This window comes from Neolamprologus brichardi, chromosome 3 (assembly GCF_056152115.1).
Source record: "Neolamprologus brichardi isolate AB-2024 chromosome 3, ASM5615211v1, whole genome shotgun sequence".
Taxonomy (NCBI): domain Eukaryota; kingdom Metazoa; phylum Chordata; class Actinopteri; order Cichliformes; family Cichlidae; genus Neolamprologus; species Neolamprologus brichardi.
The window spans coordinates 35025277-35090664 of NC_142106.1; the positions used below are offsets into that span (position 1 = coordinate 35025277).

The following is a 65388-nucleotide window of genomic DNA, read 5'->3' on the forward strand; positions in this document are numbered from 1 at the left end:
TCTAGTTTGTGTAGTTGCACTCTAACAGGTGCAAAGTCTTCCACTATAGCTGTGGAGGAAATATAAATGAAAGAGACTGGAATACCATATTCCTTTGATATGGATAATGTAGACAGTTAATACTGCATGAGTGTCAGAACAGTGTCAGACACAGAAAGTCTGTTTCACCCTCCAAACATGCTCCTCATCTGTTCTGTTTGTGTCCTCTGTGCCCGTCAGCTCCTCGCATCCCACCCGACAAGAGGATCTTCACCACCAGTCACACTCCCAGCTGCCTCTTCCAGGAAGTTGATGAAAGGTCAGTTATCTTTGCTCTGACCCCATGCTTACTGCTGTGTTGCCTTCTGGTAATTGGTGTTTTTAAGCTTAAGGCGTGCGATCGACTCATCGTTTCACTGTGGATTTGGAGACGGTTGTTAAAAATAAACAGCTATAATATGTTTTGCGATTTCACTTCTCTGAATGTTAAGGTGTGTGTAAAATGATAAATCTCAGTGTGGAAATGTGATGTGTTTGCAGGGCAGTGCCACTGTTGGGTTACCTCCCTCAGGACTTGGTCGGGACACCGATCCTGCTCTGCATCCACCCTGAGGACAGGCCCATTATGGTGGCTATACATGAGAAGAGTAAGCCTATTTAAGCCTTTCTTCAAAATGTAATCACGACACAATTCACACAGGGCTAATGTAAAAAACACACTTTAGCTCGAATAACAGACTTGTTAGCAGAAGACTAATTAATTGGGAACCTGTGCAGTAGGAGAAACGTGGACGTTAATCTGCTGATGTAACGACAGCTGCTGTTAAAATGTATAAAACCTAAGCAACCAGGTTCTCTGCGCACTGTGTGTGTCAGAGCTGCAGGTGGTGTGCACATAGACACACACAAAGGCAGCTACAGGGGACAGGGTGACGCCTACATTAATCCAGCAGAGGCAATAATGATCATTTATCATGTGATCTTTCTCTCTTCTTTTCCTTCTGGAAAAAATAAAGGTCCTCATTTTGACGTTTTAGTTTTGTGGCTGTTGCCGCTTGTATCTGGGGATGTTTTTGGTAGGAGCTTATGTCACACAGAAGCGTAAGGGCTGAGTAAACCGTTCATGGCTTTCATATGTTTTCTTTTGTTTTTTCACAACTCAGCAAACTCACATGTATGCTTTGTCATCTCTCTTCAGTCTTTCAGTTTGCTGGGCAGCCGTTCGACTACTCTCCCCTGCGGATGTGCGCCCGCAGCGGGGAGTACGTCACCATGGACACCAGCTGGTCTTCCTTTGTTAACCCCTGGAGTAGAAAGGTGGCATTCATCGTGGGGCGGCACAAAGTCAGAACGTGAGCATTTTCTGTCTCTCACTTCACCAAAAGTTTTTTGTAATTGTTCAAACTTTGTGCGTCGGTCATCTGTCCTTAAAGCTCATTAGACGCACGTTTAATACTGCCTTTAGTGACTAAACAAGGATCTTCTTAAAAAGTGGCACTTTAAGAAGCCCTAAAAAACCACAGATAAAGAGTTTGTTTCTATTATAAAACATGCAAAATAATGTGTCAGAAAAAAAGTTAAAATTTCGCCTTCCTCTGGTGCTAAATCTCCTTGTCTCCAGGAGCCCGCTGAATGAAGACGTGTTCACCGCGCCGCAGGACTGTGAGAATCGGGTCACCACGCCCGACATCGTCCACCTGAGCGAGCAGATCCACAGACACCTGGTGCAGCCAGTGCACAGCAGCAGCTCTCAGGGCTACAGCTCTCTTGGGTCCAGCGGCTCACGGGGCTCCCACCGCTCCAACCAACAGCACCTCAGTGCGTCGGCCGCCTCGTCCAGCGACAGCAACAGTCCCGTTGTAGATGAGGCCGCAGGTGCATTCCACAAACCTGTGAGTCTGAGAAAGAAGTGCTTTTGTGTTGTTTTGTTAGTTATATAACCACAGTACAACCAGTTTTGCAATCAGTTGAGTTTAATCCTCTGATTGCAAAGAGGCACATCATAGACACACGAGAAGAGCCAGAGTATAAAATTCATTCATTCATTCATTCTAGCTTGTTACCTGATCCAGTCTGTCTGGCAGGTTTTTTGGTTAAAGGTTGTCTTGTGATTGAAAGTGGCTGCCGAGAGGTTGGTCACTGCAGCTGCTGAAACTTCAGTTGTCACCAGGCAACCACCAGTGTTTTGTTTCCTAGCTGCAAGGGGGTTGCTGTCCTTTTACTGTAGTGTGACTAAATGATAAAATATCTGGATTCAGACATTAGATGACTAAAGGGGCTGCATAGAGTATTAGACTAATAAGGATTCTTTTTAACTATGAATCATGTTAAAAAGGCTACTCAAACAAAAAGAAAATCCGTCTGAAAATGAGCACAACATATCCCGCTTTGTGAAATGCTTTCTCACAAGATTGTTTATCACCTTGTTTTTGATACAGCCGCATTTTCCTGGGTACTGTTGCATCACATTTAGACTGTAGTGTTACGCACGAACAATATGACAGGTTGGCAGAAGATTCAGTGCCGTGTCATTCTCTCGTTAGTTAGCTGTGATTTTTCTGGTCTTCGTTTTTCTCTAGATGACGTTTCAGCAGATTTGCAAAGACGTCCATATGGTGAAAACAAATGGGCAGCAGGTTTTCATCGAGTCTCGTAACCGCCCACTGCCGAGGAAAAACACCAGCACGGGTAAGAGGCTGGAGTTGTATTTGAACTCAGAATGTCCCTGTCACGGGAGAGTAAAGAGTTTGGTTTTTTTTTAATAGTTTTAGTATTCCAGGAAAGAAAAAAAAAAAGGCATAAAAGAAAGTTTTTAATAATAACAATAATGTCCAAAAGCCTTCACAGAGGACGATTTTAATTTCTTGATCCTGTTTGTATCTGATCCAGACACTGCGGTCGTCAGAGCGATCAACAGCGATCCAGTCAGAAGTTTGATAGCAGACATGACAAACCCATCCAAAAGTTTGGTCCCTGCACCGCTTGTACCCAAGGAACCATCTACGAGCTACTCCTACCAGCAGATCAACTGTCTGGACAGCATCATTAGGTTTGTGCACAAACCTGAAATCGTTTCTGTGTCGACATTTGCCCTTTGACCTTCCTACTTACCCAGCGATTTCTCACACAGGTACTTGGAGAGCTGTAACATTCCCAATACAGTCAAAAGGAAGTGTGGTTCCTCCTCCTGCACTGCCTCCTCAGCATCTGATGACGACAAACAAGAGCCCAACGGCAACAGCAAAGGTATTTTACTATTGGAATTGATTAAGTTGTTAGGCAGGTAATGATGCAGCTAACTAGGTAGAAGACAACAAACCTGGTTGATGTTGTGTCTGTGCGACTAAATTTCTGACCGTATTGTCTCTCCAGGTGGTTCAGTTAACCTCGTAGGTGAACCACCTCCTCTGCCTCCTCTGACCATGGCCACAAAGGCAGAAAGTGTAGCCTCAGTTACGTCTCAGTGTAGCTTCAGCAGCACCATCGTCCATGTTGGAGACAAGAAGCCTCCCGAGTCAGGTGGGCCTCGTTAACACTCACGCTCTCCTTCCTGGAAGTTGCAGGATGAGTTCCTTGCACACCTTGAATGGAGTTCTCTTTTTTTTTTTCCATGTTTAACAGTGGCGTTCAAGTTGTGCTTTTTATGTGTTCGTTTTGCAATTAAACTCGCTTTTGTTGCAGGCATACTACCTGGAACATTTCTGGTTTGATGTGATGTGTTTCATTCTTCTCCTGTGCACACTGTTTTACATATTCTAATTTTTTTTTCCAGTGAATGTTAAACTCTAATGACACAGCAGCTCTAGCAAAGACGAGGCTTCCAGCTAACAAACTCGTGTTTATCTGCAGCTATAGATTGTATAAGATATATACGTGTATGTATACCTGAATCTTTTGGTCCTACCTGCCTAATGACAGCAGTGAATTGTGTGTCAGTTAATTGTAAAAAGAGTGATCTTTATTTCGTCTTTATATCGTTACACCCCGCCTTCTTGTCCTCTTCTCCTCTTCTTCTCTTCTCACAGACATCGTCATGGAGGAAGCTCCTACAACTCCCACACCGGCTGCGCAGACTCCTCTCGACGCCACCCCAACTCCTCCCGCAAGCAGCTTAGAGCTTCCCGCTAACATCGCGCCTCCTCCACCTCCTCCTCCTCCGCCACCTCCTCCTCTCCCTCAAGCCAGCCAGCCTGATAGGGACAGCCGGAGAAGTGGAAGTGTAGGAGGCGGAGCGGCGGGAGGTGGAGGTAGCAGGCTGGGTCTTACCAAGGAGGTGCTGTCCGCCCACACTCAGCAGGAGGAGCAGGCCTTCCTCGACCGCTTCAAGGACCTCAGCAAGCTGCGCGTTGTCGATCAGACGGTGTCTTCAACTGTGCGCTGCCACGCCGCAGCTGTCAACCCCCTGTCACGAGGTAGGAGCACACTGTCACCCCAACACACACAGTGTTATTAGGATTATATCATTATGCATCTGCCAGTCCACCAAATCACGCTTTAAGTCCTCAGTTAGTACCTAAAGGGCATAAAGGCTGTGGCATTTAATGCTTTTGCAGATGAGCTGATGTACAGAGAATTACCGGTTCCTAATAAATATTTCCATTAATAAATAAATACTGTACTGATTTGAAAAAAAAAGGTTTGATGATTTTCAGGCTCTCATCCTGTGGCCTCAAGGATGCTGTTTTATAAGAACAGTAGCACTGAACAGTCTTAGAAATGGTTTTGTATTGAATATCTGTGCCAAGTATATTTTAACTTCATCTTTGGGAACCTGTTTCACCTTCGATACACTAACGTCTGTGAAACTGTTGGTGTGAAAGCTTCAGAATATTTTATGTGTCTTCTATCTTTTGCAGGGGTGCGTTGTTCCCGTGACTACCCAGCTGCAGGAGGTAGCAGTGGTCACAGACGCGGCCGTGGCGGTAAGAGACTCAAGCACCAGGAGTCTTCTGACCAGCACAGCTCTCTGGGCCTGAGCGGGGGTCGTCAGGACCCCAGAAGCAGCACTGCTCCCATGCCCCTCAACATGCCTCTTGGCCCTCCAACAACCTCATCCTCCTGGCCTTCTGTAGGCTCCCAGGCTAGCATGCCACCCGCTGCTTTTCCCCCTGGTATGCTTCCAATCTACCCCGTCTACCCACCTCTTACGCAGCCCTTACCCGTCCCAGATCCATCACGTTTCCCCCCCACCCAGATGGTTCCTCCCATGATGGCCTTCGTTCTGCCCAACTACATGTTCCCGCAGATGGGAGTACCCATGTGTCAGCCAGGCTCCACCCCTGGACCATTTTACAATCCCAACTTCGGTTACCAAGGGGCCCCTGCAGCCGCTGTCCCCACAGCCGCTGTCCCCACTACTGTTTCCAACCCCATGCCCACACCAGGCACATGTGCCCTGTCTCGCAGCAGCACGCCACAGTCTTACACTCAGACGCCAGCTGATCGCGAAGGCGCGGAGTCACCCCTCTTCCAATCCCGATGCTCCTCCCCTCTCAACTTGCTTCAGCTGGAAGAGTCGCCGAGCAACCGGTTAGAGGTCGCCACGGCACTAGCAGCATCTCAGCAGGCATCACCTTCGGTGCAGGGTGGGGCAGCCAGGGGGCAAAGTTCCACCAATCAGAGGAGCTCAGATGACACCTCCAAGGAAAATGAGAATGTAAGTGTTCAGGATAGGATGTCTGACCTAAAAATGTAGCAATTGCTCACAAAAGACTTAAAAAAATTAACATTGTTTTCCCCATTAGGGTGAAGCTAATGAGTCCAACAACGATGCCATGTCCACCTCCAGCGACCTGCTGGACTTGCTGCTCCAAGAAGACTCGCGCTCAGGCACCGGATCAGCTGCCTCTGGTTCAGGGTCTTCGGGAACAAGATCCTCGGGTTCAGGCTCCGGTTCCAACGGCTGCAGCTCCTCTGGCACCAGCGGCACCAGTCAGTAGATTTAAATCATTAGTGCCATTTAAAAAAAAAAACATCTTGTTCTCAGCTGTTGATGAAATTCTTTTTAGTTTAATGGTTTCTATCAGGGACGCAGAGTTCTGGGGCACTCTGACATTTAATTTATTTGATAGTGATATGACTGTTATTAGTAAAGTGAGATGATACCAGATGAAACAAATCAGATGAACTCTAAAAGTTGCAGTAAAAAAAAAAAAAAAAAAATGTTTTGATTGAGATTGTCTTTAATCAACACTGTGATGGTCTTTAATTCTCAAGTACAGACTGAAAACTCTTCTAAACTTTGTTTTTTTCCATCTAGTCAGCAGCCAGGGCAGCCACACCAGCAAGTACTTCGGCAGCATCGACTCATCGGAGAATGACCATTCCCGCAAACAGCCAGCAGGGGGCAGCAGCAGCGCGGGAGGAGATGGTGGAGAGGAGCAGTTCATCAAGTGTGTGCTGCAGGACCCCATCTGGCTGCTGATGGCCAACACAGACGACAAGGTCATGATGACCTATCAGCTGCCTGTCAGGTACAGCACTGGGCAAAATGACATACACGACTTTGATTCACTCATTCAGCTCTCAGATGAAAAACTGGTTTAGAAAAAGTGAGGATTGTTTTGTTTCTCAAGACGTGAAGTATAAGTGGGACCGATCTAGTCATACTATAGAGAAATACAAGCAGCTGTTAGTCCAGAAAGGCAGCAGCTTAATACTTGTCCACTTTATTTGTCTTCATCAACAGGGACTTGGAGACGGTTCTGCGAGAGGATCGTGAGTCCTTGAGGAACATGCAGAAACACCAGCCACGCTTCACAGAGGAGCAGAAGAGGGAGCTGAGCCAGGTCCATCCCTGGATCCGCACCGGACGCCTGCCGCGAGCCATCAACATCTCCGTGAGTGCAACAGATCCACCCTGTACCATGTCAACGTGTGATGTACGATCTGTTTTGTGGCAGAAAATACAGGAAGTCGCTTCTCTCTGTGTTTTCAGGGCTGTACCGGCTGCAAGTCTCCCCCCGCTGTGCCCCCCGCCGCCCCATTCGACGTGGAGATCCACGACATGGAGCTGTGCAGCGTGCTCAAGGCCGAGGAGGAGAGCGCCGGCGAGGCGATGAAAAGCCTCACAGAGGCGGCTCACCCTGAGGACGAAGAGGAGGAGGAAGGAGTTGAAGATAAGGGAACAGAAAAACAGGACAGCAGCCAAGACATGGCGGCAGAGGAGGAGGGAGCGAGGTCAGACACTGTGGAAGGAAAACGTGAGACTTAGCCACTGGAGTCTGACGGGACTCACCTCGCAGGTGGCCCAATGTGAAAAGCACTAGCGCCAATCATGAGCTTCATCATGAGACAATATGCGCCATCCAGGACTTCCTGTGCTCAAAGCATCATTACAGAGGCTGTAATCCAATGAGCTTGCGCTGGGATGCTGAGGTGCATAATGATGCAGACAACTGCCGTTTATTGTCGGACAGCAGGTCAGGCAGGACACGTTGATTCTTTGAGTCTGATTTCGATGTCAGCGGTCCAGGCACCCACTGTAACTGATAATTAAATGCCTTGGACACCACCGGACACGCACACTCAGTTTTAGAGAGTGAATTAGTCCTGTTTTCTTTCTTTTTGTCTATTTTTTTTATTTTATTTTAATTGTCCTTGTAGTTCATGGTATATTTATTTAAGTTGTAAAATAATCAGAGGAGACTAAGGTTAATGTGTTGCAAAGAAAAAAAGTGCGCCTTTACATAAAGATGGTTGTGCTTCACTCGTGTTTTCATCTGTCCCGTTCAGAGTTCAGCCTGTGAAGAAAGAAGGGACTCACTAACTTTTCTGAATGTTTCTGGGATCCTGTTCTGGTCTCAATCCTCACTTTTTCCTTCTTCTTCTTCTTTTGTATGAATTGTGAACCCCAAATAATTAAACTACTTTCACCTGATAGAGTAAATGTACAGTGAGAACCAAGTAATTTTGTAAGCATTGTGTATATTTTTATAATTTGATTCACTGCAGATGGAGAACACCCAAAAGAGGGTGTGTACTGTAAAAAACCAACAAAAAATGTGTTTAAAAAGCTATTTGTTATACGATAGATCGCACTTTTTGGAAATGGAGACAGTGTTTGTGACTCGGCAGTCGAGTTGCTTTACTTGTGGACGAGCGTGGCAAACACCGGGAGTCTGAACCACACCTTTTAAAAGGCTTCTCATCTGCCAGGCATTAGTTTGAGCACGACAACAGTGAACAAACACTACAAACAGCGTTTCCCAAATTATCAACCCCCCTACGGAGCCTGCAGCACTTCTGTGTTGCTTGCGGTGGTGAGAAGATTTGGAAAAAGGTGGATGTAACTCTTAAAAAGTCCTCCGAAGAGTTCGAAGAGTGTTTTTACTATCTTCTCTATTCCACTCTGTCCCTTTTCTCTGTCTCTTCTCTGTGGCACTGTTCTGGTCATGTGATATCCTTTGCTTCATGGCGTCAGTGGTGTATGCGACAGTTTAATATTTTTGAAGTTCTTTGTACAAAAAAAGACAATAAAATGACTTAAAATGGGTTTAAATGTGAAGTCAGATTTTTCTTCTTTTCCACCTCATGATTACATCTCTTTGCAGTCTATTTTTGTTGTCAGTTGGCGTGGTTACACAGAAGCGTCCACAGCGAGCTGGAAGCAGGGAGCGGATCAGGGCAGCTGCTTTCTTACCCGACCGCAGTCTCCTGCTGTTCTGCTGTGGTTTCTACCCAAAGTGGTCACTGAGCTTAAAAAAGACAAAAGGCACGTCCTCGTTCAGAAAGGCTCAAAGTGGTGAAGCTGACTTCAGTGCATATTATGATTATAACAATGGCAGCAATGATTGAATTGTGCGTGGGTCTGCTGGCAGACAGGCTGGTATTAATAACACAGCTGAAGATGCTCCATCTTTTATTATACAACAATAAAAATGAGTCTTACTGTTGTAATAAAAAATTTTACTGTAGAGTTCAGCATAATTCACGTTTTTCATAATTGCTTTTACGAGCCCCGTTTTATTCTGGTTCCTGCAGTTTTTAAGCTTTCCTGTGCTTACACTGGATCGTTTTGTGAGGCGAGGTTAATTCTGTGGAAAGAATTTAATCTTTTTAATGAACCGTCACCTAAATTGTGCTTGTGTGCCCATGAGCTTTAAAAACAGCAGTCAGGATCCACGCTGGCAGCTGTGAGATCGCAGCAGTACAGAAGTAAATGCTAAATTTGCATGCTAATGTGTGAGCCAAAAGAGGGACTACCATTATATTGAGATTTAAACACCGCAGTACAAGTGCTGTTGCAAGAAATTTTATTATATATGTGGCAAATAGAAACCAATTAATGATAACAAGAAGAAAAATCCACCAGTCCTGATAAGATTAAGCTTGCAAACAAGAGGACAGACAGAAGCTGCACCACAGTTTGGGCCATGATTAGAATTACCACTCACCCTGACCAAGTGATCACACTCAAACATCAATACACTCAACTGCATTAAAGTTACCCCAAGGGTGCACACCGGCTGCCATCAGGAAATCCTGTAAAAGACACACCAAGAGAAAGCTACATCCTTCAAGCTCCTTCTTCTTATTCCTCTTTCAGCCGATCACCAACTATCTGCATGTCCTCCCTCCTTCACTACATCCATAAATCCTCTGTGGTCTTTTCCTCCTGCATGGGACCTCCATCTTCAACATCCGCTTCACCCTGTCCTTTGCACTGTCTATTGCTTTGTATGGTTGACCTTATGTATTCAAACTCATCTACTTTTACTACATCTATTACTTGCATGTTCACCTTTCCACCTGTCTCCCTCTCGTTCACACACACATGTAATCTGTCTTGCTTCTCCAGTGCACACCTCCATCTCTCCAGGCTGTCCTCCACCTGCTTTCCACTCTCGCTACAGATCACAGAGTCATCCGCAAACATCACGGTCCTTTGCTAGTCCGCATTTCACGAGCTTGTACAACCAACTTTTCATTTCTTTATCAGTCTCTCACATGGTTATGGAGGAATTTTGGGAATCCTTTACAGCCCATTGAGGTTTATTCACAGTTGTTTTAACGTCCCACCGCAGCATTTCGGTCGAGCTGAATTCTTGACTTTGAATGGACTAAAAGTCCAACATGTAAACCTGATGGTTCCAGATGAAGATGGCGAACAAAAGCACGGCTTGTAGCCGGCAGCGCTGTGAAGTGGTCATTATACATGCTGCAACACAGGCCCTCTGTAGGCACACACCTACAGAAACTTACCTTCTGCATATACTTCATTAGTCTACCTGTTAATGAGCAACACAAGCACACTGTACAGATCCACTCTGGCTGTGAATCAGTGTAAACAACACTTTTTACTGCCAGTGACCTGCATTCTCTGTAACACCCCACCATCCAACCATCACTTCCTCTCCTCTCCCTGCCTCCCCTCCCCTTCCCAAAACCTTACCCCTCTCCACGCCTCTGCGCTGCTTCTCCCTCCTCCTTTTCGCTTCTGCACTCTCGTCTTTCCCAATCCGGGAAGACAGCAGGATGGAGGACAGGGTGTGGACCCCCATGTGCCTTCTTGTCATTTTGTCCTTGGGATGGACTGATGCTCAGACTAATGACACTAACGCAAGGTAAGGTGTGCGCAGCAAAGTTATTCTGCATGTATGAGCTGTCAATGTGCCCTTTGTGAATCAATTTTCTTTTCAGTATGTGCACATGTGGCAAGCAATTTTCAAGCCCACATCAGTCTGGATTAACTACTGTGCATGTGTGAGACTGTTTCCTCTCCTGGTCGCAGTATTGTGATTACCGAAAGCTCGGTAGAAATAGAAGGGTGTAGCGTTAGAAAGATGTGGTCGGCGTCCCATAAACACACAGACAGGCAGGCGGACACATAATGACAGCGTGCTGTAATTTATTGTGATTAAATCTGGGTAGATGTACCAGCAGCAGTGCTCTCGTGCCATATAGTTTGTTTTTCTTGTTGCAGCTGAGAAGTAAATCTTCCTGAAATTCTTTGTTTGTGCAGTTCCACACAAACAAGGTGTAAATTGAACATGAGAGACAAACAAATGCCTGTGGCCTGCTGAGCTCCTGAGGGTCAGAAGGGAGGGGACTCCAAAACTGGAATATTTTGGCCAAGTGTGGCCTTAGAGTACCACAATAGACACACCATGCATGCCTGGAGAATTTGAAAGACAGGAAAACAGCTCTGTAATGTAAGGGATTGTAAATTTTGCCTCACTGGCTGCTACAGAGTAAAATTTAAACCTAATTTCCAGCTGCAGAGTTTCTGGAGGAAAACCAGATGCCAGATAAGCCAACATCTAAATTAACGAGTCTGGGCCCGGCCCGCACGGCAAAATTAAAAGTTGAAGCTGGCGCTGCTTTGATGTGTGTTTATCCGAGTGCGAAAGAGTGGGTGTGTGTGCCACCAAACCGTGTGTGATTGGGCTGCTGTGCGGCGGTGTTTGCAAAGCGAACGCGTACAGTTTTCTTGCGGTGCAGTCAGAGTGTGGCGATAACACATCTACTGTGTGTTAACAGTCCTGGTTTGGTTTGGCCAACTTCTATGAAAAAAAAAAACATACCATGAGAGTTTACTGGGAACTTTCCCAGCCTTGGAGAACAGAGAAAGACTGTGTTTTTCACATCTAAACGTGTGTGTGTGTGTGTGTGCAGGTTTTCACCTCAATGCTCTTCAGTATAGCTGCGTAAGCAAGCAGCATTTCCTGAAGCCCACAGCGCATGAAGTGAAGGGCAGAATTTCTTTTTCTCTTTCTCTTTCAGGCCAGTCTTCCACTGTGGAGGCCACCTGGTCACAGACTCTGGCATCGTGGCCAGTGAAGGTTTTCCCAGCTTGTACAAACCCAACAGCAAATGCACCTGGTACATCACTGTGAGTCACTGAAAGTAGCTGTGATGTTTCAGTCTGGGACACGGGGATAGCGAAACAGTGGTAGCACCTATGTAGATGACTAAATGTTTTGAACTGAAGCCAAATTATTGTAGTGCCAAAAGGATGTGATTGCTGTGTGGCACTAGAAAACTAAAAAAAATGTGATTTAGAAAGAAATAGAAAAACATTTGATGAAACCAAGGTCAGGTTGACTACAGTGCTCTCAGATCAGTATACAATCTGTGCTGCCTCCTGAGCCACAGCCGCCCCCAAAATGATCAAACCAACAACAACAGGCTCATATTAAGTTGCCTCCATCATCCTACTATAAACCAGCTTGGCCCAAACTGGACTGTACCATCTCCTCATAGCTACAGGGGGAGCCAGACTGTTAGAAAGTGCTTCAACAGCACAGAAACAAGAAGCAAAACATTAATTTACTTTAGTTTTTAGTTCCTTTGTGTGTCCTGACAATTATTGGTTCATCCACATGTAAATAAACATGTTTCAAGAACTCCATTTACTGCAATTCAATTCAGTTTTATTTAAATGGCTCCAAGGCTCAAGGAGCTTTCTGTAGTAAAGTAAAGACAGTAGCACGGAGAAAACCCCAACGATCAGACGACCCCCTATGACAGCGGTGTCGATTTCCAGGCCTCAGGGCCAGTGTCCTGCAGGTTTTAGATGTGTCCTTGATCCAACACACCTGATTTAAATGACTAAATTACCTCCTCAACTAATCATTTGATTCAGGTGTGTTGACCCTGGGTGTTATCTAAAACCTGCAGGACTCCGGCCCTCGAGGCCTGCAGTTCGACACCCCTGCCCTATGAGCAAGCATTTGGCAACAGTGGGAAGGAAAAACTCCCTTTAAACAGGAAAAAAACCTCCGGCAGGACAAGGCTCAAGAAGGAGCAGCCATCTGCTGTGACTAGTTGGGGGTGAGGGGAGGAAACAGGAAATAGTGAAATGGGACTTTTTGTGGAGCAGAAAAAAAAACACTGCAGTGTTTCCTTTTGTGTTGATAATTCAAGTAACACCTATGCTATTCCTTTTTTTTTTTTTGTCATTTTAACTGTGAAATATATTATTTATTTTTATTTAATCTCCAGGTCCCTTGAGGATAACATCTACTTTTCAGATCTGGCCAACAGGCCACATTATTACAATGTTACAATTTCAGATATAGCATCAAACCACATGAAACAAAATAAAACAAGTCAGAGTCAAAATAATAAAAATACAAGGTCCGGGTTGTGAATAACAGTTGCATAGATGATCATTTTCAATGAAAGCACATTTTCAAATCTGGTTATTTTATTTTGTTAATCCATTCTTCTGGATCTATTTCCTTCAGAAACACATCTGTAGTTTTTACTCATTGATATGCTTCACTTTCAGCATCTTCTTGTTGTTTTCAGAGTAACACAAGCCGTATCAATGTTGAAGAAATAATCTGCCTTACATAACAAAAAACCAGGTTGTTCCTGTGTGTGGGTCATACTGAATCTGTTGTCCCCTCCAGGTCCCAGAGGATCATGTGGTCATGCTGTCTTTCCGCCTCTTTGACTTAGAGGCTGACCCCATCTGCCGCTATGACTACCTGGACGTCTACAACGGTCACTCCCGCCTAGTGCAGAAGTTAGGTCGATTCTGCGGGACCTTCAGGCCTGGTGCCCTTCTCTCCACCTCCAACACCATGATGCTGGAGATGGTGACGGATGAAGCCACTGGTGGAAGAGGATTTCTGGCTTCTTTCAATGCAGGGAAGCCACATATGGAAGGTAAGGACAAGTAATCCTGCAAATATTTTTACTGGGGCTCCAGCACACAGTTTTGTCTTTTTCCTGCAAACACAGGGCAGCCCCATGCTTTTTATTGTATCACCTGGCTTTTGTCTCACCGTAACATATTGTAGCACACTCTTATTTTTAACTCCATCTTCTTTTTCATATTTCCACAGAGAACCAGTTCTGTGGAGGACGACTGACCAAATCACAGGGCTCCGTAAAGACGCCCAACTGGCCTAACTCTAATTACCCAGCAGGCATCAGCTGCTCGTGGCACATCTCCGTGGAACCGAGCAATGTAAGCTGATCACACTACACTTCATACAGATTGAGAGCGGTTCTTATGATCCAGTAAAAGAAAGTTGAATTTATCATTTTATTTATTTATAGCATATCAGTGCCTTAATATTCGTTTATCTGTCAAATTATTGTGACATGTTTAAGTGAACATTTTCATAAGTAGGAGTTCAAAAACTCAGAACTGATTTACCATTAAACTTCAATTTAAAATTAGATAGCAGTAATTGAATGTGTCACCAGTTTTCTAAGTAAATATATTTTTAAAGGTGCTATTGACACAAAGAAATTAAACCGCAGATATTCAAATATTAAGTTATGTGTAATAATGAGAAATGACACAGAAAAAATATCAAAAACACTTACTGAAATGTATTTAATGCTTCATACAAAAGCCTTTGATAACACCTTCAAGAAAAAATCTCCTTTATGGAGAAACTATAGTCGCATGCATTGCTCAGGCACAATTTTGGCTCATTTTTCCCACACAAACAGTCTTCAAATCCCGAAGACACCTTTATGAACTCTGAGCATCAAAGCTTTCCATAGATTTTCAGTTAAATTCAGGTCAGTGGTTGGCTGGGTCATTCTACCAGCTTTATTTTAATCTGTGAAACCAGCTGAGTTTACTTGGATGAGGCTCATCGTCTTGCTGAAATGCCAAACCCTCGTGTCATCTTCATCATCCTGGTAGATTTTTCTCAGGTATATGAAGGTTGCCCGCGCCATATGCTGAAAAACAACCCTACACCAGGATGTTCCCACCTCCAAACTTCACTGGAACCTTCAGTAGTTTAGAAATTCTTCTGTAACCAATGCCATCGGTATGTTTTGCATAATAAGGCTGCGACGGTCTTAAGAAAGCTCATTGATTTTACCCTTCATTAGATGTTTCTTGTTGACACCTTGGTAATGAGACACCTTTTTATTGGGACTGAACCACCTGATATTAATTTGCAATAAGTGGGAGGATTGCTATCTGATTACTGAAGATTTCAGCTGGTGTCTTTACTTTTTGTACCTCCTTTTCTTCATGTGTTCAATACTTTTTCTCTTTGTCATTATTACACGTAACTTAATTCATGGACTATGGTTTGATTTCTTTGTATGTGTGGATTTGATAGGTTGTTACCGACATCGGCTCAATTTCATGTCAATAGCACCTTTAGAATTATATTTACTTAGAAAACTGCTGATGTGTTCAATACTTATTTTACCCGCTGTACATATATCTAGAATGAAGCATCAACATGTTGAAAAAAAAAGGTCAGATATCTACTGTTCCCCATATGGCCCACATATCTCTTTTGGTTATGTCACCCTAATTAACATATTAATTTGAACTCTGACATTTTCTACAGCCATGCCTAAAAGTGGCATTCTTCACATTCATATGCATTTGAAAAGTCTGTAAAATATGATGTTGATTTTTGTGACTATTCTGAACTTGTAAGTTAAATACCACAAATTAGGCCGTCTACAGATAGTTATTGACAAGAACACAAATTAGAAAACGAAGTGACATAAGTGGAAAGTAACATTCAGCGGAAATAAGGACACATGTAGGACTGGTTCACTAGCTAGGCTAGCTAGCATAAATTTTCCCGGTGGAAAAATTTAACAGCATGATGTTGCACTGAGGAACAAATGCTGAGGAATATACGCTGTACATAGCCTTCCAACTAGTGTAAAAAAAGAGAGTAATTAATCCACCTTATAGGGTTTATTTTCCAAGGGTTAAAATGTTGTACCTGGCAGCTAAAAGCACCTAATTGTTAGCAAACACCAAACATGTATTACCCTCTCAGTCAAATAGTTTAGATTGAATGATTTATAAATACTCTAGTTTCACAGTGGGTGCTTCAGTCAGTTTAATAATAAAATCCAAAGGTGTTTTCTGTATCTTCAACACTTTAAAATACTTTTATAGTTAACTCTATAAAAACTAACAATAAAGCCAATATTTCCAATCAAAGAATAAGTAGTTAAATTCTTGTGGATCTAATCTACATAACCAGTGAAGCTGACAATGCACCAGGAATGCAATAACCTCAAAACAAAAAAATGTTCAAAAAGAAAAAAATTTGCACATGATTGTTAACAAGAACTGGGCTTAAATCTTTGTGAAATATACAATTAGAAAATATGCACGGGCGCTGAGGTATCATTTTAATTTGTATTTCTATAATTTACGTGCACCAAATATTAGTCAAAATCGAATTTCAATTGACTGCATGTGCAGTTGAGTATGTTAAATGCCTTGTGTTGGAAATAAATGGCTGTAGAGGGGCCCATCACAAGGAAATGTACTTTCCTTGTAGGATACTTAATGCAGTTATCGTGTGTAAGTGTGACAGCGGCCTTGTGCCGAAGTTAAAATGAAAGACCTCTTTGAGTCCCTGCAGGCATGATCATGTGTGCCAAGAGACTGAACTAAAAGAAGGAGGGAAGGAAGCAAGAGCAAGAGAGGGAGTAAATGCACCTCTGTATTTCAGAACTCCACCACCACCTCCTGATGGCTGCACTGTACACGGCTCATGAAAATTAGTCAGAAGTAAACATGTGTTAGCGCCATGCCCTGCCAAGACTTTCATAGCTTTCTGTTTCCACCTATTTCCCAGGTGATTGAGGTACAGTTTGAGAAACTGGATCTGGAGCCTGACATGTATTGTCGTTATGACTATGTGGCCTTATTTAATGGGGGAGAAACGGATGACTCGAGGAGGATAGGAAAATTCTGCGGCGACACATCACCAGGGTGAGATACTGTTCAGATATAAGCTACTTTGAATTAAGCTAAATACATGTATACGTATCTTACAGCAGAGCTTTGCTGATGTGTTTATACTGTCACATCCCGTTTCTTCCACATGTCTGTCGCTTCATCCTTTCTTTCTACTTTCCCTGTTCCTTTCATAGCACTATAGTGACAAATGGGAATGAGCTGCTTCTCCAGTTTGTGTCTGACCTCAGCGTGACCTCAGATGGTTTCATGGCCCACTACTCCAGCGTGCCTCGTGGGTCCCGCACACCCACTGCAGGAGGAGACTTTATCCACAGACCTCAGATAACCTCCACGACAAAAACACCCACCAAACTCACCCCCAAACCAGTTCCCAAACTCAGACCAACCCCCAAGCCCAAACCCACCCCCAAACCAGTTCCCAAACTCAGACCAACCCCCAAGCCCAAACCCACTCCCAAACCAGTTCCCAAACTCAGACCAACTCCCAAGCCCAAACCCACCCCCAAACCAGTTCCCAAACTCAGACCAAGCCCCAAGCCCAAACCCACTCCCAAACCAGTTCCCAAACTCAGACCAAGCCCCAAGTCCAAACCCACTCCCAAACCACCCAAAAGGCAACCAGGAAGGCCACCGCTAGTAAAGAAACCTCCACTAAACAGACCCACTACTACTAACATCAAACCCACATCTAAACCTAAACCAACACCTAAGCCTAAACCTGAAATTAAGCCTACACCAAAGCCCAAACCTAAACCTACACCTAAAACTAAGGTCATTAAACCAACTCTTAAACCAAGAGTCAAGGTTAAACCCACACCTAAGCCCACTATAAAACCCAAAGTGAAACCTGTGAAGCCAACCACTAAGGCAGGAGTTAAACCAACAGTCAAACCTAAGATGAAACCCACAGCATCATCTAAACCAGGAGTAACCAAAGCAGTGACCAAGAAACCCGATGTGAGCAAGAAACGTAAGTACAATAAAATGAGTGTTGAATTTTTAACCTGCTTTTTACCCCCATGTATGTATTCGTGTTTACTTGTACTAGAAAGTGTTTGTTGCCGCATGTTTTTCCTACAGCTTTACCACTGAACCCACTGTGTACACAACCCTGTAAGCGGACTGGAACCCTCCAAACCAGCTTTTGCCCTCATGACTTTGGTGAGCTACAAAACAAGCTGCAGTCTGGGCTTTGCAGAACTCCTCTTCATCTATTTTCACACCTTTACACCTACAAAATGTCACTTGGTTCTACACATTTTCTCCCCAGTGAAACATGCCTTTTTTGTGATTCTAGCCCACTCTACAACTAAGTGCTTTCTAACATTCAGACACATTTACACTCAGACAAATGCATCTGAGAGCAACTTATGGTTAGTGTCTTTCCCAGTCTTTGGCATGAAGACTGGGGCACCCAGAGGTCAAACCACCAATCTTCAAATTAGTAGCGACCACTTTAGGGTGGCTTTTTAGCAATGGATATTTCACTCATAAGCAGATTCCTCAGATAATCACTCGGAAAGTCTTAAATGTTTGACCAAAGTTTAAAGAAGTCTAAACACCTTGCAATGATAACTTAATAAAAGTTAAAAAAATCTTAAATTGTTTCCCTTAGTGACCACATCTTTCTTTTTTCTTTATTTTAGTGATTACGGGTAAAGTTACATTTATAGATCCTGGTCCAAGGGGCTCAGCAACCATCGAGGTGTCACTGATCAAGGCATATAAGACAGGAAGCCTCACCTTCACCAAATCAGGACCCGCCAAAGCAGTCAAACTGACTTCTACCTGCAAGAAATGCCCAGGGCTAATCAAAGGTAAAAAATGAGACAGTTTTCTTTCTTTCCATCTTACAGAAATATTGTCACATAATACAGTTAGGGCAGGTTGTCAAACGTCTGTAAATATTGTGTACAAACTGGAATCTCTTAATGATGGCTTTCTATGTTTAGGGTACTACCAGTGCTAAAATCCAGTTCAATGTCAAACTGTATGCAGATGATATGATTTTGTATTTAACCAATAAAAGTCAGTGATTAAAGGCAATAATGTAGATAATAAAACCATATAGAGGTGTCATATTGCAGCATATATCATTGTTGCCTCTGGGATTAATAAATAACCACTACATAAAGAATAGGAGTAAAACAGAGTTTAGGATTGCTATAATGTTATTTAACAGGAATTGTTCATTTTCAGTGTTGCTTCTTTAAACGTTTCCCTTTAAAAATCACCAGCTGCTCTGATGTAAATGATAACAACTTGCTCTGGTATTTTTTTCTTCATTGTCTCTTGTCCAGGCCGTAACTACGTGTTGATGGGAAAAGTGGACACAGAGGGCAATGGCCATTTGAGCCCCTCCAGCTTCACCCTCCTCTTTAAGCCCGTTCATTCAAAAGCACTGGATGTCCTTTCTCGCAAATCATGCTGACATCGTGGCCTAAACCACCAATCAAACTGACGGCCTTGACTCTTTAGAAAATGTAACATTGCATAAAGAGTGAAAGTATTATAAGCAATATCCTTTTCATATTACAATATGGTTGAGAGAAGGAGTTACATTTTAAACATACAATATTAACATATTACTTTTGTATTTTCTATGTAAATTATAAAGTTTCTGTGTTAAAAGATACATAATAAACACAGTTTGGGGTAATTTTAGTCTCAACTATCCATTACTTTCCCTGGTACACTGTGAAGTGCTGTGCAACATAAATATCTTAGAGACCATAAAACAAATATGACATTTATCACCAGCAGCAACATGACACATGATTGTGAGGGACTGTTGTTCTACACGATGACCTCCTGGAAAGCTTGCAATGGCCTTCATATATCAACCACGCTGTCACAGATGCCACTTTAGTGTGAAGGCAGCAGACTGAACAAAGTGCTGGTCTTCAGTGATTTTGGTCCATATTAACATCACACAGTTGCTGCAGCTTTTTCAGTTGCTCATTTATGATAAAATATTTTGTTCTATCACATCCTGAAGCTGTTTTATAGTAATGAGATCTGGTGATTGTGGAGGCCATTTGAATACAACAAACTCACTGTCATATTCAAGAAACTGGTTTGAGATAATCCCATGAACTTTGCAAAACATGGTTTGTCATCCTGCTGAAAACAGTCGTCAGAAGATGGGACCACTGTGACCATAAAGGGACATGATCAGCAACAACACTCAGGTAGGCCGTGGCTTTTAAATGATGCTTATTAGTACTAAGTGACCCAAATTGTGCCAATATCCCCCACATCATAAAACCACAACCACTAGCATTAACTGTTAATATAAGGCAGGGTGCATCAGTGCTTTCATCTTGTTTATGTTCAATTTTGAACATATCTTCCAAATGTTGCAGCAGAAATCGCGACACATTAGACCATTTGACAATTCAATTTTGTAGCCTCAATTTTTGCTTCTACTGCTTCAAGGTTTGACCTGTTGTGTGTTCAGAGATGCTCTTCTACATAGCGTGGTTGTTAACAAGCGGTTATTTGAATTACTTCTGCCTAGAAAACTGCTGCTCAAAGGATATTTTCTGTCCATCTGACCATAGAGATGTGTGAAAATCTCAGTAGATGAGCATTTAAAAAAAATAAATAAATACTCAGACCAGTTGTCACGTTAATGGCTCTGTTGACCCAGCGTTTTAAGTTTTAGTTTATTTATGTTGATGTTTATGTTAAAGTTTTTTAGGTTAGCTAAGTTCTTTTGTTTATTAGATTCCTTTTGTGTTTTTCTACCCCTAAATTTAAGTTTCCCTCACCCTTTATGTTGCTGCGTGTCTTATGTTGTCAAGTTCATATTGCCATGTCTGCGTCTCATGTTTCCTGTTTTATTTTGAAGGTCTGTGTCCTATGTCAGTATAGCTTTGCTTCCTTCGTCTCGTTATGTCAGCTTAGTGTTAGCAGTTTCCCCATGTGTTTCCACTTCCCCTAATCACCTGTTGTCAGGTCGTCTGTTGTCCTTTCTGTATGTTTCCAGGGTCCAGGTATCTTTGTGTCCATGTCAGGTTTCATGTTTTGATTTTTTTTTTAAGTTTATCTTTAGTTTCCACAGTTTAGGTTATCGTTTAGCTTCATCTCTCCGTTTTGTTTTGTAATATTTTACCTGCCTTAGTAAATGTCTCGCTTTATGTTAACATTCAAGTTTAATTCCACGTCCATTCGTGTCTGCATTTTGGGTCCTCTTCATCACTCCATACAGTCTGCCTTTGCCAGACTGTGACACCAGCCCATTTAGCAGTAAAAAGCATTCAAAGTCCCTTAAATTACCTTTCTTCTCCATTCTGATGCGAGATTTGAAATTCTGTAGATCAGCTTGACCACGACAACATGCTGAAATGCACCGACTGGCTGAAGTGATCGAACGATTGCATATTTTTATTAATGAAAAGTTGAACATGTCTACCTAATAAACTGGTGATCAAAGTAGGAAAACCTGAGATACAGTGCCATCCATACTGTTTAGGACACCATTTTTGTAGTTTTGCCTCCGTACACCACCATAGTGGACTGTAAATCAAACAATCAATATTTGACTGAAGTACAGATTTTTAGCTTTAAGGGGTTTCACAAAAACTTTGTATGATTTAGTTAAGAATTACAACCATTTCACATCCCTCATCTTCAGAGATTGTCACAGTGAGTTTTTTTAATTGGGCTTCCACACTAATTGTCTTACTGTGTAATATATTTTTGTTATTAAGATTGGATTATGAAGTATTTTAGGGTATATTTTTTGTCAACATCTTTGAAAAACAATTTCACAACTCATTTTTGTACTTTTTGCTTCTTTATTCTCATATTTGCAAAAAGAGGATGAAGAAGTGCTGGGATTTTCTGAGATAAAGTACGCAGGTCTAAAAAAACTGAAAGCATTTTAGGTGATTCAGGAGTGGAAGTGAAAAAGCTACAGTTATGATGGACAGCCTCCTTAAGCTTCCCGTCATGACATATACAGAAAACATTTACGTTAAACAAGTTTATTCAGCTTCTGCACCTTCTCTGGTAACTTTCCCTGGGCACATGTGAAACAACCTGAACTTTAAAAAAAACAAAAAGCCTGTTTTTGTTTTCCTCTCATTTTTAATGACTCTTCTCTGAGGTGTTTTTGTGTTTGTTTTAGCCACATGAGATTTGAGTTTTTTCCAAAATGCAAAATTCCTGTTTTCAGTTCTCAGTCCGATGTGGTTGTGCTGATCCATGTTTCAGTGTAAAAATGTACTGGACAAAAAATAAACACACTATTATTTTTTCATCATGAAGCAAAACAAACCCCCCATGGATTGGAAACTTCTAAATGAACACTGTTTCAGAGGGATTTCTTTAGAATACAATACTGTGCAAAAACCTAGCGCAACCCCTGATTTCTTTATATTTTGGAAATAGGTGGAGTGATTTTTAACTGTACAAACATACGATGGAAATGCAGTATATAAAGAAAAAATAGTGTTTCTACAGTTACTAACAAGCTTGGAAGTCCATATTTGCTGTGACTGCGTGTTACGCCCCACTTAAAAACGAAGTGCTGACTGGGGTGAGGGGTAACACAAAGTGAAAGAGAAAACAAACTACTGTAGAATAGTTGTCATTAAAACATGATTTATTGCCCAAAACTACTGCAGTAAAAATAAACACAGGGAAGCTCTTTTCTTCAGGGTCTCCAAAGCCAAAACAACAAACAAAACACCCCCTTTAGCTAAAAATCAAACCAAGTACTCTCTAACCAAAACAAAATACAATGGCTGAGCTCCCTGCCTAACCAAAAACAGGAGAAAACAGTTGAAACAAAAATGGCAGAGAACCCCTACCTGCTTCCACAACGATGAACTAAATAACACAGTAAGGGCACACCTTTGCTTACAATAAAAGAAAGACAACCAAAGTTTCACAGAGTTTAAGTTCTCACACACACACTAAGGCCCGCTGCCCAAAACACTACAGCTCACAGCTCTGGCAAAAATGGGGGAAGTGGCAGGGGTGTGGCAGTTTAGGATAGCAGACTATATGCCGTGGCTGACGAGCTGGAACACACCTCAGCTGTGGCTCATGAGGCAGACCTGCAACACAAGAAAAGGAGAAAAAAAAACCTCTTCTACAGAGGGAGAGCCACTAGAGGTCAGCGACCGTAACACTGCGTTTAATCCTTAATCACAAATATGACAAACTTTCTCGTAATTTCTGTAAGAAGTCTTCAGGAATAGTTCTCCAGACATCTTGAAGGACATTCAAAGCTCCTCTTTGGATGTTTCTGCCTTCTGTTCTGTGTCAAACTGATCTCACACTGCTTCAATAATGTTGAGATGTGTGCAGATGCACTCACACCTGCCTGCTGCCACTCCTGAGCCGCCGCTGCACTGGTGGCACTGGTCCCACAGCTGACGATCCTGGTGCTTGCTGGACTTTCTTGGGTGACCTGAAGCCTTTTTCACAACAATTAAACCTGTTTTCTAGATGTTCTTGATGATCTGACAAATGGTTAATTTAGGTGCAATCTCAGTAGCAACAACATCCTTGCCTGTCAAGCCCTTTTTATGCAACGCAATGATGGCCGCATAAGAAGAATGATTTCAAGCATCCCCTTTTTACACATCCAGTCTGCTATTCCAACTCAATCAGCATGACATAATGATCTCCAGCCTTGTGCTCATCAACCTTCTTTCCTGTGCTACCGAGAAGATTATTGAAGCGGTCTACTTTTATGCCAGCAATGAAATGCAGTGGAAGTGTTTTTTTTGGGTTTAAGTTAATTTTCATGGCAGAGATGAACTTCGCAATTCATCTAATCACTCTTCATAACATTCGAGAGTATATGCAAATTGCCATCATAAAAACTGAAGCAGCATTTGGCCACGACTCTACTGCTTAAGACCACTTTAAAAAACAACAACAAAAAAAACCTCGGGTTGCTTGGAAGCAAAATATGAAGAAATGATGTGTGGCTAAAGACTTTTGCACATGAACATTCAGAAAGTAAACAAGCATTTTGATACACGACCAATTTACCATCTGACTAAACAGCTCTATCCAATAAATATTCTGTTTTGAGCTATTTTAAATATGCTTGTTCATTATTTTTCCTAACATTATATATATATTATTAAAAACAGTCAAATGTTTAGAGAACAGAAATCTGCTGTGAAAATAATTAAAAAAGATTAAACATTTTCCACTAAACATGTTCAAAGCTTCATTTTTTATTTATTAGTTTTCTTTTCATCCCCGCAGCAGTCTCTGAGTGTCGTTATCATCATCAGCCTCTCGTTGCTTACGACAGCAATAGGACAAGAAGAGCGCACCTAACAGGATGTAGGTCAGGTTGGTGCTCCAAAATGCAAACAGGTAGAGCGTCTTGTTGCAGTATGGATCAGCTTCTGTTGTGTTTTTATTGTAGTTCGGTTCGTAAATGGAGTAGATCATCACATTACCTGGAGAAATATTAAATAAAAAAAAAAAAAAAAAAAAAAAAGAGAGACTCAGAGGTGCTTGCTCACTAAGAAAGTAGTGCTGTAATGCATTAATTCTTATGCCACAAGAAAATCAATTCGTTCCACAACATTAACAGCTTCTCAAATGTGCTAACTCATTATTTTTTGCTTTGATGTTTAAAGCTGCACAAATTCATTTCTGGCCACATGAGAGGGGCCAAAAACCCCTCTTTATTTCTCTGTTATGAATGATCTATTTGAACTTTTAAATCAGTGAACCAGTTATTAAATGTAAGTCAACGGATCTGTTCAGAGCTGAAGTTTTCACGTACTTGAAATAAAATAAGGAAATAGCTCCTCTTTAAATTTCTTTTGAATAAGCATGTCTTACACTTCCAGTAAACAAAGGGAAACAATAATATAAGACTCAACAATTAATTTTTATTCTCTGTCAGAGACACAAGTCTGAGATCTCTATGTCACATACCCATTCATGCAATCAATATGAGTACTACTGTACTGTCATGGGGACATTCAGGACTTTCTGTTGATACCACATTTGTGCGGGTTGTGCTAACAGAGCACATGGACTTTGCAGCTTCCACATTTCATGGCCACAGCTGTCATGATTCTATTGCAGAAACTGTCTTTATCAGTTCAGTTTCAACTCTACTGAAATTACCTTCAATTTTTTTTTTTTATTTACATAGCATGAAACATGAAAACAACACAGCCGCCAAAAACATGTGGTCCTCTGATTACATCTCACAGAAAACAGACAACCAGGTTTAAGGAAATAAAAAAATCAGAGCACACAAACCAGAGGGAGCTGCTCATTTCTGAAGGTATCATTAAAACCGAAACCATTCTTCAGCATATATGTGGTCACAGCATTGCTACCTCAGGCTACCTAAGATATGAATTTACTGGTTTAGGCAGATTCTTGAAGATTAGGCTCTCTAGAAAGCGGGAACTCTTTTAAACAGAATGCAACAAGGCTGCCTCGGTCTGTAAGACCATGGAAAGATCATTGATTTTACAGGCTGGTGCAATATATTGTTACGTTACATCCTTCTGTGATCAAACAAGACCTGATGCATCACACGTCTAAAGATGATAAGGAACAAATAAATGACAATTTTAAAAAAAATGATGGAACATGTTTCTTTCAAACACAATACTTACATTACCCTCAAAAATCTAAATATGAAAATATGTTTTTCCTGGCTCTCAGTAGGTTAATCTTATTTTCCCCGCATGCACTGATAGATGGTTACTTAATCATATTATTAGCTCTAGTTTTTATTTTAGATTTGCAACATCAGCTACTCTTTTGCTCTTTTGTTTTGCTACTCATCTAATTTGGTTGGAAAATTAAAAACAAATCTGCTTTGCTTGTGCAGGCTGTCTGTAATATTTCTAAAATCATCTGACTTTTGCTGTTAAGAAACTGGATTCAGCTATCAAAGCTCACCTGTGATGAACCAGCAAACATAGAAGATGATGGCCAAAGAGCACAAAACGATGTTGCAACAGTTGTAGCACCAGCTCAGTGCCAACAAGATGGGTATGAGTATGAAAAAACACATATAGACGGGGATGAAGGGCTGCCTCGGACAGTCGGTGCTGTACACCAATCCTACAGGGCACAAGAATAAAGATAAAGATGAGTGTCTTTATTAACTGCCTTTGATTATTTGATCTTTCAAACTTTGTTTCCGGCATATAAATTAAATTCAAACATCAGTAGATGCATCTCTCACTTACCAACTACCCCTTGAGCAACGAATATGATATCGAAAATCACCAAGGTACAATCTGAAGGAAGGGAGTGATATTTTTAGTCATAAATGACACCATGCAGCAGCTGCAGATGGGCAAACATGTTTCTAATTACTCTCTTACTTAATATTACTGCCCAAGGCCTGCAGACGTGTTGTGACCTGTTGCTGTCTGGCATTATGCCTGGATAGAAATCAAACATACGAAGACACAAAGAGAGCCACATGATATTCCTCCGCCAGTCATCTCTATTTCTCAGTTACATAGCAAAAGAAAAAATATTTGTTGAAGAAGGACCAGCTCACCAAAGAAAAGTTTCATTTAAAACTTATTTATCACTGCAGGATCTAAACGCACGTCAGTATAGTCAGGGAATGAAACTTATATTATGTATTTTGTGAAAGGATTAAAGTGAGATTTTTTTGCAGGCCTACCTGTTTGTGTGTCTCACCGGACTCCTTTGGAAACATGACAAGGACTGTTGTTAGAACTTGGTGACATTTAATGTGGCTATGTGGGCAAGAGCATATTGTCTAACTTCCTTTTACAGTGTTTTCACGTTAGTGTATGCCTCTTTGTGTTCCCATTATGGTTATATGAATGAGATTTCACAGATTTTAGAGTGATTGGGTTTTTTGGTGTATGGGTTTCCATAAGCTTCACGTTGGATAGAAGAGCTCACAGAAACATTCGCTTACATTATCACAAAGCTTCTGATAATTATTCCTTATTTATAGTTTTCCTTTTGCTGTGTGTTTCTCAGCAGAAATGAAATCTGTTTGCTGTCCCAAATTGCACTTTCTGTTTTCAGTTCCCAGGCTGATGTTCTGTGTTTTTTTTTTAAATATTGGTTTAGTATGTGAAATAAAAATGTTTTTCCCCGATGCAACAATTAACAGGAAGTGAAAAAGATACAGTAAGCTATTAAACTGGATGTTTTTTTAAATCATCTATTTTGAAATGTAAAAAAACAAACAAACCCAAAACACCACAGATATTGAAAAATTAACATATTAGAACATGGAGTGTATGTAAATAGTCTTAATAGTAGTCTAAACGAATATATATATAAAAAATATGGAAAACAGTAGTTTGTAAAATCTACTAATAAATCTTTGTCATGATAACAAGGAATAAGACTTACAGACAAGCGAGGAGAATACTACTGCGGTCAGACCACACTCAAGTGAAGACTGAAGGGCAGGTCCCAGCTTAAATAGTAGTCTGCTGATTGCCAGATGATTCACAGGTGCTTGATTGCTTCAGGTGCCTCGGGGAGAGGGTGGACATTCCAGGAGGAACACATACACAGTAACCCCGCCTTAACATGAGCCTCCTGGGGACCCACTGGGTTTATGTGGATGACTATGATAGAAGTCCCAGAGCATGGTCTTATCCAGAACTACCGACCGAGGGATCCAGGAATGCTCTACTGGACAATGTCTGACATCCATGATGCGTCTCACTGAGTAGGATATGGGATATGGGACAAAAACACTTGGGCCACGGTTGGGTAATTGGTGATGCTAAAGGGCTTGACCAAGTACTCAAAGTGGCCCTGATGGGTGTTAAATTTTTCCACTGTCCCCCCCTCTCGTATCAGAACCAGGTGATAGGCGCTACGGAGATCCAGTTTTGTGAACATGGCTGCTACTTGTAGTAGCTCGAAAACAAAATTGTGAAAAGGCAAAGGGACTGGAGGACCATGGCTGTGTCCAAATTCAGGGGTTGTATCCTTCGAAGGCTGCAATTTCAGGCCGATTAAGTCACAGCAAAATAGCTAGGACTTTCCAAATTCTCTATATCAGTCATCCACCAAGGACATAGCTGCTACTGTTTTCGTTGCTAGACAACAGGACCCTTCAATTAAACCGTCGCACGTCCGGTCTTCACGGCCTTCGAAGGACTCGGTCTTACATTGTGTACTTAAATAGAAGTACAAATACTGCTGTTAAAAAATACTCTAGTAGAAGTTGAAGTACTGTAAAGAGTAGCTCTTTGGAGGATGTTTCTATTTTTTGGTGAAAAGCTGAACTTTGTGCTTTATCAACATAATGATAAATAATATCAGTAGATAGGAATAAAAACTTTAGTCTATTTTTTTTTATTCTAATTTTCTCAGCTTGAATCTGATAAAGGGGAAGAATGAAAATGATAAATATATTTGTATTTTCTGTTGCCTCCAGTTTAGAGGAGGACTTTGCCTCTGAACAGAAAAATGTGTACAGTCAGTTAGGTGGATTTAGCAGGTGGGGGAAAAACTGGTTTTAATCGATCAGTGTGGGGAAAAAAATCTTAACTCACATTAATTTGTACTGAGAGCTCGAGTAGATTTGCAGGCTGTGATCAGCTGACCTGCTGCTCTTTGAGGATGTAAACACCTGAATTATACCTGATGTGAGCAGATGTTTCATGAGTTGTCCTGGCTGATTTCCATCCTCTACACTGCCAGTAAACTCATCTTTTTTCTACATGGTATGAAGGTGGAATTTATTGAATGAATTTAAGGAACTTCAGCTAAAATTCAAATGAATCTCTGCTGAATCTCAGTTGACGTGACCTCACTCTGAGCGTGAAACCACAGCCACTGTGTACCTGACACTTAAAAAACGTCACTCCCTTTATCCTCACTCCTCCTCAGTAGGGTTAGCTAGATGCTGAAATACTACAACTTACAGATACCAGCCATCATTCCTTTGTGGTGGCAAAACAAAACAAACAACAAAAACACGCAGTCCCACTTTTAACCCCTGACTTTGGTCTTCCATGTGTTTCTGTTCAGGCTCAAAGGCTTCAATTCCTCTTTCACTCCCTGATTTGTAGTTAGATACTAAGTTGTTCCCACACAGAGCTCAGAGATCTGCAGAAAAGGTAGGACAGATATTTTATACTAATGAGCAGCTTAAAAGAGTCAGTAATCTTTGAGCTCATGATACTTTGGTATAAGTGTTATCAGGAAGACGTGCAGCTGCAATGATAGATACATTATTAATATTATTATTGTTATTATTATACTTCAACTGCAGTAACAAAATAAGCAGACTTAATGATGCATGTCACTTAGGCTGGATGCTAAATAAACATATCCATCACCGTAGATGTGACAGCTTACACCTGTTTTACTTTCTGTGTTTGAAACAGTGTTATTCTGGTATTTAATATGTTATATAATTTTGATATAGCATTTTACATTTCTGGCTTCCTAAAAATGCTGTATCATTTCGAAAATGCTGCTTTCAGTTTGCCTGAGTTGTGTTTTTACGCAAGTCACATCAGGCCTCTCCACGCCATCTTGTGGAGAGGCATGATGTTACTTCACCTGCTCTGGCTATTTCTGAAGTGATCGGCCATGAATTTGAATTTTGGCATCAAAGTTCAGACCTATGTGCACAATTACAGCAGGTTTTATTACTGCAAAATTTAGTTTTATTTATATAGTGCAAAATCACAGTCACAGTTTTCTCAAAATGCTCATGTGGCCATTAAGTTCTGCATAGTGACGTATCTATTGTTCAGTTGTACTCTTAAAGTATAAAACATATACTAACATCTGTATTTCATTGGCAGCTTATTCAGTTATTATAAGGTTATAAACATAGACACCACACAGACTTTATCAGACACCAGTTTTAAAGATGCAAAGAACACATGCATGGCCTTTATGTATATATATATATATATATATATATGTACATTCTTAGTAGTTTCTTGCACAGTGAACTTTTTTGTCTGTACTGCACATAAATAAAATGTGTCTCTGGTCTGAGGTCTTCATAGTGATTTACATGAAGCTAAAAATCCTGTTATCTGTATCTGTATTTGCGATTTATCTCCTCCAGCCATGGCTGTCCAACAGCAGCCCACCCAGGTGATGACAACTGCCAGTGCTGGACAGTGGACCACCGGCCTTTGTGAATGTTGTGTTGATATGGAGACCTGTAAGTCAACCGAGCTATTTCTGCAAACAGCAGCGATTAGTGCATCAACCGTCTCCTTAGACTTTGCTTCAGACTTTCTTTGCAATCATTTAGCAGAGAGTCTAAAGACAGTAAATATTCAAGAATTTCTTGAAGCAGTGAGACTTTCTCACCAGAATGTCCAGGTAGTAGCATTATAGAGCAACAAAGTTTAAGTTGCTTTAATGGGAACAGGATGTTAAAACTGACCTAATCTGGTCTGTTTGTGGTTTCACTCGGGGAAAGCTAAAATAGCTCCCCCTGGAGGATACCAAAAACATCACAATGGTACACCAGTGCAAAATTTAAAGTAGATCAAACTCAGTGGAGACCTTCATGTCACAGTGTCACACAGGGACATACATAACTGTGCTCTTCAACATGTTTTTTTAATGGATTATTATATCTCTGTATGTATGTTTTAAGATCTTTCCTTTTTTACAATCAGGTAAAATGTTTGAAAAAAAAAAAAGAACATTAAAAGATTTAAACAACATATCCATTTTTCCCCAAAGTGACTTTTTAAAATCAAAGACAATAAAACAAAAGATACAAGATTTTTTATTTGATATGATCACATTCATGAAACTTCTTGTAAAATCTACTAGCGTTAACATTCATAATGCCACATATGAAATGCGGAGGCATAAATGCTGTGGTGGAGGTCTTTCTGTAGGTAGAAGCAAAAGAAGAAATGCTGCCCTGCTTCAGTGGTACTCGCACAGAGGAGCATTAAAGGACAATTTGACTGACTGGAAACTGGAACAAAATCATGCAGTCAAAATATGAAGAAATAGCCACTGAAACTTTCATAATGTACAATGAGCCATGCAAAACATGATGTAGACATGAGAAGAGGAAGATGTGCAAGAAACAGACAAACTGACAGCACGGAGAAGGAGAAGTGCTAAACAATGAACTCTCCATGTCTTTATAAAACAGATTGAAACTGCAGCGTTAGTAAAAATCTATGTTGTTTGCATTGTGATTTAAAACATAGTTATTATATATGACACGTGGACATTATATATATAATAACTCTGTACATGTTTCTCCTCAAAGGTTGCTGTGGCTTTTGGTGTTTCCCCTGCATGCAGTGTGATGCAGCCAGTAAACATGGATGGTGCTGCGCACTGCCACTGCTGGATGTTTGTGGTGTGGTGTCCTGCTTACTCCGTGGGTCCATCAGGGAGCGCCACAACATTGTTGTAAGACTGCTTTGAGATGGAGGATACAGTTACAAACTACATTTAAAAGATAGATGAGGTCACTGGAGGAGGTGCAGTTTTAAGACTTCCTAAAAGTCCTGGAGGTTTCTGCTCGGAGTAATAAGTTATGATATTTTCAGAATATAGTAAAAGTCTTGAGATTGGACTTTATTATTGAATGTGTGTATTTCAGATGTGGTTCTAAAATGAACTTCATTGCATAAAATGTGGGAAGGAACCTGCGGCTGCTTGTTTGAACAAACTCTCAGATATTTGGTAACCAGCTCCACACAGCATTTTTAAAGGACACAGCTTTACTGTTCATGTTACTCTCAGTGCTGACGTCAGCCTGTTTTAACAGTTAGCTGTAGCAGGTTCCTGCCAGCATCAAAAAGCTGATAGTTAGTGAATATAGTGGAGCTTTTAGCAGATAAGGAGAAAGAGACTGCCGTCATTCATTTACGTCTTTATTGTTAGTAAAAACAGATGTTGAATGTTGTGATGTGAAATTTACTGTCTGGAAATCACAGGAAAACCTCCTCTGCATGTTTCTGTTACTAGTCATGTTGGTTTGAGTTTAGAATAATCAGTGCCGTACCTGATGCTGTAGTATTGCCCACTTTTTACACAGTGGCAACCACGACAGCACAATAATATTGTTTTTATATAGCGCCAAATCACAACAGCAGTTGCCTGAAAGTGCTTTATATTGTAAGGTGAAGAAGCTGAAATACTGCAGAGACCCCGTAACTCCTGCTGCTTCATCCTCTCTTTCTGCTTCTTCTCCTCCATCCTGCAGGGCTCGTTCTGTGATGACTGCTGTAAAGTGTGTTGGTGTTACCCGTGCGTTTGGTGCCAGATGCATCGTGAGCTGAAGATCAGGCAGTAATAGTAGCCCGCCACCTCGACTGCTGCCAGCACGCAGGTCGTCTGTGGATAGGATGCAAACAGTTCGGCTGTGTGTTGAGGGCCTATGTCACTGCTGAAGCAAAATGCTTTAAATTTGTTGTCATATTAATGTGTTGAATCCTATGTGACTTTTTCAGGCCAATAAAATCCTTTAATTTTATACAACATCATGCGTGAGATTAATTGTCCCAGTGTTCAGATACAAACTAGTCGTATTCACTAATTGTGAACTTTGATAGGATAGTGAGAAGGACGGTATCATAATATATGCAGATGAAGTAATTGTTTGTAATGTAATGTGCTTAATTCATTATAACATTACATAATATAATGCTGCTGTATTACAGCATTACTACTTCATTTAGATTTATTTGACCTAAACCATTTGAAAGAAAATCCACTGCTTCTGTAACGGTACTTTATCACCTTATATTATTTTTCCCTTAGAAAATTTGTTATAAAAATAAAAGTGCACCATGCAAAATAAATAAAAAATATCTAAATCAAGATGTGGCGGAGGTGTGGTCCCGGGCGCGGCTGCAGGGGAGGAGTGGTGCAGTGAGCTCAACGGGGCGGTGCTGGAGACGCAGGTGGGAACAGCTGAGGGCGTTTTGGACTGATGATGGTCTCCTTCCCTTTTATAGTGAGACGGGAGAGGAGCGGAGGTGAGGTGGAAATCAGCTGAGACCGACAGCTGTCAGACTGTGGTCGGTCATAACAAAGGAAACCATAAATAAACGTGGCATCTGGCGACAAAGACCTGTGCGTGTGTGTACGTGTGTAGTGCATTTCACACAAGAGTACCTGAAATCATAAACATTTGAGTTCTTTGTCCAGTAAATCTTTTGTGATACAAATTGGGTTCTTCTTATTCTGATGTGCCTCAAGCATTGCAGCATATCGTTGCTTCCAGTTGCCTGAGCCCTCTCTTCTTGCTACACTGATGTAAGCAAACGCCAGAGCAGTACACTGACACTGGAGATGTAGTCACATTCGATACCTGATCTTTGTTTACTCTTGCTTCCTGGGTGAAAATGTGTAGCAAAGAATCGCTGCAATAGTATTTATTTGCCACTACATGCCCCCCCTAATGCCTCTACATCACAGAACCTATGGCTATACAACAAATCTGAGATTCATATTTTTTGACCAGGTCATGCATGTACACAACAATGAAGCCTTGACTGCCTTAGTAAAGGTAAACACTGAAAGGTAAACACTCTTATTTTTGCCTACCTTATTTAATTACTAAATACTACAAACTGTTCTATTCACTTCATTTACACAAAGTTGTGTCCAAGGGGAAAATATGAAGAGTTTAAGAAGTTATTGGGTATCCAGACTTTTACAGACCCAAAATGGGACCTAAAATTCCCAAACTGTAAAATAATGCTTAATCTTTCACACGAGGCATACTGAGTGTCATCTGAACAATATGAAACTGAGGCTACAATTTGATATTCTGGTGTAAAGAGTCTCGATTTCTGCCAAAACATTCAGATGTTAGGGTCAGTGTTTGCTGTAAACATTATGAAAATATGGATCCATGCTGCCTTGTATCAACAGTTCAGGCTGTTAATGGTGTGAAGATGCTGGTGATATTTTTTTGGCACACTTTGGGTCCCTTAGTACTAACTAGCATGCTAGTAGTTAGGACTAGCATCATTTAAACACCAGAGCCTAACTGACCATTGTTATGAGATGTCAGAGGCTCACCTCCACTGAGGAAGTGATGATAGAAATATAACACAGAATTCAACAACAAGTATAGCTGTATGTGAATTTGCTGAAGCTAATCTTTGTAGGAGCAAAGATATATTTCATTCGATGTAACAAACGTACACATTTTGTTCGATGTACTGAATAAGCAGAAAAGTACAAAATGTGTTGATTCTGAATACTGAAGTGTCATCTGAGTTCTGAGTTAGGCAACCGGATGAGCCATAGGGCATCTGCTCAAGAGAAGGACAGAGGGACGATAAAATCAGGGAAAAATATATACAGTTGTGGCATCTGCCCTATGGCATAGGCATAGGGTTAGGGTTAGGGGGGTTACTGCATTTCTGAGTAAATATTAGGAGGTGTTTCAGGGTTTAAATCATGTGATTTCTTGGCCAGCATCATCTGCCTGATTCCAAGTACAAATTTCGTAAGTAATGCCATGTATGCAGTTTGCAGATTTCTTCTTCCTCATTTTCATGTTGTGGATGTTACACAGATGTTACAACAGACAGTTTTTCATCATATTGTGTATTAGAAACATTCAGGTTACTGTAAACAAGTTTATTGAGCTTTTACCCTCTTTGATAATTATTCGTTACATTTTTGTGGTATTTCCTTGTTATCAATTCTGAACAAGTTAGTACATTTCAAACAGGCATTTGGGATCAAACATTTTTTAGAGATTCAGAACAGTTCCCTTTTTGAGGTTTGGTTTCTCTTTTTTTTGTTTTTCTCAGCGTCTTAAGATCCGCTTTTCCAAAACTCAAAATCAAACTCAAAAGAAACATAAATAATAAAACAGAATATAATTGTTGTTTTTTTGTAGAGCAAGTCCAAGTGGAACTGATAAGGAGGATCGATAGGCAGGCAGACTAACAATTCCAAGGAAATGATCTACTGGTGCGCAATTCCCATCCCTAGACAGGACTATTTATACACATCCAGTACTTCACTACAACACTTGCCTTAATTTTTTCACATAAAAAAGGCACTTCTAAAGTATGTAAGCAGATACAAGCGACCATAATAATTTTTACTGCAGTAATGTGTTGCTCCTTTTATTATTGTTTTGGTGACGGTTCACAGAGATGCAAAAACAAAATGGTCTTCTCTGATAAATGAACCATTCATGATGCCATGGTAGAAGCAGCAGACAGAGAGGTCTTCACTGACACATGTGCTTTCATCGCAGTTAACCTTTAATGATATGATTTACGTTAGTTTTAATTTGCTCAAAACTAGACGAAAACAATTCTATAAATTCTGGTGTTTGGGAGTTCTCCCTCTACCTTTTTGCTTCTCTTTTGATCTATAAAGGCCTGACCGGAGGACAGGAGACAGTTGCCATGGTCAAGTGGGAAGAGTGGTCTTCTTATTACAGAGAGAAGTTTGTGCCATACAGGGCGAAAGATAAACCAAGTGCAGTTCTATTATAATGCATAAGAGAACTGTTTACTGCCTGGGTGTTGTGCGGTTTGTTCGTTTAGGTTTGCTAAATGAAGTAAGAGACACGGTGCTTTCAGTTACTTGAACCTTTAACTGTCTAATAAATTTTAAGAAACGTGTACTTTGAGTTCATGTTGTCTTCTCTCATAAAGAACCTGACAATACTTCAGATACTGTTATCTTCTGCCAAGACATCAGCTGCCTTGTCCTTCCATACCTGAGAATAGAAGCTAACTGTTGTGTTGAGCTTCTTCTTTAAATCACTTACATGTAAAATCTACAAATGTGATGACTTGTTCCTCACGTTTCACTAGCTTTACACCAGAGGTGTGCGCTGTGTGTACTCATTCGTGGAGCTGTCAGTAAAAATCAAACATGGTGACCTATTCTGAGTTTATTCGTACACGGTTACACCGTGCAACAAATTGCAACTACCTGAGATTTCGTTAGTTTTATTGAGTTTTGGTCTCACCTTCTAATTCATTGTGATACCCGTGCAACCCATGCAGGACATACACTATTTATGTACTTTACTGTCTGGGCCAAAAACATAAAAAACCAGCTTTGACAGCACGACACTGCCTGTGAAATCAACTAAAGACCCAAGCTAGCTTGTTAGCAGCTAAAAATGGCATCTTGTTTGTTTAATTAAAGTGCCAGCAACTGTCTTGTTTCTTCAGACTTTAATCATCTTCAATAAATATCCATACAAATTTGACACTATTTAAGGGGAACTAACAGCAATATTTATAACTGTCACGGTCTGGCAGGCAAACCGTGGGGATATGGGGAATGAGGACCCAAAACGCAGACTCTGCGATGCAAACAGTGCTCTTTATTTACAGTGAAAAGCTGTAAACACAATAACTATCCGTTGTTCCCTTGTGTGCTTCCCTCCGACGTCTGTGCTCGTGCTTGTGCTCCCCGCTGTTGTGTTTCCGCACACCCCGTGCGTGCTGCCTTTCTGGACCACTCTTCCTCCTGCAGAAAAACCATAGAAGCAGCCGTCAACACTAACTCTGGCGGGCATACACGAACAGCACTGACATATGCTGACACACACTAACTTGGTAGGATACTCAATGAACCCGTGCCGGTGGGAGCTCCAACACTCTCCTAAGTAGCTCCCCCGACGAGCCCTGATCGCCAAAAGGTGTGTGGCAGGAACTTCAGGTGTGGCCAGTCCTTCTGCCGGGCCACACCCATTAGGCCCGCATGTGGCTGTTCTCCATCCTCCAGCCACACATGTACACACCCACACCCTGCCTCTACATATAGTGAGTGGAACAAAGAACACTGCACAGTGCAGAACGACACACATCCCTAAATAACAACAACAATAACAACAATACTAATAATACCAATAATGGTCCATCCTGCTCACGGACCCCCGAGTTCACCAGAGCCGGTCCGTGACAATAACAGCAAGATTTATTGCCAGGAAGCATTCCAAACACAAATTTCCTCATGTTCGTGTAAATATCCAGCAGCTCCATTTAAAAAAACAGACATCCCTCCAGCCATAACAGTAAATAAGTGAAATAAATTGTGGTAAACATACGGATAAAAATACATTTGAGCTAAGTCATCTTGTTTCCTTTCCCAGAAGAATTGGACTCCTGAGATGTCAAGAGAAAAACCTGAGGTAATGACCAGTTTATAAAATACTACTTCATCTCTTGGACATTTACATTTTTTGGTTGATGGTGTAATATTCAGTCCATAAGAATGCATTAATATGCAGGGTTGGTTCTTCTCCAATCTACATGTTACTATTATTATGATTATTATTATTAGCAGTCGTATTACACATTGAAGTATCATTGGTGCACTTCCTAAACCTCAGGTTGCCCTAGGTGTGTCCATCAGAGTGTGAGTGTGAATGTGGGACAAGGTGCTATGGAACAGTAAAAAGCAGTGTTTGGATGTGTTTATGTAGTAAAGAAACACTAAATGTTTCAATGTTTGGCTAAAGTACAGACTTTCTGCACTCAAGTACAAATAATACTGTTAAAAAAATACTCCAGTAAAATTTGAACGACTGATTCAACTTCTTTACTCAAGTAAAAGTAAAAACGTACAAGCTCTGAAATGTACTCAGAGGAAGAAAGTAAAAAGTATCCCTTTGGAGGAAGTTTCTATTTTGTGTGCACAGCTAAGTGAACCTTGTGCTTTATTGCAACCGCCCCCCAAAAAACACACAAAAAAAAACACAGTCCCACTTTTAACCCAGACTTTGGCACAGTCATCGCTTGTTATGCAACATCCTCTGGTGATTTATAAAAAAGCCTGTCATATGTTTCTGTTTAGGCTCAAATTAGTTTGGTGTTTGGAGGCTCACAGTGACAGAACTGCGTTAAAACAAAAGTAACATTTTTACAAAAGTAACAAGCCTTTTTACACAATGGAGTAGAAAGTACAGATATTTGTAGAAAAAAGTAATCACTAAAAACACTACTCAAGTACAGTACAGATACCTGAAGTACTTTCCACCTCTGGTGTCAAGTGTGTTTGGATCGACAGCAGAAGCACTGATGGATTCATAGAATAAGTCTTGTTGCTGCTCATCGGTTAAGCAGTGTGTTTTCCTTTCACAGCACTGAAGCAGGGGCTCAGTGAATTCCTAAACATTCGTCATAGCAGTTACTGGGAGTCATTACAGTGATTGGTGTGGACTTCCCATCAGGCTCAGCCCTCCGCAGCTCTTGAGTAATCCGTGTGTGTGCGTACTCTCGGCACCTCCCCTTCCTGTTATTGGTCTGTGCTTAAATGCTGGTGTTTCCTTACTTTTTCTCTTGTTTTGAAAGTTCAGAGAACCAGAGAAGACAAAAGAAGGTAAGAAAAACATTTTACACTGATGAACAGCTTAAGAGAATCAGAAATCTTTGTAAAATCATGAATATGTGGTAACATTTTTCTGAGGAAGTCAGAGATAATAAATCTGTGCATAAAAACAGTGTCAGCTCTTTTGTCTGGGCCGTAGATAAATCATTTGTACAGCTGGCCAAATATATTTGTTGTCATTTATATGAACCAGGAATCATCCTGTTATAACATGTATCAAAACCAGTCTTTTACCTTTTTCATGTTGAATTTCTCTAACCAGATAACCACTCCAGGATTTTAATCGGTGTCTGTGTTTTCTTCAGCATGGTGTTTCCTACAGGCACGGCTGTCCACAAGCAGCCCACCCAGGTGGTGACAGTCGTCAGGACCGTTGAAAACTCTGGCCAATGGAGCACCGATCTCTGTGATTGTTGCTCTGATATGGAAAGCTGTAAGTAAACACAGGAAACCCTACAAACCCGAAGTGATTTCTGCATGAGCGATTTCCTCAGACTTTGTTTGCAATAAGCTAACCGAGTGTTTAAAGTCAGTAGAAAATCAAGAATAAATGAACTATCTGAGACTACATGACAGCAATCATCATTTAGTAGCATTATGGAGTTTTTCATGATTTTACATTTTTCACCAGAAAACCAAGTTTTCGTAATTGGAGTGGAAATGTCGCAATACGTCGTGAGATGTGATGATTGATGTGCTGAGGTGTCTGCCTGTCTGTCTGTCTGTAAAATAACTCTGTACCTGTTTCTCCTCAAAGGTTGCTGTGGCCTTTGCTGTTTCCCCTGCATGCAGTGTGATGCAGCCAATAAACATGGATGGTGCTGTGCAATGCCACTCCTGGACGTTTGTGGTGTGGTGTCCTGCTTACTCCGTGGGTCCATCAGAGAGCGCCACAACATCGAAGTAAGGCTGGGTTAGAGATGGAGGACACTGTTACAAACTACATTTAAAAGATAGATGTGGTCACTAGAGGAAGTGCACTTTTATAACTTCTGCACTGGCTTCATTTTTAAGCCCTGGAGGTTTCTGTGAGTTGAATGTGTGTCTTTGTGATGTGGTTTTAAAATGAACTGACGTAAAATCTAAATGTAAATTTTATGAGATTCATATAAAATGCACACAAATTTGTGCAGATCCTTCTGACTCACGCTCACCTCTCCAATAGCTCCCAGATGTCTCTGTGTCCTCATTATTTGTTTATAAGTAACCACATCATGCAGTGCCATCATAAAAGTGACCTGGATAAAACTTGTGGTATTTTGCAATCCGTGGAAGTTATAAAGGAGTAGCTTGAGTTGAGAAAGAGGAAGTGTAAAGTTCTTCAAATCTGAAATTTCTTGCCCTCACTGTGGGAAAAAAAGCTGCGGCTTCTTGTTTTTGCAAACTCTCAGATATTTGGTTACCCAACTCTACACAGGGACACAGCTGCCGGATGAGGGGATGACAACACCCCACTAAACCTTTAGGGCTGAGGGGTAACAACAGTAACTCCTGCTGCTTCATCCTCTGTCTATCTGCTTCTTCTTCTCCATCCTGCAGGGCTCGTTCACTGATGACTGCTGTAAAGTGTGCTTTTGTTACCCGTGTGTTTGGGGCCAGATGCATCGTGAGATGAAGATCAGGGAAAACAAGTAGCCCGCCACCCAGACTGTGATCACCACGCAAGTCGTCTGTGGATATGATGCAAACATTTTGGCTGTGTAATGAGAGGCTATGACTTTTTCAGGCCAATAAAATCCTTTAATTTTATACGTGTGTGAGATTAATTGTCCTCTTCTGCAAAACAGAGTTTAACATTGTTCAGATATAAACTAGTCATATTCACTAATTGTGAACTTTGATAGTATAGTGAGAAAGACATTGTAAAATCACACTGTCCACTCACATAACTTTTCACAGTATTATAATATATGCAAATGAAATGTGTATGATGGTGGAACCTGGCAGGGTGACGCTGATCCTTAACAACAAGGAAACAGACCACAGACACATAGACGTCTGAATGTCAGTAAGTGCATCTCTCACCAACATGAACATTGATCATAATGAAAAAGGCCAGCATGGTACAGCCTGAAGAAAGCCAGACACCATGTGCTTTTACAAATGACAGCTGCAGATGTGTGCAAAGAACTCTACTGAGCAGAGGACAACCTCTGCTCTGTGAGGCACTGCTCTGCTGCCATGTTGTTTCTAGACAAAAAGCTGACGTACTTTATTGTCATAGTTGATAAAGTTTCTTCATCAAGCTTTAACATTTACAGAACAGCTCAAGATCCAGATGAGAGCAAGTCAAGGCCAGCAGCAGCAGCCATATTCAAATTGGTAATTGTCATGAACCTTTTGGGTTGTAAATTCTGTTTCACTTTTACTTAGACTGAGAGAGGAGGACATTAACATTAAAGCATCAACATGTGTTTCTTGTCCAGGTGTGTGGCAGAAGGATTTTTATGCCTACACTGAATAATGCTTCTTTAATTGCTTGATAGTTTAGTGGATTGTAACAAGCTCAGCTACACTCCTCAACTGTGTGTGGTGCTGTAAATAATGGATGAAGGTTTGTTTGTCTTTTAGTGGTACCTATTAATGTCTGGATAAGAACAGATTATGTGCAGAACAGCACATTATTGTAGCAGAGAAGCTCCAGAGCTACCCTAGCCAGTGTTCAGTGCTATTATGTCACTGTTTTAACACTCCCAGCTTCAACAATCCACGTAAACGCTTCTTATTAACAGTTAAATAATTCACAGTGATCACAGTGGCCACACAGATGTTCATATCCCATAATCGTACACAATGCTGTGCTCTACAACCCACCTGATGCTCATCTCTCAGTGCATTTATCCACTGTCTCTGAGAGAGAGGGTCATTGTTCTTCCACAGAGTAATAAATAAATACATTGTGGTTATTATGGCAAGTGGAGTCACACACAACATAAACACAGTTACACCTCCATGTGGTTAAGAGACTGAAACAATGTTAAGCATGTTTCTCCTTTTATCTGCTTTATTATAAATAGTTCAGCTAACTTAGGAAAGTTCTGATCAACGTGATCAATCCTCTGCAACAGGCGGGATAAGTACTGGGTCCACCTTAAAACTGGTGTATTTTACTCTAATTGCACTACAAAGGTTGCTTTTCAAAGTAACACTGCAATAACTACACCTTTAAATTCAGGTTTATGAAGGTGAAAAAGTTTGTTTGTAACAAGAATGCAATAATGTTCATTTTGGCACAATGTATGCATGACATTATGATTGGGGGATGACATCCTCTAAAAGTTTGACCCCAGAATGAATCACGTCAGTTCACCATTACATAAATGTAACAGAATTTACATGCAAATTGATGTGATTGTCTTGCAATATATTTAAAACAGTCTTTGTGGTAATAGTAGTCTGTGTAATTCAGTTCAATTTTATTTATATGGGGCCAATTCACAACAGCAGTTGTCTCAAGGCTCTAAGTGGAAAGAAACCATCTGTTCTTCACTAACTGATTTTTCTTACTTTGTAAGAAACGGTCTGAGTAACTGGTCTTCTATTATTCCCAGTAACAACATTAACATCTGTCCGCTGGTCTTTTACAGCCTTTTGCAGTTGTTCAGTATCATTAGGCATCATTAGTTGGCTCAGATGAACATGTATTGTTCATTTTGTGTTTTTCTGTCCTTTCCGACTTTGAGAAATTAATTAATGCCTTCATTTCATCCAGGCTTGTTTATTTCCTTCATTTTGGAGTCAGTCAGGCTCTTGCTTTGGTCCCTTATCTGTACTAATCATTCAGAGTGCAGCAGCTCTACTCCTGACAGGGACACGCAAGCAAGAACATATTTCTCCTGTTTTTCTTTACTCTTTCAATACAATTTTAGAGCCAAATCACAACAACAGCCGCCTCAAGGAGCTTCATATTGTAAGGCAGACCCTACAATAATACATACAGAGAAAACATCAACAATTATATGACTCCTTATAAGGAAGCACTTTGGTGAAGTAGGATTGAAAAACTCCCTTGTAATAGGAAAAAACCTCCAGTACAGCCAGGCTCAGGGAGGGGCGGGGCCATCTGCTGCGACAGGTTGGGTGAGGGGAGGAATACATGTCACGGCTTGCGGGATGAGTCGTGTAGAATTTAATGAGGACACAAGATGCTGGCAGCTGAGATGTAGGGGAGTTTTATTGAGAAGGTGGAGATACAAACAGAAACGGCGAAGGCATGGAGGAAGATAAGCAAAACCTAAACTGGAAAAAACTAACCTGAAACGTTAACTGGAGACCCGGGGAGAAAGACATAGAGATACGCAGGGAGATACGCAGGTTGACAGAGGGAAATAACGCAGACAAACCAGCAACTAACAGAGGCAGACACAAGGCTTAAATACACAGAGGGATAACGAGGGAATGAGACACAGAAGGAGGGCACAGCTGTAAGTAATCAGACATGACGGGACAGGGGAAACGTAAACTGAACACACTGACATCAGACACGGATTTTCCAAGTAAAACAGTAAACTCACACACACAAAGACACAGACTCAGAGACGCAGGCTTAAGACAAACCTGACTACACTAGAGGGGATACACAGAACCAAAACGTAAGAATAAACAAAGATGCATCAAGAAATCAAAGACTAACAACACAGAACAGAAAACATTGGGTCACAGACCCAGGACCGTGACAATACAGGACAAAAGACATGCTGTGGAAGACAGCCAGAGATTAATAATAAATAATGATTTAATGCAGAGAGGTCTATTAAAGATAGATAAAGTTGGGTGCCATCGGCATAGCAGTGAAAATGTATGCTGCCTTCTTCTTCTTCATCCTGGCGTTGTTCCTGCTGGCGCAGGGTCCGCTCTTCGGCAAAGGTTTCTCGTTTCGGTTCTGTCCAAGGCGTCCTCAGGTGATGCGTTGACGGCCTTAATGATACCGTCTAAAACAAGCATATTTACGCTGGCTTAAAGTACTAGAATTTAGAATTTTAACAGGTTATTGTTTGTTTTTCAGTCTGCCCCTCAGAGTAGGACCTCACCAACACTCGACATCTTTAAAACCCACTTGAAGACACATCTTTACTCTCTAGCATTTAAATATGAGTTTTTTTGTTTCTTGTTTGTCCTTTTTTCTCTGTGTTTGTTTTATTCGTTTAAGTTGAACGTGGTGTTCAATTTAAACTCGTATTGTTTTTAAATAAATTGACTTGGAAAGTTGATTTGAAAACACCAAAGTGTGCAGAGGTTTCGGTGTGTGTGTGTCAAACTGGCACAAGTAGCAGCTGCTATTGGTCTATATGAGTACCATGTCATGTGACCAAACATTTGATGATCGTCTTAAAAACGCGAAACTTAAATTTTTATTAAGGGTCACACATACCAACCATAACATGCCAGCTGATGTGAACCTGATCAAATGTCGTGGTTTTGAAAACACAGAAGCTCTTTTTGCTGTTACATGATGTTACTTACAAGTTTAGACTTGAGAGTCTGGGCAGGCTGGGGCTGGTTCTGTTTTTAGTTTATAGTTATGGTTTATGGGTAGTATGCTGGAGGCGGAGCTGTGGGGGCTGAGGTTTGTTCCACTCAGCTTGTTCACTCATGTATATATCTATCTACTTAGCACTTTTAATTCTTATCTTTATGTTTATTTGAGCGTTGTCTGACAGAATGTTTTGCACTTTGCTAATGTTGTAAACCTGCTCAACATTTGGCAATAAAACCTTTTCTGATTCTGATTCTGTGTTTGAAATTAGTTTGATGTTTGGAGGCTCACAGTGACAGAACTGCATTGAGCAAAAGTCACAAGCCTTTTTACACAATGGAGTAGAAAGTACAGATATTTGTAGAAAAAAGTAATCACTAAAAAAACACTACTCAAGTACAGTACAGATACCTGAAGTACAGTAATGAAGTATTTGTACTTTGTTACTTTCCACCTCTGGTGTCAAGTGTGTTTGGATCGACAGCAGAAGTACTGATGGATTCATAGAATAAGTCTTGTTGCTGCTCATCGGTTAAGCAGTGTGTTTTCCTTTCACAGCACTGAAGCAGGGGCTCAGTGAATTCCTAAACATTCGTCATAGCAGTTACTGGGAGTCATTACAGTGATTGGTGTAGACTTCCCATCAGGCTCAGCCCTCCGCAGCTCATAAGTAATCCAAAAACATCTGGCAATCCAGTAAAACTTAGATGTGTGCGTACTCTCGGCACCTCCCCTTCCTGTTATTGGTCTGTGCTTAAATGCTGGTGTTTCCTAACCCTTTCTCTTGTTTTGAAAGCTCAGAGAACCAGAGAAGATCAAAGAAGGTAAGAAAAACATTTTACACTGATGAACAGCTTAAGAGAATCAGAAATCTTTGTAAAATCATGAATGTAATACGTGGTAACATGTTTCTGAGGAATTCAGAGATAATAAATCTGTGCATAAAAACAGTGTGTCTGGGCCGTACATAAATCATTTGTACAGCTGGCCAAAGATATTTGTTGTCATTTATATGAACCAGGAATCATCCTGTTATAACATGTATCAAAACCAGTCTTTTACCTTTTTCATGTTGAATTTCTCTAACCAGATAACCACTACAGCATTTTAATCGGTGTCTGTGTTTTCTTCAGCATGGTGTTTCCTACAGGCACGGCTGTCCACAAGCAGCCCACCCAGGTGGTGACAGTCGTCAGGACCGTTGAAAACTCTGGCCAATGGAGCACCGACCTCTGTGATTGCTGCTCTGATATGGAGAGCTGTAAGTAAACACAGCAAACCCTACAAACAGCAGTGATTTCTGCATGAGTGATTTCCTCAGACTTTGTTTGCAAAAAGCTAACCGAGTGTTTAAAGTCAGTAGAAAATCAAGAATAAATTAACTATCTGAGACTACATGACAGCAATCATCATTTAGTAGCATTATGGAGTTTTTCATGATTTTACATTTTCCACCAGAAAACCAAGTTTTTGTAATTGGAGTGGAAATGTCGCAATACGTTATGAGATGTGATGATTCATGTGCTGAGGTGTTTTTTCTTCTGTTCTCAAACTGATCTCCCTGTTGGAGTTCAGTCTGGGGGAGTTCTTTTTTTCTCCTCGTCTTTCGTCATGTTGTGCATTTTCCATTGCTATACCTCTCTGACCTGTCTTCCTCATGATGGTTGTGTAATGTATGTAAGGTCGGCAGCCTTAACCCAATTTCCCTCGGGATGAATAAAATGTAAAGTATTATCAATCAATCAATCAATCAATCAATATATATTTATATAACACACACACACACACACACACACATATATATATATATATATATATATGTATGTATTAGAGATGTGCAAAGCAGCCGGTATTTCTATCTGTATTTGTATTTGTTGAGGAGGGAAAAGTATTTGTATTTGTACTTGTATTTGAATACAATTCAAAATAGGCATAAAAATCCAGTCTTTTTTGCATTACACTTCTAACAGACGTTATAGTGTAAGTATTCTTTCATTATATCTATTATAATAATTATGGATATGCAAAATTATTTGATGTTTTTCTATAAATCCAGCAATAAACAAGTAACAAGGAATGTCATTGAAAAGAAAATAACATAACAGACATTGGCTGTTGTTACTTATGTTATTGCCAGATGGCTCAGCAGCCGTAACACTTTTCTTTTTGGTTCCCTAAATCCATGTGGGGAGTTTCAGCTAAGTTAATAAGTGACAACAAGCATTGTTTTAACCTTTTTAACTGGACGTTAACGTTTCTCTGTCAACAGCCTATTGTCTAAATGACTGCGCTAACAGAGATACATAAATTATTAACGACTGCAGGCGTTAATAATGCAGCATAATGGAATAATCACCTGATCTTCACGAAAGTTATAAACTGCCTCCAGAAACCAGTTAAGGTACAAAAAAAATGATTTAACAAAAATCGTGATGCAGTTCAGTCTTTTTTCCCTCAGCTGAGCCGTCTCTATTGCTGTGTGGAGCAGCCTGTGTCAGTCACATGTCATGTCACTCACTCGTCCAGTCATGTACTGTGGTATCATAAGGAAACTCAGCTTTTTCATATAAAGATTTTCCTTGTTCCCGAATACAAATATTTTTTAAAGTATTTGTTTGAAATAAGTATTCGTAAAAAAACACGTTATTTGTACCTTTCTGAATACTGGGTTCTGTATACATATATATATATATATATATATATATATATATATATATATATACAGTGGGGCAAAAAAGTATTTAGTCAGCCACCGATTGTGCAAGTTCCCCCACTTAAAATGATGACAGAGGTCAGTAATTTGCACCAGAGGTACACTTCAACTGTGAGAGACAGAATGTGAAAAAAAATTCCATGAATTCACATGGTAGGATTTGTAAAGAATTTATTCGTAAATCAGGGTGGAAAATAAGTATTTGGTCAATAACAAAAATACAACTCAATACTTTGTAACATAACCTTTGTTGGCAATAACAGAGGTCAAACGTTTACTATAGGTCTTTACCAGGTTTGCACACACAGTAGCTGGTATTTTGGCCCATTCCTCCATGCAGATCTTCTCAAGAGCAGTGATGTTTTGGGGCTGTCGCCGAGCAACACGGACTTTCAACTCCCGCCACAGATTTTCTATGGGGTTGAGGTCTGGAGACTGGCTAGGCCACTCCAGGACTTTCAAATGCTTCTTACGGAGCCACTCCTTTGTTGCCCGGGCGGTGTGTTTTGGATCATTGTCATGTTGGAAGACCCAGCCTCGTTTCATCTTCAAAGTTCTCACTGATGGAAGGAGGTTTTGGCTCAAAATCTCACGATACTTGGCCCCATTCATTCTGTCCTTAACACGGATCAGTCGTCCTGTCCCCTTGGCAGAAAAACAGCCCCATAGCATGATGTTTCCACCCCCATGCTTCACAGTAGGTATGGTGTTCTTGGGATGCAACTCAGTATTCTTCTTCCTCCAAACACGACGAGTTGAGTTTATACCAAAAAGTTCTACTTTGGTTTCATCTGACCACATGACATTCTCCCAATCCTCTGCTGTATCATCCATGTGCTCTCTGGCAAACTTCAGACGGGCCTGGACATGCACTGGCTTCAGCAGCGGAACACGTCTGGCACTGCGGGATTTGATTCCCTGCCGTTGTAGTGTGTTACTGATGGTGACCTTTGTTACTTTGGTCCCAGCTCTCTGCAGGTCATTTACCAGGTCCCCCCGTGTGGTTCTGGGATCTTTGCTCACCGTTCTCATGATCATTTTGACCCCACGGGATGAGATCTTGCGTGGAGCCCCAGATCGAGGGAGATTATCAGTGGTCTTGTATGTCTTCCATTTTCTGATGATTGCTCACACAGTTGATTTTTTCACACCAAGCTGCTTGCCTATTGTAGATTCACTCTTCCCAGTCTGGTGCAGGTCTACAATTCTTTTCCTGGTGTCCTTCGAAAGCTCTTTGGTCTTGGCCATGGCGGAGTTTGGAGTCTGACTGGTTGAGGCTGTGGACAGGTGTCTTTTATACAGATGATGAGGTCAAACAGGTGCCATTCATACAGGTAACGAGTGGGGGACAGAAAAGCTTCTTACAGAAGACGTTACAGGTCTGTGAGAGCCAGGGATTTTCCTTGTTTGAGGTGACCAAATACTTATTTTCCACCCTGATTTACGAATAAATTCTTTACAAATCCTACCATGTGAATTCATGGATTTTTTTTTCACATTCTGTCTCTCACAGTTGAAGTGTACCTCTAGTGCAAATTACTGACCTCTGTCATCATTTTAAGTGGGGGAACTTGCACAATCGGTGGCTGACTAAATACTTTTTTGCCCCACTGTATATATATACATTTTTTCCCCCGCGCCCCCTCTACCAGAGGCCTGGGAGCTTGAGGGTCCTGCACAGTATCTTAGTTCCTAGGACTGCGCTCTTCTGGACAGAGATCTCCGATGTTGTTTCCGGGATCTGCTGGAGCCACTCGCCTAGTTTGGGAGTCACCGCACCTAGTGCTCCGATTACCACTGGGACCACTGTTACCTTCACCCTCCACATTTTCTCGGGCTCTTTTCTGAGCCCTTGGTGTTTGTCAAGCTACGTGTGTTTCTTCTTTCTGATGGTGCAGTCATTGGGAACAGCTACATCGATCACTACGGCCGTCTTATTCTGTTTGTCTACCACCACTATGTCAGGTTGGTTAGCCACCACCATTTTGTCCGCCTGTATCTGGAAGTCCCACAGGATCTTAGCTCAGTCATTCTCCACCACCCTTAGGGGCGTCTCCCATTTTGACCTCGGGACTTCCAGGTTATACTCGGCACAGATGTTCCTGTATACTATGGTTATGGTGTTCCATGTATGCCTTGCCTGCTAGCATCTTGCACCCTGCTGTTATGTGCTGGATTGTCTCAGGGGCATCTTTACACAGCCTGCAGCTGTGGTCTTGCCTGGTGTGGTAGGCTCCAACCTCTACGGATCTTGTGCTTAGAGCTTGTTCCTGTGATGCCATGATTAGTGCCTCTGTGCTGTCTTTCAGTACAGCTTTGTCCAGCCACTGGTAGGATTTCTGGATATCAGCCAACACCGCTATCTGCCTTTCCACGATGGTTCCTCGCCTTCCTCCTCTTTCTTGGGTTTCTGAGCACACTGTCAGTTGGGGCCATCTTCATGATCTATTCATGGATGTTCGTTGTCTCATCCTGGGCCGCGGTGCTGACACTCACCAGTCCCTGGCCTCCTTCCTTCTGCTTAGCATACAGCCTAAGGGTGCTGGACTTGGGGTGAATCCCTCCATGCATGGTCAGGAACTTTCTTGCCTTGATGTCAGTGGCTTCTATCTCCTCCTTTGGCCAGCTTATTATGCCAGCCAGGTACCTGATCACGGGCAGGGTGTAGGTGTTGATAACCCGGATCTTGTTCTTACCACTCAGCTGACTCCTCAGGACTTTCCTGACCCTCTGCAGGTACTTGGTGGTTGCAGCTTTTCTAGCGACCTCTTCATGGTTCCCATTTGCCTGTGGGTTCCCCAGGTACTTGTAACTGTGCTCTATGTCTGCAATGTTACCTTCTGGTAGTTCGATCCCCTCAGTTCTGACTACCTTCCCTCTCTTTGTTACCATCCGACTACACTTCTCCAGTCCGAATGACATTCTGATTTCATTGCTGTATATCCTAGTGGTGTGGATCAGTGAATCGATGTCTCGTTCACTCTTGGCCCACAGCTTGCTGTCATCCATGTACAGGAGGTGGCTGACAACTGCTCCATTCCGTAGTCGGTATCCGTAGGTAGTCTTGTCAATGATCGCACTGAGGGGGTTCAGGCCTATTCAGAACAGCAGTGGGGACCAAGCATCTCCTTGGTAGATCCCACAATTGATGGTGATTTGTGCTATGGGCTTGAAGTTGGCCTCCAGTGTTGTACGCCACATCCCCATTGAGTTCCTGATGAAGGCTCTTAAGGTCATGTTGATCTTGTACAGTTCTAAGCATTCCAGGATCCAGGTGTGGGGCATTCAGTAATTGGCCTTCTTGTAATCAATCCAGGCAGTGCACAGGTTGGTCAGACTTGTCTTGCAGTCTCGGCTGATTGTTAGGTCTACCAGTAGCTGGTGTTTTGCACCTTGGGTATTCTTGCCAATCCCTTTCTGTACTCATGCATTGAGCCATGTGCCTGCTTATCTTAGCCGCTATGATGCCTGACAGGAGCTTCCATATGGTGCTGAGGCAGGTTATTGGTCGGTAGTTGGAGGAGACTGGTCCCTTCTGGGGGTTCTTGAGGATCAGGACTGTCCGGCCTTCGGTTAGCCATTCTGGGTGTCTCTCGTCAACTAGCAGGTGGTTCATTTGTGCTGCTAGACGCTCGTGGAGTGCAGTCAGCTTCTTTAGCCAGTAGGCGTGGACCATGTCAGGGCGTGGTGCTGTCCAACTCTTCATATTGGAGACCCTTTCTTGGATGTCTGCCACTGTGATGGTTACTGGACCATGTTCAGGGAGGTTGCTGTGGTCTGCCCTCAGATCCACTAGCCACTGAGCATTGCCGTTATGGGTTGCGTCCTTCTCCCATATGCTTTTCCAGTATTGTTCCGTCTCCAGCCTTGGTGGTACTGTTCTCACTGCTGCCATATTGTAGTTCAGCTTGATAGTTTCGTTAATGGTGGCTGTAGGTATCGTCCGTAGTCCTGCAGTAATCATCATCTAGCAGACCTTCTCAGGGTACTTCACGTAGTCTTGGTAACCGGCTACGGGGGGTCCAGGTTTCAATCTTGGCTATGATCCTGTCTTTCAAGTCAGTTCCTCTCGCACTAATCCTTCTCCTATCACACTTGGGGCTTGGTGCCCAGTCTCGGGTGGGGTTGGTGATATCTCCCCCCTGATCTGGCGTCCTAGCTCCCCCTTACCATAGCATTTATGTTGTACCTTGTCAATCTCTAGCTGTGAGAGCAGTCCCTTCTTTCAAATGTTGGAACACTGAGCAACTAGTTGTTTCGCCATCATTGTGGATGTTGGGTATCGAAGCATCCATAGGTCCCTCATCCTATTCATATAACCCCTTCCGCTAGGGTTACTTGCGTAGTAGCAGTCCAACAACGCCCTATTTTCATCTCTTGCCCACCGATACCTTCTTGTTCCAGTAGGCCACTTCTTGTCAGGGTGACCTGGTTCCTCAACACCTAACGCAGACCTGGTTGATCCAGGCGACGTCCGAGCCGGCATGCCTTCATGTTTATCTGTCGCGCTCATGTCTGCGGTAGGCTCGCTTAGCATGGGGGGGGGGGGGGGGTGTCTAGCCTTAGGTTTTTTGCATTGTGATTTAAAACATAGTTATTATATATGAAACGTGGACATTATATATAAAATAATTCTGTACATGTTTCTCCTCAAAGGTTGCTGTGGCCTTTGCTGTTTTCCCTGCATGCAGTGTGATGCAGCCAATAAACATGGATGGTGCTGTGCAATGCCACTCCTGGACGTTTGTGGTGTGGTGTCCTGCTTACTCCGTGGATCCATCAGAGAGCGCCACAACATCGAAGTAAGGCTGGGTTAGAGATGGAGGACACTGTTACAAACTACACTTAAAAGATAGATGTGGACACTAGAGGAAGTGCACTTTTATAACTTCTGTACTGGCTTCACTTTTAAGCCCTGGAGGTTTCTGCTAGGAGAATAGAGTTGAATGTGTGTCTTTGTAATGTGGTTGTAAAATGAACTGACGTAAAATCTAAATTTTATGAGATTCATATAAAATGCACACAAATTGTGCTTTGCGCAGATCCTTCTCACTCACGCTCACCTCTCCAATAGCTCCCAGATGTCTCTGTGTCCTCATTATTTGTTTATAAGTAACCACATCATGTAGTGCCATCATAAAAGTGACCTGGATAAAACTTGTGGTATTTTGCAAACCGTGGAAGTTATAAAGGAGTAGCTTGGGTTGAGAAAGAGGAAGTGTAAAGTTCTTCAAATCTGAAATCTCTTGCCCTCATCGTGGGAAAAAAAGCTGCGGCTGCTTGTTTTGACAAACTCTCAGATATTTGGTTACCCAGCTCTACACAGGGACACAGCTGCCGGATGAGGGGATGACAACACCCCACTAAACCTTTAGGGCTGAGGGGTAACAACAGTAACTCCTGCTGCTTCATCCTCTGTTTATCTGCTTCTTCTTCTCCATCCTGCAGGGCTCGTTCACTGATGACTGCTGCAAAGTGTGCTTTTGTTACCCGTGTGTTTGGGGCCAGATGCATCGTGAGCTGAAGATCAGGGAAAACAAGTAGCCCGTCACCTCGACTGTGATCAGCACGCAAGTCGTCTGTGGATATGATGCAAACATTTTGGCTGTGTAATGAGAGGCTATGACTTTTTCAGGCCAATAAAATCCTTAAATTTTATACGTGTGTGAGATTAATTGTCCTCTTCTGCCAAACAGAGTTTAACCATTGTTCAGATATAAACTAGTCATATTCACTAATTGTGAACTTTGATAGGATAGTGAGAAAGACATTGGCTTTTCTGAGTTGGTCAGACATCTGGGGTATATTCTCAGCAGCATATTAAACATATCAGGTCCCCATAAGGAGAATCATGTGCTAACCGCTGTCTAAATGACTCAGGTAAAGTTTGTAGCATGCATGCTTGTTGTTTTTGTCTGCTTCCACTTGTCTTTGCACTAGGATGATGTCGGAGTAAATGTGCAGTCATCTTCTTTGTGTTCCCACTAGTGCTGTCAGCGTTAATCTCGTTGAAATGACATTAACGCCACAACACGGCAAATCTCCGTTTACGAGTTACCGCGGATCGCCCCGTGCGCGGGGCTGGACGGCGTCAACACGTTAACAAGCTGCGCTAACACACTAGTTCCCACCAATTGAGCATTGCGTGGCACATCCGACATACTGTTTTACTTTTGTCCATGATGCACTTACCTTCAGGGTCATACTTCACATGAAAACCAAAATAGTTCCAGACGCCAGATCTGAATGAGGGTGGGGGAGGTTCAATTTCGGGTAGCATTGAGGCAGTTGCCAAGTTGCAACGAGCTTAGCTTTTGTCTTGCTAGCCTGCGCTGCGCTCAGTGGATCTGCACTCGACAGTGCAGCCTAGGCTGAGTAGTTGAACGCAGATTCACTGAGCGCTCAAGACAGACAGCATCGTCAGAAGAAAAGTTGATAAAATAAATAAAAAAATTTGTATTGTTTGATACATATGCATACTGAACCGAAAGCACTGTATCAAACGGTTCAATATCGATACGAGTATTGTTGCACCCCTAATTTATATATATATATATATATATATATATATATATAAAAATTAGGGGTGCAACAATACTCGTACTTGGACGTACACAACAATAAAGCCTTGACTGTCTTTATAAGGGTAAACACTGTCATTTTTTGCCTTCTTGTTTTTGTCTGGTGAGTTGGTCAGACAAAATCAACCAACAAATGGTCAGAATTATAGATAATTGATAAAACAGGAATTAAATACCCCCCCCCCCCCCCCCAAAAAAAAAGCAACAAAAAAACAAACTAAATAAAAATGTTTGAGGTTTAGTCTTCCTACTGTTCTATGCATTTGTAATAGTTGTGTCCAAGAGGTAAGTAAGAAATGTTTAAGAAGTTCTTGGGAATATTGTCTCCAGATTTTTACAGACCCAAAATGAGACCTAAAATCCCCAAACTGTAAAATAATGCTTAACCTTTCACACGAGGCATACTGAGTGTCAGCTAAGCAATGGCAACTGAGGCTACAATTTGATATTCTGGTGTGACGAGTCTCGATTTCTGCCAAAACATTCAGATGTTAGGGTCAGTGTTTGCTGTAAACATGAAAATATAGAAAATATCAACAGTTCCGGCTGGTGATGGTGCGATGATGCTGGTGATATTTTTTAGGCACACTTTGGGTCCCTTAGTACTAACTAGCATGCTAGTATTTAGGACTAGCATCATTTAAACACCAATGCCTAACTGACCATTGTTATGAGCATTGTTATCACCTCCACTGACTGACTAACTGATGATAGAAATATAACACAGAGTTCAACAACAAGTATAGCTGTATGTGAATTTGCTGAAGCTAATCTTTTTAGGAGCAAAGATATATTTCATTCGATGTAACAAATATACACATTTTGTTCGATGTAGTGAATAAGCAGAAAAGTACAAAATGTGTTGATTCTGAATACTGAAGTGTCATCTGACTTGCTGAGTTTGGCAACCGGATGAGCCATAGGGCATCTGCTCAAGAGAAGGACAGAGGGACGATAAAATCAGGGAAAAATATATACAGTTGTGGTCAGAAGTTTGTATCCACTCATCATTGGTCATTGGTCAAGGCCAAAATCACTCATTGGTGATTTTGGTCTTTTAATTATTTCATGCACTGTTCTTTTTTCAGCATAGAATAATTACACAGCACACGTCTTTGATGACTTTAAAACTAAAAGTTGTGTGCATAAATTTTAATTTATTTTTCTACATGTCTTTTGACCTAACAAGGTTGAGGCCTGTCAACTTCTTGTTGGTGATGATGATTGACTGCAAGTGCAGCATAAAAGCATTTGGACTGACCAATACTTTGAAAAAAAGTAAAGCCCAAAAAAATCAGTGAAGATCTAAGAAGACAAGTTGTAGATTTACACAAGTTGATTGTTCATATAAGAGGGCAAAATAAAGAGAGCGATTCTTCTAATGTAGATTTTTTTTCTTTTATGAGCTACAGCTCTCACTGCTGTTACTGACAGTTTCTCAACTAGAGTGTGATCAACATCTGCATTTCTGAGTAAAGATTAGGAGGTATTTCAGGGTTCAAATCACGGCCACTAGCATGTGATTTCTTGGCCAGCATCATCTGCCTGATTCCAAGTACAAATTTCGTAAGTAATGCCATGTACGCAGTTTGCAGATTTCTTCTTCCTCATTTTCATGTTGTGGATGTTACACAGATGTTACAACAGACAGTTTTTCATCATATTGTGTATTAGAAACATTCAGGTTAGTATAGACAAGTTTATTGAGCTTTTACCCTCTTTGATAATTATTCGTTACATTTTTGTGGCATTTTCTTGTTATCACTTCTGAACAAGTTAGTACATTTCAAACAGGCATTTGGGATCAAACATTTTTAGAGATTCAGAACAGTTCCCTTTTTGAGGTTTGGTTTCTCTTTTTTTTTTGTTTTTCTCAGCGTCTTAAGATCCGCTTTTCCAAAAATCAAAATCAAACTCAAAAGAAACATAAATAATAAAACAGAATATAATTTTTGTTTTTTTGTAGAGCAAGTCCAAGTGGAACTGATAAGGAGGATCGATAGGCAGGCAGACTAACAATTCCAAGGAAATGATCTACTGGTGCGCAATTCCCATCCCTAGACAGGACTATTTATACACATCCAGTACCTCACTACAACACTTGCCTTGCCTTACAACACTTCTAAAGTATGTAAGCAGATACAAGCGACCATAATAATTTTTACTGCAGTAATGTGTTGCTCCTTTTATTATTGTTTTGGTGACGGTTCACAGAGATGCAAAAACAAAATGGTCTTCTCTGATAAATGAACCATTCATGATGCCATGGTAGAAGCAGCAGACAGAGAGGTCTTCACTGACACATGTGCTTTCATCGCAGTTAACCTTTAATGATATGATTTATGTTAGTTTTGATTCGCTCAAAACTAGACGAAAACAATTCTATAAATTCTGGCGTTTTGGAGTTCTCCCTCTCCCATTTTTACATCTCTCTCTATCTCTACAGGCCTGACTGGAGGACAGGAGACAGTTGCCATGGTGAAGTGGGAAGAGTGGTCTTCATAGGTCATCAGAGAGAAGTTTGTGCCATACAGGGCGAAAGATGACCCAAGTCCAAACTGTGACGACCCCTCAGCTATTTCGACCAATCACATTAAGATTCTGTTTTTATGATGCATAAGAGAAGTGTTTACTGCCTGGGTGCGGTGCGGTTTGTTCGTTTAGGTTTGCTAAATGAAGTAAGAGACACGGTGCTGTTAGTTACTTGAACCTTTAACTGTCTAATAAATTTTAAGAAACGTGTACTTTGAGTTCATGTTGTCTTCTCTCATAAAGAACCTGACAATACTTCAGATACTGTTATCTTCTGCCAAGACATCAGCTGCCTTGTCCTTCCATACCTGAGAATAGAAGTTAACTGTTGTGTTGAGCTTCTTCTTTAAATCACTTACATGTAAAATAGGGATGCAACGATACCAATTTTTTCAAAACGATATGATACCGATACTTGGATCTGAGTACTTGCCGATACAGAGTACAAAAACCGATACTTCTACCACACACACACACACACACACACATGCAATGAATTGGAAGACAGGTTTTATTTCATTATCTGCCAATAAAAAATAAAATCTTAATAAAAATGACCACAAAAAAATTTCAAGTGAAAAATAAGCACTTCTGTTAAATTATTGCAGAGTCTCCACATTGTAATTTTACAAAATATCACTGAACTATTGGCACTGTCTCGAGCTTTCGGAATGATAAATAAACACTTCTGTTTGGAATAAAATAAATACAAATTAGGTTTGAGAATAAAATAAACTTTTAAATTATTGCAGAGTGTCCAATTGTAAACAAACAAACAAAATAACGAAAGTATTTGGCATTGATGAACAAACTCCTCATCTGCCCGTGGATCATCAGTCCACTGTGCCATTAAACTGAGGACTGACATCGCGCACACACTGCTTTTCTTTACCTCTTCAGAAAGTTTTGGCACCATTATCTCCCTGATGTGTGGGCGGCTGGGAATTTCATATCGCAGCTCGAGTATGCTGAGAAGACGGTGCAATCCTATGTTTTCCACGACCGGCATTGGCTGGTCATCCAGAGCGATAAAATGAGTCAGAGCCTCTGTTATTTTAACTGCCCGTGGATTTTCTCTTGACATTTTTCATCGCTTTTAGAAAACCTGAGTTAAAGTTGGCTGTTCCGGTCCACACTGCTGACATTTTGTTTAGCCTAGCTACAGCAGCCTCCAGTTTCTCTTTTTTATCTGTAGCCACCAGTCTCACTCGCCTAACCCTGTGCCCGTTTAGCGCGGGATGTCCCCCTAGAGGCCAATCTAAATAACGACAATCCACCCTCTGATTAATGAAATAAGTTAGTATCGGTTCATGGTATCGGTTAACTTTTACGAGTATGAGTACACACACATTTTACAGTATCGGCCCCGATACCTGATACCAGTATCGGTATCGGTGCATCCCTAATGTAAAATCTACAAATGTGATGAATTGTTCCTCACGTTTCACTAGCTTTACACCAGATGTGTGCACTGTGTGTACTCATTCGTGGAGCTGTCAGTAAAAATCGAACATGGTGACCTATTCTGAGCATGTTCCTTTTCACTGGCTGATGTCAAAGATTGATCACCTGTTGCAAAAATGGCAGAGTTTATTCTTACACGGTTACACCGTGTAACAAATAGCAACTACCTGAGATTTTATTGGTTTTATTGACTTTTGGTCTCACCTTCTAATTCATTGTGGTACCTGTGCAACCCATGCAAGACATACACTAGTTATGTACCATATTGTCTGGGCCAAAAACTTAATAAAGCAGCTTTGACAGCACGACACTGCCTGTGAAATCAACTAAACGCAGCATACTGTAGAGTCTCCGTCTTTAAAAAAATTTGTTTAATTTCTATTGTTTGTCCACTCAAGGTTTATAGGGATTTAAAAAAGTATTTAGTTAAATTACTTATTGAGTAATTAAATTACTTTTCAGACACAGTAATTAGATAAGTATTTTAAATACAATATTGATTAAGTAATTAGTAATTAGTAATTAATTACTTTTTAAAAGTAACTTACCCAACACTGGTTACTTCCCACTTCTGGTGTCAAGACTGATAGAATACATCTTGTTGCTGCTCACTGGTTAAGCAGTGTTTCCATTTCACAGCACTGAAGCAGAGACCCAGTGAACTCTTGACCCTTCATCATACCAGTTACTGGAAAGTCATTACAGGAACTGTGTGGAATTTCCTTCAGGCTCAGCCCTCTGCAGTTCACGAGCAACCGAAAAACATCTGACAATCCACCACTCACTACAATACTTGCCTTACTTGTGCTTTATTAACATAATGATAAAATAATATCAGTAGATGGGAATACAAACTTAAAAAAAAAATCTAATTATACTCAGCTTGAAACTAAAAAGTATTTCTATTTACTGTTGTCCACATTGTAGAGGGTGACTTTTCCTCTAAACAGGAGAATGTGACAGTCAGTCAGTCAGATGAGCAGTCCTTACCTTTAAATCTACCCTCTTTTCTTCCTCTCTCTGTTTGTGAGCTGATAGAAACACTGCATTTAAAATGACCTGACACTTAAAAAAACGTCACTCCCTTTATGCTCGCTCCTCTTCAGTATCGCAAGCTAGATGCTAAACCACAACTTACAGACACCTGCAGTCGTTCTGGTGTTGTGCAAAAAGAAACAAATACAAAAAAACACAGTCCCACTTTTAACTCCAGACTTTGGCACAGTCATCTCTTGTTATGCAACATCCTCTGGTGATTTATAAAAAAAAAGCCTGTCATAGGTTTCTGTTTAGGCTCAAACTAGTTTGATGTTTGGAGGCTCACAGTGACAGAACTGCGTTAAAGCAAAAGTAACATTTTTACAAAATGTAGGTGTACAAAGTACAGATATTTGTAGTAAAAAATAGTCAGAAAAAATCTCTACTCAAGTACAGTACAGATACCTGAAGTACAGTAATAAAGTATTTGTCCTTCGTTACTTCCCACCTCTTGTGTCAAATGTGTTTGGATTGACAGCAGAAGTACTGATAAATTCACAGAATAAGTCTGGACTTTCCATCAGGCTGAGCCATCTGCAGTTCACGAGCAACCCAAAAACATCTGCCAGTACAATACAAATTAGGAGTGTGTGTGCGTATCTCGGCACCTCCCCTTCCTGTTATTGGTCTGTGCTTAAATGCTGGTGTTTCCTAACTTTTTCTCTTGTCTTGAAAGCTCAGAGAACCAGAGAAGACCAAAGAAGGTAAGAAAAACATTTTACACTGATGAACAGCTTAAGAGAATCAGAAATCTTTGTAAAATCATGAATGTAATACGTGGTAACATTTTTCTGAGGAAGTCAGAGATAATAAATCTGTGCATAAAAGCAGTGTCAGCTCTTTTGTCTGGGCCGTACATAAATCATTCGTACAGCTGGCCAAATATATTTGTTGTCATCCTGTTATAACATGTATCAAAACCAGTCTTTCACCTTTTTCATAATCTAGCATTAAATTTCTCTTTTCACAAGATAACCACTACAGCGTTTCAATCTGTGTCTGTGTTTCCTACAGGCATGGCCGTCCGCCAGCAGCCCACCCAGGTGGTGACAGTCATCAGGACCATTGAAAACTCTGGCCAATGGAGCACTGACCTCTGTGATTGCTGCTCTGATATGGAGACCTGTAAGTAAACACAGGAAACCCTACAAACAGCAGTGATTTCTGCATGAGCGATTTCCTCAGACTTTGTTTGCATTAAGCTAACCGAGTGTTTAAAGTCAGTAAAAAATCAAAAATAAATGAACTATCTGAGACTACATGACAGCAATCATCATTTAGTAGCATTATGGAGTTTTTCATTATTTTACATTTTTCACCAGAAAACTGACTTTTCGTAATTGGAGTGGAAATGTCTCAAATGTTCAACTTAAACTTCATGACTCCTTTTATGATAGCATAAAAAATCAGACTTTGAGTTTCCCAAATATTTTTTTACTATCAATAAATAATAATAATAATAATAATAATAATAATAATAATAATAATAATAATAAAATAGAAGTTCAGTCTCTCTGTGGTTGGATTCAGGGAAAGTTGAAATAGCAAAAAGTTTTGTTGCTCCCCTGGAACATCCAGGTTGGTTGGTTTGTTGTAGTTAAAAAAAATAGTAAATAAAATATATAAATAAATATTTATTTATATATGTATATATTTCTCCTCAAAGGTTGCTGTGGCCTTTGCTGTTTCCCCTGCATGCAGTGTGATGCAGCCAATAAACATGGATGGTGCTGTGCAATGCCACTCCTGGACGCTTTTGGTGTGGTGTCCTGCTTACTCCGTCAGTCCATCAGAGAGCGCCACAACATCTATGTAAGGCTGGGTTAGAGATGGAGGACACTGTTACAAACTACATTGAAAAGATAGATGTGGACACTAGAGGAAGTGCACTTTTATAACTTCTGCACTGGCTTCATTTTAAAGCCCTGGAGGTTTCTGCTTGTTATGAACTAACATAACATCTAAATGTAAATTTATGAGATTCAAAAAATGCACACAAATTGTGCTTTGTGCAGATCCTTCTCACTCACTCTCACCTGTCATGGTCAAACTGACATAAAGTAACCACATCATGCAGTGCCATTATAAAAGTGACCTGGATAAAACTTGTGGTATTTTGCAATCCGTGGAGGCTATAAAGGAGTAGCTTGAGTTGAGAAAGAGGAAGTGTAAAGTTCTTCAAATCTGAAATCTCTTGCCCTCACTGTGGGGGAAAAAAAGCTGCAGTTTCTTGTTTTGACAAACTCTCAGATATTTGGTTACCCAACTCTACACAGGGACACAGCTGCCGGATGAGGGGATGACAACACCCCACTAAACTTTTAGGGCTGAGGGGTAACAACAGTAACTCCTGCTGCTTCATCCTCTGTCTATCTGCTTCTTCTTCTCCATCCTGCAGGGCTCGTTCACTGATGACTGCTGTAAAGTGTGCTTTTGTTACCCGTGTGTTTGGTGCCAGATGCATCGTGAGCTGAAGATCAGGCGATACCATTAGCCCGCCACCTCTACTGTGATCAGCACGCAAGTTTGGATATGATGCAAACGTTTTGGCTGTGTGATGAGGGCCTATGTCACTGCTGAACCAAATTGATTTAAATCTGCTGTCATATAATGTGTTGAACGCCTATGTGACTTTTTCAGGCCAATAAAATCCTTTAATTTTATGCAACATCATGTGTGAGATTAATTGTCCTCTTCTGCAGAGTTGAGTTTAACAAGTTTTCAGATAAAGACTTGTTATAATCATTAATTGTGAACTTTGATAGGATACCGAGAAGGACGTTGTAAGGTCACACTGTCCACTCATATAACTTTTCACAGTATTATAATATTTGCAAATGAAATACAGTGGCTTGCAAAAGTATTCGGCCCCCTTGAATTTTTCCACATTTTGTCACATTACAGCCACAAACATGAATCAATTTTATTGGAATTCCACGTGAAAGACCAACACAAAGTGGTGTACACGTGAGAAGTGGAACGAAAATCATACATGATTCCAAAAATGTTTTACAAATAAATAACTGAAAAGTGGGGTGTGCGTAATTATTCCGAGTCAATACTTTGTAGAACCCCTTTTTGCTCCAATTACAGCTGCCAGTCTTTTAGGGTTTGTCTCTACCAGCTTTGCACATCTAGAGACTGAAATCCTTGCCCATTCTTCTTTGCAAAACAGCTCCACCTCAGTCAGATTAGATGGACAGCGTTTGTGAACAGCAGTTGTCAGATCTTGCCACAGATTCTCGATTGGATTTAGATCTGGACTTTGACTGGGCCATTCTAACACATGGATATGTGTTAGCCACCAGGCCTGGAGCCCAGTCGCCAACTCCACTACCATTTTCACCTCAACTTCAGTCGCCCCCTGTTCAGTTTTCTGTGTCGTCACTAGCCCAGTCCCCTATTCAGTTGCCGCTAGCTCAGTCTTCACCTCCACCACAATCAGCCCTGCTACCTGTAGCTCAGTCTTCAGCCCCGTCAGCCACTCAGCCACTATCACAATCAGAATCACTACAACCTTTGTTACAGTCCATAGCTCAGTCAATACCTCAGTTAGTAGCGCAGTCATTAGCTTTGTCACCAGTTCAGACTCCAGTGTTGTCACCCATCCAGTCAGCCACTCATCTACACCTTTAGCCAGGGGCCTCAACGCCTTCTGACCATGCATCAGCTCCTGCTGGAAGCTCGAGTGAGCCAATCCAGCATTTCGTGGCTCCCATGCCGCTGTCTGTCTCAGCTGGCAGTTCAGGAGAACTGTTTCAGCAGTCTGCCTCTGCTGGAGGGTCTGAGAGGCCCGTCCAGTCGTCTTGTGTTTTAGCTGGGGGTCCTGGAGAACCCAGCCAGCACATCCTCGTGTCAGCTGATGGCTCTGGAGAGTCTGTTCAGCCACCACCTGCAACTTCCACGCCGTCGCCTGCAGCGTTACCACCTGCAACTTCCACAACGTCATCTGGTCCCGCAGCTGCCACGCCGTCCTCTGGTCCCGCCTTGTCTGCTCCTGCGGTTGCTACACCGCCGTCAGATCCTGTTCCACCTCGCCTTTGTTCTAGTTTGTGTTTTTCCCGGTTTGGTTTCTGCTTTGTTTTCTGGCAGCAATAAAGCTGTGGGTTTTGAGTTGCATTCAGTTTCCGAGTTCTGCATTTGGATCCTCACCTCCGCCTGCCCGCACACAGAGCCCTGACAAGCACATTACTGTAGCAGAGAAATTTCAGAGCTACCCTAGCCAGTGCTATTATGTCACTGTTTTAACACTCCCAGCTTCAATAATCCACTTAAATGCTTCTTATTAACAGTTAAATAATTCACAGTGATCACAGTGGCTACACAGATGTTCATATCCCATAATCGTACACAGTGCTGTACTCTACAACCCACCTGATGCTCATCTCTCAGTGCATTTATCCACTGCCTCTGAGAGAGGGCGCCATTGCTCTTCCACAGACCAACATTGTGGTTATTATGGCAAGTGGAGTCACACACAACATAAACACAGTTACACCTCCATGTGGTTAAGAGACTGAAACAATGTTAAGCATGTTTATCCTTTTATCTGCTTTATTATAAATAGTTCAGCTAATTTAGGAAAGTTCTGATCAACGTGATCGAGCCTCTGCATCAGGCGGGATAATTACTGGGTCCACCGTAAAACTGGTGTATTTTAGTCAACTCGTACTATAGGTTGCTTTTCAAAGTAACATTGCAATAACTAGACCTTTAAATTCAGGTTTATGAAGGTGAAAAAGGTTGTTTACAACAAGAATGCAATAATGTTAATTTTAGGAAAATGTATGCATGACATTATGAATGGATGATGACATCCTCTAAAGCAGTGGTTACCAAACTTTTTTTGCTGGGCCCCCCCTTGTTTTACAAGAAAAATGTTCGTGCCCCACAAACACGTCCTCCAACCACACAGCCATATTTTGCTCCATTGCAGTTTATTTCACACCTCAAACATTTAGTAAACAATTAAGCAAATACAAGTAATCTGCAATAAATTACAGGTAGTAATAAAATAAACTACTAACTCTTTTACGCTACGTCCACACCTACACGGGTATTTGTGAAAACGCAGCTGTTTCATCCACACATAAACGGCGTTTCGAATCACCGAAAACTGAGATTTTTTTTTAAAACTCATTTTTTGCATTTACGTGTGGACGAGGAATACAAAGCTGGTCACGCAACGTCAAAGGTATGTGCCTTTTTTCACGTCACGCTGTGCGCCACGTTATTGTTTACAGGAGATGAGTTGCAGAATGGCAGATAGAGACAAAATATTGTTACTGTTAATCTGACTATCTTCAGGTTTTACACGCTTACATATACACACGCAGTTACTGTCCCTCTATTTACAAAGGCAGAGAAGTCACGGTGTGATTATTTTACGTGTAGTTTTTTTTTCATGTGTAATAATATTCAACATTGCTATCAATACATTTTTCAAAAAATGCCTCTCTGTGCAAAATGGGTTTAAAAACCTAAACAACTGTGGGATACTGTTTGTCTGTGATTTGAACAGCCCAGCGCTGTTCCCAACACAGGGAAAACCAATTCTGCAGGGGAGACCTACCTCGGCACTTGTGCAGGTGAAGCCAAAGGGCAGATATACTTCACCATATTTTCTAGTCTTTGGCTTAGAATGAAGTTGGTTTGGAAACATATTCAGTGATGCTTCATCTCCTGCTTTGCGTTTCTGTGGGCGCCCCGTGCTAGCAGTGTCCAAGCGTTTTGTCCCCCCCCCCCCCCCCCCCTTTTCATTCCGCGCCCCCCCTGCAATGGCTCTGCGCCCCCCCTAGGGAGCGGGCCCCACACTTTGGGAAGGTCTGCTCTAAAGGTTTTACCCTAGAATCACGTCAGTTCACCATAAAATAAATGTAACAGAATTTACATGCAAGTTGATGTGATTGTCTTGCAATATATTTAAAACAGGCTTTGTGGTAATAGTAGTCTGTGTAATTCAGTTCAATTTTATTTATATGGGGCCAATTCACAACAGCAGTTGTCTCAAGGCTCTAAGTGGATATAAACCTTCTGTTCTTCACTAACTGATTTTTTTTACTTTGTAAGAAACAGTCTGAGTAACTGGTCTTCTATTATTCCCAGTAACAACATTAACATCTGTCCACTGGTCTTTTACAGCGTTTCGCATTTGTTCAGTATCATTAGGCATCATTAGTTAGTTTGTATCTGGCTCGTATGAATATGTTTTGCTAATTTTGTGTTTTCCCATCCTTTCCGACTTTGAGAAATTAATTAATGCCTTCATTTAATCCAAGCCTGATTATTTCCTTTATTTTGGAGTCACTCAGGCTCTTGCTTTGCTACCTCATCTGTATTAATCATTCACAGTGCAGCAGCTCTACTCCTGAGAGGAACACGCAAGCAAGACCACATTTCCCCTGTTTTGGCTTCTTTACACTTTTTCAATTCAATTTCAATACAATTTTAGAGCCAAATCACAACAACAGTCGCCTCAAGGCGCTTCATATTGTAAGGCAGACCCTACAATAATACATACAGAGAAAATATCAACAATTATATGACCCCCTATGAGCAAGCACTTTGGTGAAGTAGGATTGAAAAACTCCCTTTTAATAGGAAAAATCCTCCAGCACAGCCAGACTCAGGGAGGGGCGGGGCCATCTGCTGCGACTGGTTGGGGTGAGGGGAGGAACACAGGAAAAAAGACATGCTGTGGAAGAGAGCCAGAGATTAAAAATAAGTAATGATTTTATTCAGATTCAGATTCTATTCTATTCTATTCTTAATTTATCTATTAAGGATAGATAAAGTTGGGCGTCATCGGCTTTTGGTCTATATGAGTAACTTATCATGACCAAACATTTGATCATTGTCATTGCATCATTCAAGCAAAACTTAAATTTTATTAAGCCAGCTGATGTGAACCTGATCAGATGTTGTGGTTTTGAAAACACAGAAGCTCTTTTTGCTGTTACATGATGTCACTTACAAGTAACAGATTACACCAGTAAGTAGCAGACAGGTCTGGCCCGGATCTGGTGTCACTGCTGACTTACTTGTGGCATGGTAAGTGGTATGTCATCCAGATACGGGCCAGGCCCGGTGTAGATGGCACTGTTTATGTGGTGGCATGCTACATCTGGCCCAATTGTGGTTTGGTTTATGTGGCCCAGGCTCATAGAAAACAGGTCTGGCCCAGATCCGGCATCAAGCTGGCACTTCTGAGTAACTGGTGTCATGGCAGGGTGTATGTCAACCAGATGTGGGCCAGGTCTGGCAATGATGTCCCTATTTATGTTCCTATTTTGCTATTTTAATTTGAAGACCCAAATGCCATGTTGCAATCCAATACTGCTATGGTAGCCAGTGCTTCAAATGCAGGTTTGTGAGTGTACACTTTATCCAAAACCTAGTGAGGGCTTACTCATGTTTACCACTGGTTGGCTGTAGCTCAGGAGGTAGAGCAGGTCACCTACTGACTGGAAGGTTAGTGGTTCGATCCCTGACTTCTCTAGTCTGCATATCAAAAGTGTCAATGTAGTTAAGAAGTGTGCAATTTGGAAAAAATGTGATTGATTGAATGTGGCATGTTGTATAGATCACTTTGAGCTCTGGGAGAGTAGAAAAGTGCTATATAAGAATCAGTCCATTT

General features: G+C 41.3%; 7 protein-coding genes across 10 annotated transcripts in view; 6 read left to right on the top strand and 1 right to left on the bottom strand.

The window, feature by feature from the left end:
• per1b (period circadian clock 1b) overlaps positions 1 to 8479 on the top strand; it is a 21110-nt gene extending 12631 nt beyond the window's left edge. For 3 of the 4 annotated variants that reach the window (XM_006801724.3, XM_006801726.3, XM_006801725.3), the window contains exons 7-20: positions 220 to 298; positions 520 to 626; positions 1178 to 1331; positions 1601 to 1871; positions 2559 to 2667; positions 2869 to 3028; positions 3110 to 3225; positions 3352 to 3498; positions 4005 to 4391; positions 4836 to 5635; positions 5724 to 5910; positions 6239 to 6452; positions 6668 to 6818; positions 6917 to 8479. In XM_006801724.3, the coding sequence (XP_006801787.2) occupies positions 220 to 298; positions 520 to 626; positions 1178 to 1331; positions 1601 to 1871; positions 2559 to 2667; positions 2869 to 3028; positions 3110 to 3225; positions 3352 to 3498; positions 4005 to 4391; positions 4836 to 5635; positions 5724 to 5910; positions 6239 to 6452; positions 6668 to 6818; positions 6917 to 7192 (3158 nt within the window). In that variant the 3' untranslated portion in view covers positions 7193 to 8479. The remainder of the gene's footprint in view (positions 1 to 219; positions 299 to 519; positions 627 to 1177; positions 1332 to 1600; positions 1872 to 2558; positions 2668 to 2868; positions 3029 to 3109; positions 3226 to 3351; positions 3499 to 4004; positions 4392 to 4835; positions 5636 to 5723; positions 5911 to 6238; positions 6453 to 6667; positions 6819 to 6916) is intronic. The other variant, XM_006801727.3, reaches the window with a different exon arrangement.
• A 1973-nt stretch (positions 8480 to 10452) lies between these two features.
• pcolceb (procollagen C-endopeptidase enhancer b) lies at positions 10453 to 19304 on the top strand. The gene is made up of 9 exons (XM_006801728.2): positions 10453 to 10544; positions 11704 to 11812; positions 13338 to 13596; positions 13776 to 13900; positions 16521 to 16657; positions 16819 to 17615; positions 17726 to 17806; positions 18292 to 18462; positions 18946 to 19304. Exons 1-9 carry the CDS (start codon positions 10456 to 10458, stop codon positions 19074 to 19076), a joined length of 1899 nt encoding a protein of 632 aa, XP_006801791.1. The 5' UTR covers positions 10453 to 10455; the 3' UTR covers positions 19077 to 19304.
• Positions 19305 to 23839: 4535 nt separating this feature from the next.
• On the bottom strand, positions 23840 to 26041 carry LOC148104260 (transmembrane protein 272-like). Its single transcript, XM_087837056.1, has 4 exons — positions 25987 to 26041; positions 25849 to 25899; positions 25556 to 25720; positions 23840 to 24081 (listed from the first exon to the last, which is right to left on the bottom strand). Exons 1-4 carry the CDS (start codon positions 26039 to 26041, stop codon positions 23870 to 23872), a joined length of 483 nt encoding a protein of 160 aa, XP_087693182.1. The 3' UTR covers positions 23840 to 23869.
• Positions 26042 to 28553: 2512 nt separating this feature from the next.
• Positions 28554 to 32101, top strand: LOC118454989 (cornifelin homolog B-like). Its single transcript, XM_035912485.2, has 4 exons — positions 28554 to 28734; positions 29703 to 29801; positions 30882 to 31027; positions 31827 to 32101. The coding sequence occupies exons 2-4, from the start codon at positions 29705 to 29707 to the stop codon at positions 31914 to 31916; spliced, it is 333 nt and encodes a 110-aa protein (XP_035768378.2). The 5' UTR covers positions 28554 to 28734; positions 29703 to 29704; the 3' UTR covers positions 31917 to 32101.
• A 5735-nt stretch (positions 32102 to 37836) lies between these two features.
• LOC148104261 (cornifelin homolog B-like) lies at positions 37837 to 39697 on the top strand. Its single transcript, XM_087837061.1, has 4 exons — positions 37837 to 37939; positions 38254 to 38381; positions 38706 to 38851; positions 39488 to 39697. The coding sequence occupies exons 2-4, from the start codon at positions 38255 to 38257 to the stop codon at positions 39581 to 39583; spliced, it is 369 nt and encodes a 122-aa protein (XP_087693187.1). The 5' UTR covers positions 37837 to 37939; position 38254; the 3' UTR covers positions 39584 to 39697.
• Positions 39698 to 42744: 3047 nt separating this feature from the next.
• On the top strand, positions 42745 to 51795 carry LOC148104262 (PLAC8-like protein 1). Its single transcript, XM_087838313.1, has 5 exons — positions 42745 to 42814; positions 44029 to 44248; positions 44558 to 44685; positions 50794 to 50939; positions 51586 to 51795. The coding sequence occupies exons 1-5, from the start codon at positions 42745 to 42747 to the stop codon at positions 51679 to 51681; spliced, it is 660 nt and encodes a 219-aa protein (XP_087694439.1). The 3' UTR covers positions 51682 to 51795.
• Positions 51796 to 58374: 6579 nt separating this feature from the next.
• LOC118454988 (cornifelin homolog B-like) lies at positions 58375 to 60415 on the top strand. The gene is made up of 4 exons (XM_035912484.2): positions 58375 to 58456; positions 58767 to 58877; positions 59419 to 59564; positions 60151 to 60415. Exons 2-4 carry the CDS (start codon positions 58769 to 58771, stop codon positions 60244 to 60246), a joined length of 351 nt encoding a protein of 116 aa, XP_035768377.1. The 5' UTR covers positions 58375 to 58456; positions 58767 to 58768; the 3' UTR covers positions 60247 to 60415.
• The last annotated feature ends 4973 nt before the right edge of the window (positions 60416 to 65388 follow it).

Excerpts from the sequence above, each read along its gene's own strand:
- LOC148104262 (XM_087838313.1), top strand. The coding sequence starts at position 42,745 with ATGTATGCTGCCTTCTTCTTCTTCATCCTGGCGTTGTTCCTGCTGGCG. Across the intron at positions 42,815-44,028 it reads GGGTCCGCTCTTCGGCAAAG|TTACTGGGAGTCATTACAGT; the intron begins GTTTCTCGTTTC and ends TCGTCATAGCAG. Across the intron at positions 44,249-44,557 it reads ACCAGAGAAGATCAAAGAAG|CATGGTGTTTCCTACAGGCA; the intron begins GTAAGAAAAACA and ends TGTTTTCTTCAG.
- LOC148104261 (XM_087837061.1), top strand. The coding sequence starts at position 38,255 with ATGGTGTTTCCTACAGGCACGGCTGTCCACAAGCAGCCCACCCAGGTG. Across the intron at positions 38,382-38,705 it reads TTGCTCTGATATGGAAAGCT|GTTGCTGTGGCCTTTGCTGT; the intron begins GTAAGTAAACAC and ends TTCTCCTCAAAG. Across the intron at positions 38,852-39,487 it reads GAGAGCGCCACAACATCGAA|GGCTCGTTCACTGATGACTG; the intron begins GTAAGGCTGGGT and ends TCCATCCTGCAG.
- pcolceb (XM_006801728.2), top strand. The coding sequence starts at position 10,456 with ATGGAGGACAGGGTGTGGACCCCCATGTGCCTTCTTGTCATTTTGTCC. Across the intron at positions 10,545-11,703 it reads ACTAATGACACTAACGCAAG|GCCAGTCTTCCACTGTGGAG; the intron begins GTAAGGTGTGCG and ends TTTCTCTTTCAG. Across the intron at positions 13,597-13,775 it reads AGGGAAGCCACATATGGAAG|AGAACCAGTTCTGTGGAGGA; the intron begins GTAAGGACAAGT and ends ATATTTCCACAG.
- LOC118454988 (XM_035912484.2), top strand. The coding sequence starts at position 58,769 with ATGGCCGTCCGCCAGCAGCCCACCCAGGTGGTGACAGTCATCAGGACC. Across the intron at positions 58,878-59,418 it reads CTGCTCTGATATGGAGACCT|GTTGCTGTGGCCTTTGCTGT; the intron begins GTAAGTAAACAC and ends TTCTCCTCAAAG. Across the intron at positions 59,565-60,150 it reads GAGAGCGCCACAACATCTAT|GGCTCGTTCACTGATGACTG; the intron begins GTAAGGCTGGGT and ends TCCATCCTGCAG.
- LOC148104260 (XM_087837056.1), bottom strand. The coding sequence starts at position 26,041 with ATGCCAGACAGCAACAGGTCACAACACGTCTGCAGGCCTTGGGCAGTA. Across the intron at positions 25,900-25,986 it reads GCCTTGGGCAGTAATATTAA|ATTGTACCTTGGTGATTTTC; the intron begins GTAAGAGAGTAA and ends CCCTTCCTTCAG. Across the intron at positions 24,082-25,555 it reads TGTTTGCTGGTTCATCACAG|GTAATGTGATGATCTACTCC; the intron begins GTGAGCTTTGAT and ends ATATTTCTCCAG.
- LOC118454989 (XM_035912485.2), top strand. The coding sequence starts at position 29,705 with ATGGCTGTCCAACAGCAGCCCACCCAGGTGATGACAACTGCCAGTGCT. Across the intron at positions 29,802-30,881 it reads TTGTGTTGATATGGAGACCT|GTTGCTGTGGCTTTTGGTGT; the intron begins GTAAGTCAACCG and ends TTCTCCTCAAAG. Across the intron at positions 31,028-31,826 it reads GGGAGCGCCACAACATTGTT|GGCTCGTTCTGTGATGACTG; the intron begins GTAAGACTGCTT and ends TCCATCCTGCAG.